General features: G+C 36.9%; 2 protein-coding genes across 2 annotated transcripts; one reads left to right on the forward strand and one right to left on the reverse strand.

Annotated features, from left to right (window-relative positions):
* Positions 1–14,767: 14,767 nt before the first annotated feature.
* LOC137838728 (putative pectate lyase 16) lies at positions 14,768–16,212 on the reverse strand. Its single transcript, XM_068647956.1, has 4 exons — positions 15,808–16,212; positions 15,333–15,688; positions 15,107–15,242; positions 14,768–14,992 (listed from the first exon to the last, which is right to left on the reverse strand). Exons 1-4 carry the CDS (start codon positions 16,210–16,212, stop codon positions 14,768–14,770), a joined length of 1,122 nt encoding a protein of 373 aa, XP_068504057.1.
* Positions 16,213–32,444: 16,232 nt separating this feature from the next.
* LOC137837560 (plastidial pyruvate kinase 2) lies at positions 32,445–38,821 on the forward strand. Its single transcript, XM_068646584.2, has 12 exons — positions 32,445–33,096; positions 33,172–33,459; positions 34,671–34,836; positions 35,586–35,720; positions 35,868–35,978; positions 36,079–36,167; positions 36,294–36,356; positions 36,463–36,638; positions 37,055–37,157; positions 37,266–37,414; positions 37,824–37,932; positions 38,366–38,821. The coding sequence occupies exons 1-12, from the start codon at positions 32,860–32,862 to the stop codon at positions 38,471–38,473; spliced, it is 1,734 nt and encodes a 577-aa protein (XP_068502685.1). The 5' UTR covers positions 32,445–32,859; the 3' UTR covers positions 38,474–38,821.
* The last annotated feature ends 33,268 nt before the right edge of the window (positions 38,822–72,089 follow it).

Raw genomic sequence — 72,089 nt, forward strand, 5'->3', positions numbered from 1 at the left:
ACTGGAATCATTGCATCACACTCGTAGACCAAGCTGAACGGGGTCTCGTGGGTTCCTGACTGTTCGGTGGTGTGGTACGCCCAGACTATACGGGGTACCTCCTCAGCCCAGCTTCCCTTGGCTTTCTCGAGCCTCCTCTTCAATCCTCTCAGCAACACCCGATTGGCTGACTCCACCTGGCCATTCGTCTGAGGGTGCTCGACGGATGCAAACACTTGTTGAATTCCCACCCCTTCGCAAAGCTTCTTCAACAGGTGACTTGCAAACTGAGTCCCATTGTCCGACACCAAGCGCTTAGGCACTCCAAACCGGCACACGATGTTCTTCCACACGAAACCTTCGATCTTGTGTGCGGTGATCTGGGCCACTGGTTCTGCTTCGATCCACTTGGTGAAATATTCAATCGCCACCACCAAGTACTTCATCTGCCTGATCGCCAGCGGAAAAGGTCCCAAGATGTCGATTCCCCAGGTATGAAACGGCCAAGGGCTGTAGATCGACTTCAACTCCTCAGGAGGCGCCTTGTGCCAATCGGCGTGCTGTTGGCATTGCTTGCAACATTGGGCATACTTCTTGCAGTCTTCTCTCATCGATGGCCAGTAGTAACCTGCACGGAGAGTCCTCGCAGCCAGAGCTCGACCCCCGACGTGGCTTCCGCATATACCTTCGTGGAGCTCCGCCATGATTCTCGTGCACTTCTCGCCATGTATACATTCCAGGAGCGGGTGAGTGAACCCAAACCTATACAGATCGCCATCAATCAGGGTGTACTTGCTAGAATTCTTCTTTACCTTCCTAGCCTCAGTCGGATCCAGTGGGAGAAGGCCATCTGCCAGGCACCGCTTGTACTGTGTTATCCAAGTGTCTGGCTCATGGGTAGCGCAGACCTGCATCACGTTCACCTTCCCTCCCCGACATGCTCTAATTCTCGGCGATCTCAGAGTTTCTTGCGTCAGGGACTTATGGCTTCTCGCTGCTTTCTCCGTCGACTTGCTTATCTGAAAGACCAGGTGATCTGCCACAAATGCTCTCGGCGTCTTCAAAGTTTCTTGAATCACCGTCCTCTGCCTACCCCCCTTGCCTGAACTGGCGAGCTTAGCTAGCAAGTCAGCTCGGGCATTCTGCTCTCTGGGCACATGCACTACTTCAAAGGAGGCAAAGGAACTCTTCAACTCCTGCACATATTCCAGATAGGCCGCCATTTGTGGATCCTTAGCCTGGAACTCGCCTCTTACTTCCCCTGTGACTAGCAGCGAGTCACTCTTAGCCATCAGCACCCTAGCTCCCATCTCCTTGGCCAGCAAAATTCCGACGATCAGCGCCTCATACTCTGCTTGATTGTTACTGGCTTTGAAGGAAAATCTCAAAGATTGCTCGATCAGCACGCCATTGGGCCCTTCTAAAATGACTCCAGCACCGCTACCCTGCTGGTTCGACGATCCATCCACCGAGAGTACCCAACGGAAGTCGTCCCCTTCAACTCGCGTCGCCTCAGATGAGAGCTCAACTACGAAATCTGCAAAGATTTGCCCCTTGATCGGGCCTCGAGGCTCATATTTAATATCGAACTCTGACAGCTCCACTGCCCATTTCACCATCCTTCCCGCAACGTCGGGCTTCTTCAAAACTTTCTGGATGGGCAGGTCAGTCATCACCAGTATGGTGAAGCTATGGAAATAGTGGCGTAACCTCCTCGCCGAAAACACCACAGCCAGCGCAGCCTTCTCCAGGGCCTGATATCTCGTTTCGGGGCCCTGCAACACCTTACTAACAAAATAAATAGGCTTCTGTGTCTGATCTTGGTCTTGGGCGAGCACCGCACTCACCGCCCTCTCAGTTACAGCAAAATACAACCTGAGAGGGATCCCCACCAGCGGCTTGCACAAAACCGGCGGGCTCGCCAGATACTCCTTCAGCTTGACGAAGGCTTCCTCGCACTCCTTCGTCCAGGCAAACTTGTTATTGCGCCTCAAGCACTGAAAATAGGGATGTCCCTTCTCTCCACTAGCTGACACGAAGCGAGACAGGGCTGCCATCCGACCTGTTAGCTGTTGAACCTCCTTCACTGTAGTTGGGCTCCTCATCGCCAAGATGGCGGCACACTTATCGGGGTTTGCCTCTATGCCTCTTTCAGTCAAGAGGAAACCCAAAAACTTCCCAGCTTCCACGCCGAAAATGCATTTCTCTGGATTCAGCTTCAATCTGAACTTGGCGATCGTTGTGAACAATTCCTCCAAGTCGGCAACGTGCTTGCTCTTTTCTGGCGAGGTCACGACCATGTCATCGACGTATGCTTGCACGTTCCTTCCCAGCATCGGTGCAAGTACTCGATCCATCAGCCTCTGGTACGTGGCCCCCGCGTTCTTCAGCCCAAACGGCATCACCTTATAGCAATAACACGACCTCTCCGTCATGAAGGCTGTCTTCTCTTCATCCATGGGATGCATCTTAATCTGATTGTACCCCGAGAAGGCATCCAGGAAGCTCAGCAACTTACACCCTGCAGCACTATCTACCAGGGCGTCTATGCTTGGTAAAGGATATGAATCCTTCGGGCAAGCTTTGTTCAAGTCGGTGAAATTGACGCACATGCGCCATTTCCCGTTACTTTTCTTCACCAGCATGACATTTGCCAACCATTCAGGATACTGAACTTCCCTGATGTGGCCTGCAGCGAGGAGTTTCTGTGTTTCGTCCCTGATCGCCTGCCTCCTCTCTTCGTTGAACTTTCTTCTTCTTTGCCGTACTGGTCTTACCAAGCTGTCCATTGCCAGATGATGGCACAGGAAGTCGGGATCGATCCCGGGCATGTCCGAAGCGGACCATGCAAATGCGTCCAGATGCCGCTCAATCACCTTGGCGATCTGGTCCTGGAGCTCAACCTCCAGGGATCTTCCTAGCTTGAAGATCTTTCCCCCGATCTCTCTCTCGAGCCACTGCTCGACAGGTTTTGGCCTGGATTCTCTGGCGATCACCGCCCTGGCGATTTCCTGCTCTCTCGCTTCCTCAGGGCGATTCCGCACCTCTTCCTTCTCCAGACCAGCGTTCCCCTCCCCCAGCTCAGCGTCCACCATCTCCACGTCCCTTCCGGCGGTCTCTTCTGTTACCGTCGATCTGGGCTTCACACCGGGAGGTGGGGTGGTTGTTACATAACTCACTGATCTCTTGTTTTTCAGGCTATTCTCATAGCACTTTTTTGCTTCTTTCTGATCAGACTTGATCGTGATCACCACCCCCTCCATAGACGGCAACTTCACCTTCATGTGCCGAGTCGACGGTATAGCGCCTATCCTGTTAAGCGTGGGCCTTCCCAACAGGATGTTGTATGCTGAAGGAGCGTTTACAATGAGGTACTTGATTTTCTCCGTCCTCGAACCAGCCTCATCTGCAAACGTGGTTCTCAACACAATGTACCCCCTGACCTCCACCTGGTCACCAGCGAACCCATACAGGCACCCTCCATAGGGCCTTAGCTGGTCAAGGGGCAACTCCAGCTGCGTGAAAGTCGGCCAGAACATCACGTCTGCCGAGCTTCCCTGGTCCACCAGAACTCTGTGGACCTTCCTTCCCGCCGTAATCAACGAAATGACTATGGGATCGTTGTCATGGGGCACAACGTCCCGAAGATCCTGCTTGGTGAACGTAATGTCCACCTCCGGCGAGTGATCTTCAAACATATCCACTGTCATCACCGACCGCGCGTACTTCTTCCTCTGCGATGCGGTGCATCCACCACCTGAGAAGCCTCCTGCAATGGTGTGGATTTCCCCGTGGATAGGCATCTCGTGTTGCTGGGCTTCTCCACCCGCTGGCTGGGAACTCGACGCTCCCCCCGTCCTCCTGTCCAGCAGATAGTCATTTAGGAACCCGCTCTTAACCAGATCATCGAGCTGATACCCTAAGGACAAACACGAGTCCAAAGTGTGGCCAAAGCCCTGGTGAAACTCACACCAGGCGTCTGGCTTTGGTCCCAGCACCTTGTCGCCCACCTTCTCAGGCGCTTTCAACCTAGCAGATATATTGGGAATGGCGATCAGGTCCGCCAATCCCATAACAAACTTGTGCTTAGGCAAGCGATTGTATTCCCGGCGTGCTGGTTGCTGGCGTCCCTGGCCCCTCCCTTTGTTCCTCCTATCATAAGGATGGCGAGTCCTCTGGTCCTTTCTGGCCGCCGCCGCTGTCTCCAGCACCCTTTGCGGCTGGATCCTGGTCTGGGCGCGTGGCCTAGCGGGAGCCACGCTCCCTCTCTTCTCGGCGACCTCACTCTCGTCGGCGATGTGAGCCACCGCAAGTCGCCTGACCTCAGTAAACGTTGCAGGGTGAGCCCTGATCAAGGCCTCGCAGAATGGTCCTGGCAGCACGCCCTTCTTGAATGCATAGACCAGCATTTCTTCATCTTTAGCCGGCGATCTGACCATCTGCGCTCCAAAGCGATTCAGGTAGTCTCTGAGGGACTCTCCCTGGTACTGCCTTATATCAAACAAATCATAAGACACCCTGGGCGGTGCCTTGTTCACGATGTATTGCTCGACGAAAACCTTCGAGAACTGCTGAAAATTGGTTATGTGACCGTTAGGTAGGCTCACAAACCACTCCAACGCCGTTCCCTGGAGCGTGCTCACGAACATCTTGCAATACACGGCGTCTGACCCTCCCGACAGCATCATCTGTGTATGGAACGTGGTTAGATGAGCCTCTAGATCCTCCACGCCGGTAAAGACAGCCTTGACAGGGACCACGCTCGTAGGAATAGGCGTGTCAGTAATCGCCTGAGCGAAAGGCATAGGAAAAACACGAGGTGGCGACGACGGCGCGACCTCTTCAGCAATAGGACGCCCCTGCTGCTCCTGAAGAGCTTGACGCAGCTCCTCAGTCACCTTGGTAAGCTCATCATTCCTGGCCCGAGAGGCGGCCAGGTCCTCATGCATTCGCGCCTGCTCTATGCGCGAGGCTTCCACAGTCGCCTACAACGAGCGCATAATATCTACCATCTGCGCCATGGTCATGGCGGCGTCACCTTCAGCAGCGACAGGCGCCACGGGGCTTGAACGATTGCTTCTCATTTTTCTCATGAACTTAGCGAATCACAAAATGCAGCGAACGACACTTACTTCAGCTACGATCGATTCAGCGATCAATCGGAAGAAACTGTGCGAAACTCCGCAAGAAAACTCAAGAACACCGCAAACCTTCAAAGAAACTTGCAACTCCACCAGAAACCACTGCTCTTCCCACGGACAACCAAACGAGCGAAAGAACTCAACTCCACCGAACAAATTACGCGTAAACAGCAGGAAAACCTCACTTCACCGATCGAAAACCCAAACGAACGGTATAAAACGCGAATTCACCGAACAAATTTCAAGCCAACAGCGAACGATGGTTGCACCAGCACACAACCACGCAGAAACTTCGAAAACCTTCAAGAACTCACGCTGTGGATGGGAGCAAGTTTTACACGGCCCCACGATGGGCGCCTGATGATCCTGCCTGTTGACCGGAACGCTGGAAACTGCCTCGTCAAAGGATCGACGTGCGCGCCGCTTCAAACCTCCGTTCTTCTTCGAGATCCACCTCAAGAACCTGCAAAGGAACAGAGCGGCGCCGCTGCGGCCGATCGCACTCCAACGCCCAAGTCAGTGACCGAATCACCAAATACTAAGAGAACAGGAACCGTGCAAATTCTCTCTCACAGTGTGCTCTAGAACTCGCAAGCGTAAAGAGTATAATCTGAACGTGCGTACCTCAGAAAGTTCGTTGAGAACTCTTATATACCTGGTCACTTTCTCTCTCCTGGCAGTTACAGATTTAGGCACGTGGCTCGCATCCAACTGTACACGTGCCGTCATCTGGAGCCTCCTTGACTTGGGCGCTGCTTCTACTCTCATTTTGCTAAGTTACTTATGCATGGTACTGCCCAGTGCATAGCTAACTTGGGAGCGCGATCTCTACTGGAATTGGCGAGTTAGGGTGCCTTCGTACACCTTCCCTGTGGTCTCGCCGGCCACCTTCATAATCTGCACCACCTTCATCTCTGGCGATGTGCTTGCTCTGGCGATCTCCAATCACTAGGTCGCCTGAGTTTACATCTGGCGACTTCATCTTTAACCCGGTGATCGCCGATTCTGGTATGCTGGAGATCGGAACGCGCCAACTTAATAACTGGCGACTTCACGAGCCCCCCGACTTCCTTCCCTTCTGCCAACCTGGCGCCTTGTCAACACGCCTATACTGTAGCTGGATGCCACGTCATCACTTCCGACTACCAGGGCGGTACAGATTTGAAGACAAGTAATAAAAGTTAAAAGAAAGAAAGCTAAACCAAATTAGAATTTAGAGAATGACAAAACTTTTAACAATACAAACAAGAAAAGCACTTATGTAGACTCGAAGAAACTTACTTAAATTTTTAACTATGAAGTTTTGATTTTCTTAGAAATTATAAAAGCAAGGATAAAATTCCACAGATATGAAAACAATTTGCCACATAAAAAGAATCCTCTTAATATTTTAATCTTGAAATGTGAATTGCATTCAAATTGTTTGTGTATTCTTTTTATGAATTTAAAATGTCCACATTCTTGACATGAATATTTTTTACTTCACTTTCAAATTTTCACAAAGAGAAAGGGATTCAATTCATATGATCATTTGAATTCTTTGTTTGGAACTAAATCAACTACCACTAAAACAATTTCTAGTTTCTTTTACTTCTTCACAATTAAAATTAAAATAAGAAGAAAGGAATTCAAAACTCCTAAAACACAGAGAACATAAGACTCAAGCAAAATAAGTAAGGGGAAAAAAATTACACAAAATAATTCAAAAGCATAATTTAAATTGCTTCATGAATAAAAATGAGGAATTGGAAATGACAAGAATTTAAAGGAGGAATTGAAATTGCTTGAAGATAAAAGCAATGATTGAAATGTGTTGAAAATTAAAGGCAGAAATCGACTAAAAAAATTAAGCACAATTTAACCATGCTCTGAATACCACATGATGTGAGTTGATTTTAAGATTGCACATTTTATGGGTTGCACTTTGTTTATGAGTTTTTGTTTTAAGTAGAATATGATGAGAAACCCAAAGAAGATTCCCATTGGACACAAACTTAACCAAGTGGTTAAGTAAGTGTGAAGGTTCACTTCTAGAGGGCAAAGAGACAACACAATTATATGGTGTTGATGATGAATATGTGCGGAATTAAAGAGCATATAAGGGAAAGAAAGAAGATGGAAACAGAATAAATAAAAGATGAACATAACAACATAAAGGAATGGAAAAGTAAAATGATGAAAGGAAAAATAAGCTTAGGATGATGAAGGTGTGGTCACGCCATTTGGAGGGGGAGGAGACTCCAAGATGAATGGTGAAGAGCCGCCACTTGAGGTGTACTACACTCAAGATAAAACCCAAGAATTTTAGGAGTATTAAAGTAAAAGAAAGAGTAGGGTAAATCCCTTGTGTGTATTGAACACATAGGGTTATGTTTGTATAGGAAAAGAAACATATGGGCTAAGCCCATTACGTAAATATGAAATATGTAACAATATCTATAATATCTAATAATATCTAATAATATCTAACACTCCCTCTCAAGCTGGTGCACATAAATCTATGTACCCAGCTTGCTACAAATATAATCAATCCTAGGCTCTCGTAAAGGTTTAGTAAAAATATCTGCTAATTGATTATTTGAATTAACAAACACGGTCTTGATATCTCGCAATATAATCTTTTCTCAAATGAAATCACAATCAATCTCAATATGTTTGGTCCTTTCATGAAAAAATGGATTTGAGTTAATATAAAGAGCAACCTGATTATCACATATAAGTGTCATTTGAGTTACCTCTCCAAATTGCAATTCTTTATGTAACTGTTTAAGCCAAATAAGCTCATAGTAGCTGAGGCCATAACTCTATATTCTGCTTTTGCAGTCGATCTTGCCACAACACTTTCTTTCTTGCTCTTCCAAGAGATCAAGTTATCACCAATGGAGACACAATAACTGGAAGTTGATCTTCTATTAGATGGAGATCCTGCCCAATCAGCATATGAATAACAAACGACTTTAGTATGGTTATTATGACCATATAACAAACCTTTTCTAGGAGATCCTTTAATTTACTTCACTATACGAATGACTGCATTCCAATGAACTTCACATGGAGAATTAAGAAATTGACTTACCACATTACCACACTAACTGCTAAGGAAATATCAGGACGAGTAATAGTGAGATAGTTCAATTTTCCAACTAATCTCTTGTACTTCTCAGGATCTGAAAGAGGCTCCCCCTGATTGGGTAAAAGCTTGACACTGGGATCCATGGAAGTATCAACAGATTTCGAATTCATCAACCCAATTTCCTCCAAAATATCCAATGCATATTTTCTTTGAGAGATAACAATACCAGTACTGGATTGTGCTACCTCAATCCCCAAGAAATATCTGAGTTTGCCAAGATCTTTGGTCTGAAAGTATTGAAAAATGTGTTGTTTTACTTGTGAGATGTCATGGTGATCACTGCCTGTAAGAACAATGTCATCAACATATACTGCAAGATAGATACACCCAACACTCGAGTGACGATAAAAAACTAAATGATTTGTTTCACTACGAGTCATACCAATCTGTTGAACAACAATGCTAAATTTTCCAAACCAAGCCCTAGAAGACTTCTTTAGGTCATATAAAGATTTTTGAATACGACTTACCAATCCAGAAGACTCCCCTTGAGCAACAAAACCGGGAGGTTGCTCCATGTAAATTTCTTCCTGCAAATCCCCATTAAGAAAAGCATTTATGACATCCAGTTGATAAAGAGGCCATTGTTGAAGAGTAGCCATAGCTATGAATAAGCGAACATAAGCCATCTTTGCCACTGGAGAAAAAGTTTCACCATAGTCTAAACCAAAAACTTGGGTATAACCCTTAACCACAAGACGAGTTTTGAGACGATTAATAGTACCATCAGGACCAACTTTGATAACAAAAATCCACCTGCAACCATCAACAAATTTCCTATATGGTAAAGGAACAACTTCCCAAGTTTCATTATTTTGAAACGCATTCATTTCATCAAGCATGGCCTGACGCCAACCAGGATTAGCTAAGGCATCACCTATAGATTTTGGAATAGATACAAAAGAAATAGACGAAAGGCAAGTATGAAAGGGTTGAGATAGTCTATGGTAACTCGAAGCAGTATAATGTGGAGAGGGATTACGGGTAGAATGTATACCTTTACGAATAGCAATAGGAAGATCAGGTTCAATTGTCGGAGGTTCAACTGTCAGAGCCGGAGGGGGATGAGGTTGGCACCAGAATAGAGTCAGCTGATGGACGATGAGACGTTTGACAACGACTATACACTTGAAGAATTGGTGGCAGTGGCGAATCGTTAGGTGCACTAGGCACAACAAGAGGAATATTAACTTGATTAGATGAAGACATAGAAGGAGAAGGACAAGACTTAAAGTAAAGGGAATATTCACTGAAGACCTAAACGTCTTCGCCAGATTCCTGATCAAGGAATCACTGAACGAGCTGGCTGTCATCCCTTGTACAAAGGCGGTGACTACCATGTCCTCATCCTGAGTTTGTAGTCTTACTAAGACTGCACAGGATCTACTCAAATATTCTTTAAGCGACTCTTTTTCCCTTTGTTTGACATTGAAAAGGTCATACAATCTTGGGGGGTTGACCTTACTAGTCGAGAACTGTTCCTTGAACATTCTAGAGAACTGAGTGAAAGAAGTGATGTGTCTGTCCGAGATTCCGCTAAACCATTGCATAGCTTTTCCTGTGAATGTGCCCATGAGCATTTTAGATCAGATTGCATATAACCCTCCAGAGATGATCATTTGAGCCCGGAACGCCTTTAAATGATTTTTAGGATCCTCCACCTAGAGAAAAGCTTGGGTGTGATATAGTGAGGCGACACGGGCTCTTCCATAATTTCCTGAGGGAATGGCTTGGGGTCATCCCTTGAAGAAAAACCTGCTCAGCCTTAGCTTCTCCCCGGATTCGCTCTTGCTCGCGTCATTATTCTTTGTTTACCTCCTGGAGAACCCTCATGGCTTCCATAATTTTTTGCAAGGCAGGGGCCTCGCTTCCTTCAGATCCCAGCGGTTCTTGTGGTCCTTGCCTTGTGTTTATGATCATGTTAGAAGGCTTAGTTGCAAATGTGGGTGGGATCAGGTTTTATCAAGCCCCATGGTGGGCGCCAAATGTTCTCGTCGGCTCACTTCGGTCAGTCTCTAAGGTGAGCTCCGCTTTGACTTATCTCCACGGGATGTTCCAAGATGTTGTTGCTAGATGACAAAAGGGGGCTCTACCTGTTGAGCACACTCTGATGATCAAGTTAGTGAGAATATTCAAACTATAAAATCTTTTTCAGCTTAAAGTATTCAAAAAAGCGTACCTTTACTAAGGGTCTTAAACCCTTTTTATAGACATTCCTTCAATAATTTTCATCAATGCGAATATAATCTTAACAACCAGAATATAATTTCAAGGAAAGGAATATAATCCCAACAACAAGAATGTGTACCTTTGTTTTCGGGTACCATGCAATATATTCTTAATAACTTTATTTACATCAAAATATATAATTAACAATTTCGGTTAATCACCACGTGGGTTGGTTTTTAATTATTTATTTAATAAGAACCATTGACCATCTGGGCCTATCTCATGGCATGTTATTGGGCCCATACTTGACCTAGGTCGAGCTGGGTATAAATTATCTACCGAGCTTACTACATTTAAGTGCTTGGGCCGAGGATCCGAGCACGTCTGGTCAGTACAAAAAATTTCCAATTATCTCCATTCCCTATGTGTTAAAGGGACATGATGTGATAATGGAATAAAGCTCTTCATGCAGTATTAAATGAATCGGTCCGAAATTTCGACATTCTTGACATTTTTGGATGAAGATTTTGACGTCTTTTTTCATTGTTGGCCAATAGTAATCAAATCGTAATGCTCTGGCAGTCATGCAATGAGCTTCTGAGTGTAACCCACATATTTCGTGGTGTAGTTTAATCATTAAATATTCTGCTTGCTTCTTATCTAAACATTTTAGTAAGGGCGAGGGGAACCCTCGTCTAAAGAGCTCGTTGTATAACATGGTGTAGTATGTGGCCTATCAACGTATCTTTTTTGCTTCACTAAGGCTACTAGGTAGCTCATTTTTAGTGAGATAGGTAATGATCGGGGTCATCCAATTTGAAACTCCCAGATTCACCTGTAACACGTCCATATGGTCTTAGCTTGACATATTCAATGTTTGTTGAATTAGTGTGCGATGTTGTCTTACGTTTTTGGTACTAGCAAGTTTTGACAACAAATCAGCTCGATCATTGGCCGTTGGAGGTACATGTATTATTTGAAATTGTTCAAAGCGTCGTTCAGGGCGATGTAGTACTTTTGAAGCATAAGTTCTTTAGCTTTATATTCTACCTTTATTTGACTTGTGACTAGTTGGGAATCACTATACCATTTGACCTTCTTCACTCCCATTTCATGGGCTAACTTCATTCCAGCGACCAAGACCTCATATTTAACTTGGTTGTTGGACGTTGTGAAGTTAAATTGTTGTAAAGTTAAATTGTATTGCTTATTCCAATGTGATTTGATCAGGTCCTTCAAGTATGACCTCAGTTCCACTACCTTTTTTAATTGGTGAAACATCAACATATGCAAAGTCCATCACTTATGTTCTTCTCCAATCTGGGGAAGCTCTATAATAAAGTCAGCCAAGAATTGGGTTTTCATCGGTCCCCGACCTTCAAAGTGGAGTCCAAACTCTGATAATCGCCTATGTTATCATTCTGCTGGCTAAATCGAGCTTATGAAGGACATGTTTGATAGGATAATCATTTCGGACTATAATGTCAAAACTTCAGAAATAATGTTTGAGTCTTCCTGAGAACACCAATGCCTATACCAATTTTTGAATAATTTGGTATCTTTCTTCAGTTGGTTATAATGTTCAACTAGTGAAATACATGGGTTGTTTCCTTTTTTCCTTTTCATAGACTAGAACTAAGCATACCACCAAGAAGGAAATACCAAGGTAAAGAATCAAAGAGGAGTGTTGGCTGGACTTACCAGTGTTGATAAAGAGGCAATACCGCCTTTCAACCTAGTGAACATATCTTCACACTGTTGATTCCACTCAATTCTTTTTTCACCTTTCAATGATCGAAAAGGGATTTTCCTTCTCCGCTAGTTTTGGAATGAATCAGTATAGTGAAGCGAGTTTCCCATTTAACCATTGAAGATCCTTAAGGGTGGTCGGACTTCCCGAATTTGTGGTTGCTTCACATTTTTCCGGGTTCACTTCTATTCCTTTTGTTGGTGATCATGAAGCCTTAAAACATTCCTCCTCCTACTCCAAAAAAGCATTTATCTAGATTGAGACGCACGTCATGCGCTCAGATTTGAATGAAAACTTTCTCCAAATCAACTAGATGGTCTTTGGCCGTCGAGGTCTTTACCACCATGTCATCTACATATACTTCCATTCATTTTTCTATTAGATTAGAAAAGACCTTGTCCATTAAGCGTTGATATGTAACTCACGCATTCTAAACACCAAACGACATAACCTGGTAGCAAAAGTTGGTCCCATTAGTCATGAACATTATTACTATGGATGACAAAGTGGGCGGGCCAAACGGGTTGGCCCGCGACATGCTGAGAAAATGTGGGGTGAACTGCCTATTTCAAGCCGCTGGCTTGCTAAGCCTGTCCCACATAACTTGTAGCCCGCACGGGCCAAGTGCAAGGTGGGCTTACCCAAATATTCCTCATATTTTAAAAATTTAAAAATTTCTTTCTGTACCCCTATCATTTTTTCTTGTAGCCTCAAAAAGTCTAAAATTATCTATTCCATATTCTATAATCCAAACACAAATTTGTATTATAGATTGAACAATCTGAAATATTGTACAATCCAAAACACAAATTTTAACTTCCAGATTCTATAACCTGAGAAGTCTTTGAATTTCACATTTTGGAACTAAAGAAAAACTATCCAACAAAAAATGTCAAATGTTAATTTGAATATTTTTTTATGTAAGGGGTGCTAGAAGAAAGGGATGAAGGTGGAGGAATAAACTACCCTCGATCCCTAATTCATAACATCTTCATGAAATTCGATAATAGTTTTTTAATATTTAATAATGTTTGTTTTTTCTTTCTAAAATGCATAGATTATTTAGGTTTCAATACTCATCAAGTACTAAATGCACTAATTAGAACTTAGGCCTTTTTATAATAAAATTTAAATATAATATTATTATATATTATTTTATATTATTTTTTAAATTAGAATAGGCATATGAGTCTACATGTATTGTCTTAAAAAAATGTATATATGTAATGAAATATTTTATTATTCAATTTATTAGTACGATTGAAATTCAAATTTCATTAAAAATCAAAATATTATTATAAGTTTTTTATGCATATCTTATTACGCATGTATCATGATAATAATATAATAATAATAATAATAATAATATAAAATCATTTACCTAATTCATCTAAATAAGAAAATAAAAACTTAATAAACAAAACATAAATTTATTCAAAATTTATATTTAATTTTTTATTAATTAAAAAAATATTTATTATAGGGGCTGGATATTTTATGCAGGTTGGACCAATCTTACCCACATTTTATAGATCAAATTTAAAATGAACCTACGCGAGGTGGATTCACACTCATTGCCATCCCTAACTATTACCATAGTTGTAGAATTATAAAATTCGGCAATGCATATCATCGTCATGGTTTATCGTCTCATCTTCATTATTTGAATTAGAAACAATTATGAAATCAAAGAAAGAATTCATTTAATATGACTCAATTATTTTTTAATGTTGCTTATCCAATAGAGTTGTGCGTGCCTTGATTTTTTCAATTTCCTTTGCTTACTTATATATTTTTTAAAAGACTAACATGCATTATATTACTAAATAAATTTAACATGCCATTAAAGTTGACGGTTTAAATTTCAATTATTATTTATAACATATGATAAATATAATAAAAACATATAAAAGAACATGAAGTGTCTAAACCAATACTGAAGTCGAAATAAATATACAACTACAAGGAGGTAGAACTTACAAGTAAATGTAAGCTCATCAAATTTACCATTCAACCATAAAGGACCTAGTAAGAATTAAGATAAATTAAACATTTATTCAATAATCAATTATTATAGGAAATTTTATATATATATATATATATATATATATATTTCAAACATGTTAAAATAAAACATTAAAAGTTTTCTCAAAGTAAGGAAATTGTAATTCCACATTGCAAGATCACGTTGTCAACGGTCCTGAACGTATATTAAATGGAAACATTTTGGTAAGTATTGTAAATGTATAGTATTTTTTCTCCATGCTATCAAAAGAAAAATAAAATAATTCAAAAGAATTTATCCTAACATGACAAAAACAACTTTGATAAAATTGGAAACAACATTATTATTACGTTGAAGAATACAATTTGGATAACCTTAAGAAATCTTTAAGATTGGAGCATTTATCAACATTTTTTTTTATCAATATATATATTACTTACATGGCAAATTTAGAAGGTTTAGAATTTAGATTAAAAATATAATTCAATTTTATTACATATGGAGAAAAATTATGTCCTAATCTTTTATATAGTGTAAATAATAGGAATGTTAAATAATTGAAAACATTATCTCTTTATTATGTTGATTAATCAATTCACAAAATTTCTATTGTATCGTAACACTCCTGATGAACGTGTCAACGATCTTACAAATTTGGCATTAACAACTTTAAATTTTTGTTCTTTGCTATAATTTGGTTTTTGCATATCTCTTCCTTTTGTTACGGCGAAGGAAGCTCCATTTTCAAAATTGTCCCCTATCGAATGAAAATTCCATCTATCTCCATTTTTATTGCTGCTCTTTCTCCATGTCACCTACACATAATAAATAATTAGCATAACACTACTAAAATGTTTATATATAATACCTAAATGATTGGTATATGTTGGATACGAAATAGTTGGAATGAAAATTCTAATATTTATTACCTCTTTGTTTCCTATTGTTGGTGCTATGAAGAGATTGGCTTCGCTTTTGAGACTAGGTTCCATGCTTCCACCAATAGCATATTGAAGCCATCCTTGATAAAGATTATTTGCAACATGTGCATATCCATGACGAATCCTAGAAAGTTAATTTGTTTGTCAATAAGAGCAAGTAATATTGCTTACTATTACTTTGTATTTTAAACTACTTAGTCTACCAATTATTTACCTTGGCATACGTTGATTGCAATTAGGTCCAAAATGATTGTATACTACAGTAACCTTCATGTTTTGGTCTCTCACATATCCATCATCATGTCCGAGAAGCATAACCTTATCTTGGTTTTTGAACCAATTATTGGAGATAGTCACATTAGTTGACCCTCGTGTTACATCAAGCAAACCATCTTGACAATTGTAAAATGTATTATGGTCAATCCAAATCTTTGAAGCGGTAACCAATCTTATTGCATCTCCATCTACATGACCTAAAGGAATCACCTTTCCTTCAGGCCCCATTACAATCCCAGGGGCTTGAGGCTTGCAATGATGAACTCGAATGCCATGAATGATTATATTGGTGGCCTATTTAATCAAATAAGCAAGGTTTCTTATAAATTGGTAACACATGAAAATATTTTTTAATGTTTTTTAATGTTTATTCATTATGTACACAAGTTTAATTAGTAACAAATAGTGATTACCTTAAAGATCATTAAACATGCATTATTAGCAATTTGAACGTTAACACCTCGACCATCGATCGTGGTAAAACTACTAATGAGAAGAGGTTTCTCTAATGTAATGAGCATGTCTTTTTGGAATGTGATCCACACCTTACCTTGAATAATAGAAGTTCCATACCTCAAAGTGTTGGGTTTGGGGTTTATAGGATCATCACTAGAGTCCGTAACTTTATAATGAATAATGTCCTTACCAATGTTGTTTACCATCTTACCAGCATAACCCACAGAGCATGTGGCTAATTGAGATTGGTGTCTCCTCCATTCAGAATTTAGTCTCCAACATCGATCAATAACATTCATTTTCCAACCATTTATCTTTGATTGCTTCGCAAAACTAATGCTTGAAATGAAAAATAAAATCATAAGAGTGAAAAACAACGATTGAGGGTTTTGAAATGTCATAACAAAGAATAATTGTTCTTAATGAATAGAAATTGAAGAGAAGGTAGAAGGATAAAAAAAGAACGGTGACTTTCTAGTATTTTTAATATTGAGTCGTAGTATAAGGGAATAATTATATATATAGACAAGAGTGTTATTAGAGTTAGTTTAAGTTGTTTTCTTAAGTTATGGAAAATGGAATGTTCCTTGCAAGAGAATAGCTATGAATAGAAATAAGTAAGTAGGGATGTTTAAGTTGTTTTAAATCTTAGCCTTTCACCTAAATTTCTGCATTAACTTCAAAAGCATAATTAGAAATTTTAAGATACTTTAACAATATAAATTTCAACGGCTGAAAATTAATTTAAATTTATTAAATAGTAAAAATTAAATTTAATCTAATGTGGCATGAGTTTGTAATTCAATAACTTTCAGTGGAAGGATCATTTCTTTTTATCATGATATGACCTTTCTCTTTTAACCTTGAGACCTCCTTCCAATCCTTTTTGTCTTATTGTATAGGAATGCGCTCCACTTTATCTTTTTTTGATATGCTCCTGCCTCTAGCAAGTTGCCACCTTCCTCTAGATCAATTCTCTATTATCCAAAGTACTTTTTTATTAAGAAGTGAGTTTAAGCTTAACTCGACCTCACAAACTGATTTGTAAGTTGAAGATTATCCTCACTTTTGTATTTTAAATTGGTTTTATCTCTAGTCGACGAGGGATCTCCAACACACGCCCTCACGTCGAGGCATAGACTTCTCATACATAGAACTAGATATTTTTGGTGGTCTGATAGTAGCCCGATAGCGAGTGACATAATAGGTCCAACAAACCTCACTAGGATAGGCTCTAATACCATACTAAGAAGTGATTTTAAGCCTAACTCATCCTCACAAAAATAGTTTCTAAGGTGAGGATTATATCAAGAAAGAAAGAAATAAAATAATTCATCGAATTAAGGTGTATCATTTAAAAAAAAAGTGATAATTATATATAATGCAAAATACATTATCAAGCTTAATAAAAAAATAAACAAATGAAATGAAATATCTATAATATTTGGAGTATCTAGAAAATAAATAACTAATTATATGTAATATCTATAATATCTAATTATATTTTATTCTAATATCCCCCTCAAGTTGGAGAATAAATGTTGATGATTCCGAACTTTCTAATGGAACGATTGAAGGTGGTGGTAAGATGGGCCTTTGTGATACAACTCAAATAGCCAAGAAGATGAGTAAGAACACAATAGACACTTCACACTTTGATAAGTCATCTCAGCATCCAAGACAAGGCCCCACCAAATGTCGGAAGGACCTCAGCAGAAGAAGAACTGGGCATAAACCAGAGCATCATATGTTCTTTCTTCTGGTCTTCTTACAAGACAAAATGTTTGTAAATAAATTGGGTTCACTTTGGGGGTCCAAATAGAAGAATAAGCTAAAGTAGGTTTACATAGCATAAATAAGAGTGTACTTAGCAATTGGGTTTGTACCAAGCCCACTTTTCATAACACATGCACCTAGAATTATGGTTTTTAACCTAACTTCTTGAAGTTATGCCTAAGGTGCGGTTTTGACCATGGTCAACAACCCTAGGCAACCCCTCTCCCCTCTCCATTTTACCCTTCACTCATCTTGCCCTCCAAGTCACTCCTTCCTATATAAAAGGTGTCTTGGCTCATGTATTTACTCATTGAATTTGATACAGTAAAGAAACTCTGCAGGAGTGATTTTGTGAGTCTTGAGTACTCATTATTTAAGGTTTTATCTTTAGTATGTGAGCATTTCAAGTGGCAGCTCTTCCTTGTTGGGTTTAATAGTGCCAAAGTTCAAGAGGGGAGGTGAATTGACCTTTTAAAACTTTCTCGCAGAAACAGTGTTTAACACAGTTTTACAGAAAATAAATCGATTTATGTGAAAATGAACAGATTTATTTCAGCACTGTTTTTGTTTGAACAGCTTTTAATTCAGCAAGGTTAATCACAAGATTATGCAGATAGAATTTCCAGATGCACACACACAGATATCAGATTGAAAAACAGTGTAACACAAAAACCAGCAAACCTTAATTCCAATTCGTGTGTTTTAGGTTCAGTTAAGGGCTTGACAATTAGCGAGACAATTTATCACACACAACCTGTTTGATTAGCCTTTAACAGATTGTCAGTGTTCTTATTGAAATCAGACAGTTTACCAAGAATTAAGAACAATGAATCACAGAACAGCAAGCTTCAACTTTAAGCAATTGTTTAAGGTTCAATTAATAGCTTTGACAATTTCTTGAGCAACCTATACCAGTCAATCTGTTCCAGTGGCTTTTAGCAGATTTTATATGTTCTTATCAGATTCAAACAACTTTTTCATAAATTAAGAACAGTATGCACAGTGCCCAGAAAGAACAGATTTATTTTCAATTGAACAGATTTATTTCTTTGCTGTTTTATCAATTATGCAGAAACGAAATTGCAGAGAGTGAGAGAGAATGAACACAAGCAGTTATACTGGTTCACTCAACTGAGCTACATCCAGTCTTCACCAAAACCAGGTGGAAATCACTAAAACACAGTACCACCAAGTACAATTCCCACTGTTCGTGAAACCTACAAGAACTTAGGTACTCTTGCTGAAAAAACCTATTTCAGCTCACACACACACACACTCCAAGAAAACCTATCAAGAAGAGTGTTCAACCAAACTATTACAAGAAATGAGAAGTGAAACGACTACACCTGATTGAGGATACAAAGATCTGCCTTAAACCAGTAGGCAAGATTGCTAGAACAGTAGCTGCACCTCACACCAAGCTTTTGGAACCAAACCAAGAACAAGCACTTTGTGATTTTTGAAATCTTTGAAGAACAAATGTTAATCCTTTGTAAACACTTAATTCTCTGCTGTCAAAACTTGTTTTTACAAATGTATGAATTCATGTTAAAACTCAGAAACAAGTTTTCATTTTATAGAAAACCAACTTATAACAGATTTTTGAAAAACAGTTAAAGCTGTTATAAAATGAACAGATTGAAAATAAAATGAACAGATTTATTTTCAAAAGCAGTTAGAGAATTTGTTAAGTGAGGAGACTTAGTCAACTATTCTGGTGTTGAGATAAAACTGAAAAACGTTTAAGCTTGACATGGCACCAGAGACAAAAAGAATCTATTCATTTACAGATGAACAAATTTATTTTTCAAAACGAAAACAGAGAAAGTTTAACTATTTAAAACTCAATCGTTTTGAAAAGAAGAAGACTTAGTCAAAATACCTGATGCACAAAATCTAATTTTTACAAGACTTAGCCAAGGCATCAATGTAAAAATGAATCTGTTTATTTAGAAAAGAACAGATTTATTTTTATGCAGTAAACGTGTTTTTTGTAAAACATGTGAAAAACAGTTTAAGAAAACTTATGCTTGTTCTTATCACATGGCCAGTGGTTATGAGGTGAGATACTCAGCAAAAAGCCCACTCTTAGACAACCTCTTGGTTCGAGTCTTTCGCCACAAAGTTCTGAAATCTCGGCGAGCTTTCCTGGATTTCGACTGGAATCATCGCATCACATCCATAAACCAAACTAAACGGGGTCTTGTGGGTTCCTGACTGCTCAGTGGTATGGTACGCTCAAACTATGCGGGGTACCTCTTCAGCCCACGATCCCTTAGCTTTCTCTAGTCTTCTCTTTAAACCTCTCAGCAACACCCGATTGGCGGACTCCACTTGGCCATTCGTCTGTGGGTGCTCGACGGATGCGAACACCTGTTGTATTCTCACCTCTTCGCACAGCTTTTTCAACAGGTGACTCGCAAACTGAGTCCCATTGTCTGACACCAGGCGTTTAGGCACACCAAACCGGCACACTATGTTCTTCCATACAAAGATCTCAACCTTGTGTGCGGTGATTTGGGCCACTGGCTCCGCTTCGATCCACTTGATGAAGTATTCAATCGCCACTACCAAGTACTTCATCTGCCTGACCGCCAATGGGAAGGGTCCCAGAATGTCAATTCCCCAAGTATGAAACGGCCATGGGCTGTAAATTGACTTCAGTTCTTCTGGGGGTGCCTTGTGCCAATCGGCGTGCTGCTGGCATTGCTTGCAACGCTAGGCGTACCTCTTGCAATCTTCTCTCATCGTGGGCCAGTAATAGCCTGCACGGATAGTCCTTGTCGCCAGCGATTGACCTCCAATGTGGCTCCCGCAAATTCCCTCATGGAGCTAAGCCATAATCCTCGTGCACTTCTCTCCGTGTATACATACAAGAAGAGGGTGTGTAAATCCAAACCTGTACAGCTCGCCGTCAATAAGGGTAAACTTGCTAGAGCTCTTCTTTATTTTTCTGGCCTCAGTTGAGTCAACTGGAAGCACACCATCCGCTAAATAACGTTGGTAGGGCGTTATCCACGTGTCCGGTTCGTGGACAGTGCAGACCTGCATCGATTTGCCCCTTCCGCTGGGCGCGCTCTGACCCTCGGAACCCTCAGAGTTTCCTGCGTTAGGGATCTATGACCTCTCGCCGGTCTTCCTATTGATCTACAAACATGGAGAACTTGGTGGTCTGCCACGAATGCTCGAGGCGCTTTCAAAGTTTCTTGAATGACAGTCCTCTGCCTGCCCCCCTTGCTCGAACTGGCGAGCTTGGCTAGCAAGTAAGCTCGGGCATTCTATTCTCTTGGCACATGCACCACTTCAAATGAAGTGAAAAATCTTCTTAGCTCTTGCACGTACTCCAAGTAGGCTGCCATTTGTGGGTCCTTGGCTTGGAACTCGCCAGTTACTTGTCCGGTGACCAACAGCGAATCGCTCTTGGCCATCAGCACTCTCGCCCCCATTTCCTTAACCAGCAGGATTCCGGCGATCAAAGCCTCATACTCTGCTTGGTTGTTGCTTGCTTTGAAAGCAAACCTCAATGATTGCTCTATCAACACTCCGTTGGGCACTTCCAAAATGACCCCAGCCCCGCTGCCCAGCTGGTTAGATGACCCATCAACTGAGAGTACCCAGCGAAAATCACCCTCGGCGTTCTGTGCCAACTCAGAGGACAACTCGACCACGAAATCGGCGAAAACTTGCCCCTTGATCGATCCTCGGGGTTCATATTTCATGTCGAACTCCGAAAGCTCGACTGCCCACTTCACCATCCTTCCGGCCACATCGGGCTTCTTCAAAACCTTCTGGATTGGCAGATCAGTCATCACCAGTACCGTGAAGCTCTGGAAGTAGTGGCGCAATCTCCTCGCCGAGAATACGACCGCCAATGCCGCATTTTCTAAGGCCTGGTACCTTACCTCTGGGCCTTGCAGCACCTTGCTAACGAAATATATAGGCCTTTGGGTCTGATCCTGATCCTGCACTAGCACTGCGCTGATTGCCCTCTCAGTTATGGCAAAGTACAGCCTGAACGGTGTTATGTCTTGGGGCTTGCACAGAACTGGAGGGCTCGCCAAATATTCCTTGAGCTTTACGAAGGCCTCCTCACACTCCTTCGTCCAAACAAACCTGTTGTTCCTTTTCAAACACTGGAAGTATGGGTGGCCCTTCTCTCCGCTCGCCGATACGAATCGGGACAAGGCGGCCATCCGCCCCATGAGTTGCTGCACCTCCTTCACATTGGCGGGGCTCCTCATTGCCAATATGGCGGCGCACTTCTCGGGGTTAGCCTCAATTCCCCTCTCTGACAGGAGAAACCCCAGAAATTTCCCTGCTTCTACACCAAAAACGCACTTTTCAGGATTCAGTTTTAGCTTGTACCTGGATATCGTGATGAACAACTCTTCCAAGTCGGCGATGTGCTTGTCTTTCTCCAGGGACATCACGACCATGTCGTCGACGTATGCTTGTACATTCCTTCCGAGCATGGGTGCAAGCACCTTGTCCATCAGCCTTTGGTATGTGGCCCCTGCATTCTTCAACCCGAAAGGCATTACCCTGTAGCAATAACACGACCTTTCCGTCATGAAGGCGGTCTTCTCTTCATCCATGGGGTGCATTTTGATTTGGTTGTACCCCGAGAAGGCTTCCAGAAAACTGAGCAGCTTGCATCCTGATGCACTGTTTACCAGGGCGTCTATGCTTGGCAAAGGGTAAGAGTCCTTCGGGCAGGCCTTGTTCAGGTCTATAAAGTCAACGCACATCCGCCATTTTCCGCTGCTCTTCTTGACTAGGACAACATTAGCGAGCCATTCTGGATATTGGATTTCCCTGATGTGGCCTGCTGCAAGGAGTTTCAGTGTCTCTTCTTTGATCACCTGTCTTTTCTCCTCATTGAACTTTCTTCTTCTTTGGCGGATGGGCCTGACTTGGTGGTCCATTGCCAAATGATGGCACAAGAAATCGGGGTCGATTCCCGGCATATCTGAAGCAGCCCACGCAAACGCATCCAAGTGTTTACTTATTACCTCGGCGATTTGGTCTTGCGTCTTGCTATCCAGGGTCCTTCCCAACTTAAACACCTTGCCGCTGATCTCCTTCTCGAGCCATTCCTCTGCTGGCTGAGGTTTCCTTTCGCTGGCGATCAGCGCTCTTGCGATACCGGTTTCTCTGGCGGTCTCCGAGCAGTTTCTTTCTCCCTTCCCGCTCTCTGGCCTCGCCTCTACACTCCCCATCGGCACATCGCCCTCGGCGAACGCCGAATCCGAAACTCGCCGGGATTCGCGCTCCGTCTCCACGCCAGGGGGAGGCGTTGTGGTTACGTGGCACACAGACCTCTTGTTCTTGAGGCTGTTTTCGTAACACTTCTTCGCCTCCTTCTGGTCGGAGCAAATAGTGATGATCATGCCCTCCATGGACGGCAGCTTGACCTTCATGTACCTTGTCGAAGGCACAACTCCTGTTCTGTTGAGCGTTGGCCTTCCCAACAGTATGTTGTATGCTGACGGGGCGTTTACAACAAGATACCTGATCTTCTCCGTTCGTGAGGCCAAGCCGTCGGTGAAGGTCGTCCTCAGCTCGATATACCCCCTCACCTCCACTTGGTCACCGGCAAAACCGTACAAGCAGCCCCCATATGGTCTCAGTTGATCGGGGGACAATTGTAACTTCTCAAAAGTTGGCCAAAACATCACATCTGCTGAACTTCCTTGGTCGACCAGCACCCGGTGGACAGTCCTTCCCGCCGTGACAAGCGAGATCACAATATGGTCGTTGTCATCAGGCACCACGTCCCTGAGGTCCCCCTTGGTGAACGTGATGTCCACGTCGGGCGAGTGATCCTAAAAAATTTCCACTGACATTACCGACCTCGCGTACCTCTTACGTTGCGACGCAATGCACCCCCCGCTGGAGAATCCGCCAGCTATGGTGTGGATCTCGTCGTGAACGGGCACCTCGTGCTGTTGCCCTCCGCTGCTCGCCGGTTGAGACCCTGACGCTTGGTCCGCTTGCTTCTCTAGCAAGTAATCCTTCAGGAAACCACATTTGACCAGCTCGGCGAGCTGCTGTCCCAGAGCCAAACACGAGTTGATAGAGTGGCCAAAACTCTTGTGGAACTCGCACCATGCGTCTGGCTTTGGCCCCAAAACCTTCTCCGTCGTCTTCTCGGGCACTTTGAGCCTGGCAGCTATGTTTGGGATGGCGATCAAATCAGCCAAACCCATCACAAACTCATACCTTGGGGGGCGATTACTCTCCCTGGGGCGCCCTGGTCCCTAGCTCTTATTTTTCTTAGGGTCGTAAGGATGGTGCGTCCTTTGATCCCTCTTTCCCGCCGCCGCCTCCATTACCCTTCGCGGTTGTACCCTTGCTTGGGTGCGCGGCTTAGTTGGGGCCACGTTTCCCCTCTTCTCGGTGACCTCGCTCTCGGCGGCAATGTGAGCCACAACGTGTCGCCGGATTTCGGCAAACGTGGCGGGGTGGCTCCTGATGAGCGACTCACTAAAAGGCCCGGGTAAGACGCCCTTTTTGAAGGCATGCACGAACATCTCTTCGTCCTTTCCTGGAAAACAGACTATCCGAGCTCCGAATCTGTTCAGGAAATCCTTCAGGGACTCCCTTTGGTACTGCCTTATATCAAACAAGTCGTAAGACACCAAAGGTGGCGCCTTGTTCACTATGTACTGCTCAACAAACATCTTGGAAAACTGTTGGAACGTGGTAATGTGGCCAGTGGGTATACTGACGAACCAGTCCAACGCCGTTCCGCCCAAAGTGCTCATGAACACCTTACAATACATCGTGTCTGAACCCCCTGAGAGCATCATCTGAGTATGAAACGTCGTGAGATGGGCTTCAGGGTCCTCCACCCCGGTGAAAGACGCTTTCACTGCCACAGTGTTAGCCGGGACCACCGAGTCCATGATCTCTTGGGAAAATGGCATAGGAAAGCTGCGTGGTGGGGATGGGGGTGCAGATCTGTCCCCAGCCTCACGCTCCTCCCGCTCCTTAAGGGCTTTGCGCAGCTCTTCGTTGATCCTGTTGAGCTCTTCGTTTCTTGCCTGCGAGGCCACCAGCGCCTCGTGCATCCTTTCCTGTTCAGAACGCGATGCAGCCATGTTCTCCTGCAGCGTCCTCATCATGTCCATCACTTGTGTCATGGACACAACATCTTCGTCTGTTGATGGCGCGACTGAGCTGGAGCGCGTTGTCCTCATCCTTCCTCAGCAAGCTCAACAACTCAAAAGACTCCAAACAAATGGTGAAAACTCCAAGAACCGATTGCGATAGCGAGCAGTCGAACAGAAAACACCAAAAACACCACAAACACGAACTATGGTTGGGAATCACCTTTTACACGGCCCCACGGTGGGCGCCAAATGATCCTGCCAGTTGACTTAGCGCAAGAGCGTTGCCTCGTCACAACCTTCCTCACCAGCTTGTCACCACGTGCCCTCCAAGTCCACACAGCAGATAGCCTCTCTGAGAACCTAAAAAACACACAGTGGCGCCTCTGCGACCGGTGGCGCTCCGACGCTCAAGTCAGTCACAAGAACACCCAAAAAACTAAGAGAAAATATGCTCTGTAGGACCGTACTAAAGGCACACAACCCTAGCAGAATCAGCCGTAATGAAAAACGTACCTCTGCGAATTCGGTTAAGGTTACCTTTATAGCTAGGTTTCTTCTCTCTCCAGGTCGTTATGCTTTTGGACGCGTGGCTCGCATCCAGCCCTGCACGTGTCGCCATCTAGGCTGGGATAGCAGGTAGCGCCCAGCCCTACACGTGTCGTCATCTGAGCTAAGGCAACTTGAGCGTCATTTCTCCATCGCTCCCAACTCTACACGTGTCATCATCTAGGTTGGAGTAACTGGTGACATCCAACCCTACACGTGTCATCGTCTGGATTGGGGCAACTTGAACGTCATTCTTGTGTAGTAACCAGTCGCACAGCTAAGTCCTCAACTCAAGGAGCAACCTAGCACATAATGCGCTGTGAAACATCACCCGACAAGGCGAGTATCGGATGCAACAAAGTGCATCATCTCTATGATATCGCTCGTCGCGAATGGCACCCTCCTTACTGCTACGCCATGCATGTTCTAGCTGGGGAAACCTTACCACCAACGAATGTCCACTCTGGGAATCCTGTCGCTGATGTGCAAGGTGTTCCCCCCAACCCACTCGACCTTCATGCCCCATGCTGGTGCCAGAATCGTCTTACTGAACTTACACGCTTGGAATTACCCTTCTGAGCCTTCAACAGCCTTAACTAAGTTTGCTGGGAGACCCGGCGATGTGCTCCTTGTGGCGGCGTGTAAACCACCCGATCTCCTAGCATTCCCCGGCAACCTCTGATCATCCGTTCTCCTAGCACTCTCATATGGCGACTGCGACGTAACTCTGGTGACCGCCGGTTACGCACACTAGAGACCGGAGAACGCCAATTCAGCGATCAGCGACTATGCCCACTTCCGAGCCATTCATCTTTTCTAGCCTACGCGTTCCATTGATCACGCCCCACTCGAACACGTGAAAGACACGTCATCACGCCTGATGACCTGGTCGGTACAGACGGTAATGAGTTAAAGATGAACTGCACAAGAAAATTCTCATCCACTTTCATTCCAAGTGACTTAAGTCTTGTTGCAATATTTGTCATTTCAGTGACATGTTCATGCATAGTACAAGAACCATCAAATTTCATGGTGGTTAAGGTACTCATTAATGTCCCAGCAAGACTTATCAGCAGTTTGGGAGCGCTCTTCCACAAATCTCATAAATTCTTTTGCACTTTTAGTTTTGGGAAGAACAAACTTAATAAAACTTGCTATGCTCATTATCATAAACATCACACTAAGTTTGATTGTTCTTTTCCAAACCCTATAATGAGCTTTCTCTTCAATGTTGTTAATATCAATAATAGCAACATGTTTCCAATCAGGAAAATTTAATTCATTAAAGACTCGAACAAACTTAGCATACGAATGTAAAGACATGGGAAAAAATACATCAATTAACACATGTTTAACATTAATACTGAGTCATAAACTAAACACACAATACAGATTCAGATAACAAACAAACATTCTATGCATACTAATTCTCCTTTGGTGATACATTAATACACAAAATATAATGATGCTAATAATATTAACATTATTCGTCAAGACATATGCATTAACTAGAAATACTTGTTATCTTTGGATATACAAATAAAAATAATAACATATACTCGCTACCAACAATCATATCCATTAATTATAAGGACAACTAATCAACCTTTGGGTGATCCACAAATTCCTTATAATAATGAATTTCAGTTAACCCATGAATAAATAATTTAGCATCCATTCTATAGGTAATTGAAATAAAATTCATCATTAATTCATAATTAAATAAAACATAAAGATTTGATCACTTTTGTGATTACAAATCTATCATACAAATAATTTCATAAATAAATATTAATTGAAATAAAATTCATCAATAATTTGGAATTAAATAAAACATAAAGATTTGATCACTTTGACGATTACAAATCTATCATACAAATAATTCCAAAAATAATATGTTAATTGAAATAAAATTCATCAATAATTTGGAATTAAAATAAAACATAAAGATTTGATCAATTTGGCGATTATAGATCTATCATACAATTAATTTATTCTTGATGGTCAATTCGTAGACAACCTCATTTGTAGAGACAAAACCCATTTCTATTCTTTTCCTAATCTGTGTGTGTGTGTGTTCTTGATGGTCAATCCGTAGACAACCTCATTTGTAGAGACAAAACCCGTTTCTATTCTTTTCCTAATCTTCATTAGTGTGTGTGTGTGTGTGTGTGTGTGTGTGTATGTGTGTGTGTGTGAGTGTGTGTGTGTGTGTGTGAGTGAGTGTGTGAGTACTTAATTTACATAATTTTCTAACATTCTCCCACTTGACTCATATGAGATATAATACTTTCATGATTTATGATGTAGCGAAAAACTTGAAATTTCATTATTTTATTTGAAATCAATTCATAATACAACAGTAGAAATAAAGGAATAGATTAAACCATTAAAATTATCCTCAAATGATATTATTTTCTTTACAATATTCATAATTTTAAAAGTAGGGTTCATAAAATTGGAAAAACATCATTCATGGAGAATCATAAATTTGAGCAACCATGCTCTGATACCACATGTAAAATCAATGCGTATAGTAATGAAAAATAATGCACATTATCATCATAAGGATCTTAAAAACTATGATTCTCACATTCAGTACATCGATTATAATAGAGATAGACACTTACCTTGATCCATGAGAGTTCTATGTGAGGAGTTTCTTTAATCTCATTTTCTCAATCTATCTCTTGCAATTCCTGTTCTTGTCACATCTTTCTTGATGGCCAACTAATGAGACAACCTCATTTGCAGAGACGTAACTCATTTCTATTCTTTTCCTAATTTCCATCATATTAGGTTTTCATTAGTTATCATAAGATATATATATATATATATGTGTGTATATATAACTTCTCACATTAATCAATAGGCCTTTTATTTTATTATATCATATTCAGGCCTAAAGCCCAAAATCTATTTCATATGAGTCACATTATAAACTTAATATACATAACTTTCTAACAATTTATTCTTTATACTGCTAGTGAATTCTTGTTGTTCTTCTTCTTCTTGGAACTCTCTAGAAAAGTCATGATTTCTTGATAGCCTGACCATGCTACAAGCTATGAAAAATCCTTAGAGATCCTCACACACATATGTTGTTATATAATTGTCTAAGATGATTAACAAAATTGAATTAAATGTGTGAAGGCATGATATTGAGAGAAAATAGAAACCAAACCAAAGTACACAAGAAATGCAATTGGTTAAATGAGAGTAATTGTTACTAGAGACGACATAATCTATAAAAATTCATTGAATAAAAGGCTATTTTCACACAATGAAGATTTTACAAATGAATGTCATTCTATCTAAGTCGTTTAGTAGATCTAAATGTTGAATGATCTAGCATGTATAAGCTTTACATAAAATGTTGAATGAGAACAATAAATTCACGTAGGAAGACTTATAATCTTTTAGAGAGCTTATTTTTTGTTTGGGATGCTTTTTATATATAGTCATCTTGAATACATCTATTGAAGTTTGTGTGCTTATTTATGTCCTTACCTTTGTGTTTTATCAAATTTTGATCACCTTTCGGTTGACACTGTCATCTATAGCAGTCAAAGTGTTATGTGTAGGAAAACTTTATATCTGTCAATCTCTTTATAGTAAAAATATTGCCTAAGTGAGCATACAAACTTAGAAAGTTGGTCCTTTGTGTCAAAATCATCTCGGGAATGCATGGGTCAATGTTTTCATCAAATTAAGTAGTTTTGATTAGATAAATAAAACTTATTATTATTTGTTTCTATCAAAATCATGGATCATCTTAAACAAGGTAGTATTGATTAATAAAAGTTTAGATTATACACAATAAGTTATTGATAAATGCCATAATTCAATAATATTTCATACAAAAAGATAGACACTTATGGACTTTCATTGATAACAGTTATAATTCAACCTCTAATTTAGGAATTTGAACATTTTTACAGATTTTTGGATTATAAGATGAATATTAACGAGTTATACCCAAATTTGTGTTAATTTCAAGAATTTAAGGGAAAATGGAGATAAAAGTGCTAAAGGAGAATGAACAAGTTAAAGACAAGTTGAAAAGACAAAGTTGAAACATTGAAAACTCGTCCAAACTCGCTCAAACTTGCCCAAGCAATATCACTCTAGAGGAACTCACACAAGGCTCGCTTAAGCGAGTTCACTCTAGTGAAATTGGGCTTTTTCTCGTACAACTCACTTAAGCAAGATGTCACTTACCCTAAGCCCAATTAGGTTAAATAGAAGGCGTGAGGCATAAATAGAAGCCTAATTTTGTTCCTAATGATAAGGAGTTTTTATAAATATGCAAGGAATCGATATTTAGGAGACTCTCTTAATAATTTTCTATGCGAGGAATCAATATGAATGCTTTTTATATGTGCATCAATGTCAATCAAGATGAAATGTTATATGTTTAAAACTACAAACGAGTGAGAAGGATTAACCCTATTCCCAATTTTCTTAATTGAAATCTTTTACTCATTTACTTTGCTTTTATTTAATTTTCGTGCAAACTATTGTCAATATCAATTCAAATCAAATTATTGTACATGTTTTTATACTTATTGAATACTACTATTAGGATTTTAAATAATTATTCATTGTGGGTTCGATATTCGTCCTTAAAGATAAATTATTACTTTTGACTTGTTACACTTGTCGTAAAAGAGTCATCTATGCCTTAGCAATATTAGTTACCTACAATACATTCGCGTTGGAGCATTGTTTCTTGTATACAAATTCCTTTCATACGAGAAACATTCAACAATTTCATTGTTCTTGTACATATTATCTCATTTATCATAGTAGTAGTTTTTGTACCTATTGCATTAGATGACCTCAGCAATAATATATTGCTATATAACATCCTCACAATATTAGTATGTACTATTTGGTGGGTGATTGTTGAAGAAGTTTTTGATACCAAGTCATGTTTGTCGAAGTCTTTAACATTAACATTGACCTAATTCAATAATATTAAATTGAATGAGGTTTTATTGTTTCTTTCCTAACATAAAATTGTTGACAATTCTTGTAGAAAATGTAGATTCATAGAAAGTTTATAGAGGAGGATTCAGGGAATGCAAGAAGACGCTATAGTTTCTTTAGAGTTTAGAAAGTGTAGCCTTTATAAGATGGGGGCATTACATGCTTTGAAAGATGGATGGAAAATCATTATTGGACTCTGTTTGAAAATTGGGTTTCTAACCCACTTAAGATGGTCAACTTAATGTTCTTAAATGATTTGTTTTTTCTTACTCATATAAATTATGAGTCTATTAAAACTTAATATTATTTATTTTAAAATATTGGAGGTGTCTTAACCTTTATCAATAATTGAATTAAACTATGAGATTGGATTGTTGAAAGTAAACTACAACACTAGAACATCCAAATCTAACAACCATCACACCACCACGTATAATGACATACAATTTTTTTTATAAGGATAATGATACTTTGATACCAATTTGTTTTCTCTCTTTCATTTGATAATTAAATATATTATTCTTTTATTTTAAAATTTTGTTTATATTTACTTTTATTAGTTAATCATAGTATTTTATTATTAAATGAAGTTGTAAATTGGAAGTGAAAGAAGAATGAGAATGTCTCTTCTTACACACAAAAACTCGACATGTAAAAATATTTGCAAATCTTACTTATTACCCAAGAACAATTACAACATAAGTGTAAAAACATAAATGTGGGCATAAAAAAAGTTAGAAATTTATTTAACAATAATTAAATTAAATATTAACTGCATATTTAGCCATATTTTTAATCAAAGTTGTTGATAATGATCAAGGCTTAATAAAATTTGTTAGTAACATACATTATTAGGACTACCAGAAACAGAAACACTTTTACGGATGTGTATCCGCACTTTTTACTTTTGTTATTTTTATTATATGTGTAGTCGTATCTTTTAAATATCAAATATCACTAAAAAAAAATAAGATAAAAATATTTTCTCTCATCAATTATGAGTTTCAACATACAATTTTAATAATTAATTTACAATATAAAATATATTAAACAAAATCAAATTTATAACACAATGAACATAATTATATTAAAATAATTACGTCATCCGTTTCATTCTCAAGACTTATAAATCAAATTTTGATTTGTTACTAATATAAAACTAAAAAAGAGAAATATAATAATGAAAAGAAAAGGAAAAAGAATAAGATGAGAAACTTCAGTAACAAACCTTAAGAAAATATCTATTTTCTAATCCCTTTCATCTTCTTCGCAATAATGTCGTAGTCGGAATGCATCCATCCTCCCTGTCAACGCTCACATCAACAATGCATCAAGATAACTTTGTACCTGTACAAAAATCTGAATGTTCTGTATTCAAGTAACAATTTGGAATATTTTGCTTCGTTATCTTCTTCCTCTTCTTCCTCCACTTGCTGTGCGAAAATGAAAAACAAAGTGAAGAAAATAAAAATAAAAAGCATTAACAACTAAACAATTAGAATTTATACAACCTATATTGATTGATCAAAACAAAATAAATGATAATGACATTGATTCTATAAGAAATACCTTTAGATTTGATAATGAAAAAAAAAACTAAAATTTTGTAGTTTACATTCATTTTTTATGTTTCTTTTTCTTTTTGTTCTTTTTTCCGTTTGAGTCTCTTTTTCTCACACTTCTCTCAAAATTTTCTTTTGTATTGTGCCTTTTTATCCATTTGAGGGAGTTAAAGTAACTATCCATCAAACCACGTCTCATTCTTTTCAAATAAATGTACTCATTCTTTTCAAATAAATGTAATGCATGTTTCTCAAATAGTTTCTTCCAAATCTAATATTAACTCTTTATTTTAGTTTTAAATTTAAGTAATTATAAAATAACGAAATAATCAAAATAAAATAATAAAATGAAATATTAATATAAGGATAAAATATGAATAAATTTGTGTAAAAATTAAAATTTAATGGAAAATCCCTTTTTATATATATATATTAGATATAGATTATGACAACCTAATTAAATAACCAATTAAAATTAAAAATTGTTGTAATGTGTGTACAAAGGATTTGTATTATTGTATGAATTTATTGAGAAAAAAAAAAGACTTTTTGCTTTAACATACTTGACCATTATTTTCTAGATAAGTGGACAAATTCAGACTCAAGTAGGTTTGATCCTAAAATCCCTCTTCCAAGAATACTCTGTCACTGGTTGAATTTGTTCAAAGTCGTTCAGTTTTACTTCTTAATTAATACAAACTATTTACTATTTTACAAATTGAAATAAATTTAGCAAAAAAGTGTGTGAGAAAGTAGGTTAGCGGCATGTATAAAGAAACACAAACCATTTACATTTAAAATTAAATTCCCACATAAAACACGTTGAACGAGGTTCAAACACAGCACAGTGTTCATTGTGTTTCGATACAAACTAGGCCTCCTTAACAAGTTGCCCCTTCTCAGAATCTCCGTCAAACATAGAGGCGATTTTTCCAACTTCCATTTTCCCTTCACCTTCTTCTTATACGCCTACTATTCTCTCTTTTCTCTCCCAAACCATTTTTCTCTCTTTCTAACTATGGCTCAGGTCGCCGTCTCACGATCCATTCAAAGCACTCTTTTGTGCCCCTCTTCTGGATCTGCACGTGACAGGGCCCAAAACCTGTTAAAGCCTCCATCTTTTTCTTCCACGGTGTTACCTTCCAAAGGGAACAATAACAAACGCTCCCAACATGGCCTCAGAAGCTTTCAGATCAGTGCAAGGAAATCTGCCCCTTCTGAAGTCATCCCCGTGTCACCTGAAGATGATCCAAAGGTTCGTGTTTTTTTTGCATTGGATTGGTTTTTTTGGGGGTAGTTGTTGTGACCCGTTTTGTGTTTTGGTGATTAGATTGAGCAGCATTTGCAACATTTACGTGGAGTGCAGCCATTTGGGGAGAGTTCGGTTGGGATGTGGTCGAAGCCCACGTTTAGGCGCAAGACAAAGATCGTGTGTACCATTGGACCTTCTACCCATACGAAGGAAATGATTTGGAAGCTGGCTGAGGCTGGGATGAACGTTGCTCGGTTGAATATGTCTCATGGAGACCATGCTTCTCATCAGAAAGTCATTGACTTGGTTAAGGAATATAATGTTCAAAACGAGGACAATGTGATTGCAATCATGCTTGACACAAAGGTTGGTTAGTTCTTCTCTCGAACATCTTGTTTTCGTTTCTGTTTTTTTGGACAGGGCTTTGTTCTTGTATATTTGCTTTGCGGCGATTTTGTATTGTACATAGTAATCAGAAGGCGTACCTGCTAAATTAAAAGTTTACTTTTTTCTACTTTGATTCAAGGTTTTATATTGTGGTTGCGGTTGCTATTTGATATGATCCTTGATATTGTCGGAAAGTTTCCACAAATGCTATCACGAACTTTTTTTAATAAACATGCTTTGGTCAATAACTTTGGGATTGGTATACTACAAGCAAGATGACGCAGATCTTGGAGGGTGCTGCAATGATTTTGGCATTTTCTTGTGACACTTTCCATTATGATGATGAGTGCTGATAATCATTTTACTTTAGTTTCTGTTCTGGGAATCATAATTAAAAGACCAAGAGATAGTGGTTTGACTCATTATGCTACACATTGCTATAGTTTAATATGGAAGCATGTGCTATTTGTCTCTGTCGTGTAAATCTTATTTAACGGTGTTATAGAGCCAGTTATTCATATTTTGGTGGGTGATAAGATACTTTCAAAATATACTCTTTGTTTAACCATTGAGAATGTGATGTATTTGTAATTACGTCTTATGGCATAGGTATGAATCCTGGATAGTGGTGTGCATAGTAAACCTCGGATAAAACATTAACTGTTTAAAATATTGATAAAAGTATGAGCGATATACTGTTATTCTTCGATTTAACCTCTTTACCTATACCATAGCCCCTAAAGCTAATAAGCAGAAAGTATTATACTGTTGAAGGATCCCCTAAAGCTAATAAGCAGAAAGTATTATACTGTTGAAGGATCAAGAGCAGTCCTTAGCTCGTGTTTAGAAGTTTAACAGTTGGCAGTGCAATTAAATATGCTGGCTAGCGATTAGGCTATGTAAGTTGACTACTGATTATTAGACTGTCAGCTTTCTCTCTCGATTGATTTATTTATTCAATCTATAAATAAGAGTGCATGCCTGATTTCATTAAATTTGAGAGTAGTTGATTTTCCCTTTTAAAACCCCACCAAGCTTTTGATATAAGCTGTTTCACAAAAGTAAGCTAGTACGAACATACACAGGATCAATATGCATCATATGCGCACAATTCCTCCCAAACATTCTACTTTTCAAATCAAGAGCATTTGATTCTGTGTTATCTAATATTTATCTTTCTTGATTCTCAGGGTCCTGAAGTTAGAAGTGGGGATTTGCCACAACCTATTATATTAATGCCTGGGCAGGAATTCACTTTTACTATTCAGAGAGGTGTTGGAACTGCAGATTGTGTTAGTGTGAACTACGATGATTTTGTCAATGATGTGGAAATGGGGGATATGCTTCTTGTTGATGGTATGATGGTTATCTAATGTTCAATTAAACGGTCCAAATTGCTTAAACATTTTGTTATGCTCATGGATTGATAAATTGGCACTCCAACATTATGGTCATTTATGCATATATATATATATATATTCCATTGAAAAAATTTCCCTGCAATAGGGGACTAATCTAAGTTGTTACAGAGTTAATTCCTTCTTAGAGATTTTCCACTGGAGACCACCTTCTGGTGAAATTATGCTATAACTTGTTTTTGAGATACATCAATAATCTTTTTTTATCCAAGAAACATGTTCTGGTTAAGGCCTTCATCTCGAAAGCATTTGCTTGTACCTAAGTATTGTAATCTATTGCATACTGTCATTAAGTTTGCAAACAATCATGTGATAAGACTGTTTATTCTGCTTTCCATCTTTCTTGATGGTTTGTGCAGGATAATGGGATGCTGTTTAGATATGTTACATAAATTTCAATTGACTTATTAAATGAACTAAATTGTTGAAAGATGTAAGGCTGATGTTATTCCAAAGAAGAATATGATAGGCTAGGTTAGATAGAATGTAGAACATATCAGCAACTTACCTGACACTCACAAGGGAAACCTAGTGCTGAAAAATTCCTGCTATTTGGATGTTCCAGAAAAGGGTTGGACCCATTATTTAGCACTCTTATAGTTGTATCCACTTGTCCTTTGTACTTTAAACTGTGGAACTTTTGGTTTAAAAAAGGTAATCATTCTTACTTTTTAATGCGTTTTGTAGGTGGTATGATGTCTATGGTGGTTAAGTCTAAGACAGAGGATTCTGTGAAATGTGAAGTTATTGATGGAGGAGAGCTCAAGTCTAGGCGACATTTGAATGTTAGAGGAAAAAGTGCTACACTGCCTTCAATCACCGGTCAGAATTCAGATTATTAATCCCAATGTTGACAATGTTCTAGTGTCTGTCTCGTTCTGTGCCTCAGTTGTGTGGGAGGGGTAGTTACTGGGGATTGATGTTATGGTGGTTTCCTATGGACTTAATATTCACATTGATTTGTTTCAGAGAAGGATTGGGATGATATCAAGTTTGGAGTTGATAACAAAGTTGACTTCTATGCCGTTTCCTTTGTTAAGGATGCTGAAGTTGTTCATGAACTGAAGAATTATTTGAAGAGTATATATCTAAAAGAATTTAAAATACTTTTCAAAATATATCTGATTAGTTTGCTGCATATTTAGAATATATATGATGAATTTCTCATTCAATGCTGCAGGCAGTGGTGTTGATATACATGTCATTGTAAAAATTGAAAGTGCAGACTCTATACCAAATTTGCACTCAATTATCACTGCATCTGATGGGGTGCTAATCTAATCCTGGCATTATTTCTTTACGCTTGCTTTTTTGTTATTTCATTTATTTTGCTTAGTGGTTCTTCTAACTAATAGAATTTCTGTATTGATTGTTGATGCTGTCCTTCTTGTTTAGGCCATGGTTGCCAGAGGAGATCTTGGTGCTGAGCTCCCTATTGAAGAGGTTCCACTTTTGCAGGTAAACTCCTTTTAGCTAACCACCGAGGGTCTATAGTAATGCTAATTCATGACAAATGTCAACTGAGTTGACCTCATCTTAAAGTTTGTAATGCCTGTTAATGTAGGAAGAGATAATCAACTTGTGTCGCAGCATGGGAAAGGCTGTTATTGTGGCAACAAATATGCTAGAAAGCATGATTGTTCACCCAACTCCAACCAGAGCAGAGGTGTCAGATATAGCAATTGCTGTTCGAGAAGGTTCGGATGGAATAATGTTGTCTGGAGAAACAGCTCATGGAAAGTAAGTAAATAGTTTTCCTGCCTCCCCAAGCGTGTAATTACTTTGATAGGCTGGTCTAGGATGTTAGGGATCGGTAACATGTGGGACCATTTTTCCTCCCAGTTCAAACCACTTTTTTTTTTCTTATATCGCCTCTCTTGTTCCCCCAAAGGCAACTAAATACAAGTATTTTGCATACACACATGCTCTCACTAGATACTAGAAGTATTAAAAGAAAGCATGTTTGATCGTAAATGAATAAAATGCTGTGCTTGGTTTGTAGTAGCATGTATCTGACTCTGTGATAAATCTGGGCTTAGTGGTAATGTTTCTAAGGTTTATAAGAAGCAGGGGTATGGTTGATACCGTGCAAATTATGCAATTATTTTGATTTTATTATTGAGCCAAAAAGAATGATTCAATTTATGATACTGCAGGTTCCCACTAAAAGCTGTGAAAGTAATGCATACAGTAGCATTGCGGACAGAAGCCACAATACCGGGTGGTCTAATGGAACCAAACATTGGTCCAGTGTTCAAGGTTTAAGTCAATCTATGTTGTTGCCGTGTTGACTTTCTGTTTAATCCATTGTACTTCATTTGATTGTCAGATCTGAAATTTGTATCTTCTAATTTTGGTTCAATGTAGAACCACATGAGTGAGATGTTTGCCTACCATGCAACAATGATGTCTAACACCCTTGGAACCTCAACTGTTGTCTTCACTAGAACGGGTTTCATGGCTATCTTATTGAGCCACTATCGTCCTTCTGGCACCATATTTGCTTTTACTGATGAGTGAGTGCTTTTTCTCCCCTTTCTCTTATTGATGAGAAGACCTTTTTTAAAAAAAGAAGAAGTTAAACTTACTTGAAAGTTTTGATTATTTTACCTTATTTGACATTTGTTCAAAAATTAACTAGATTTTTCAATTTCTTGGTTGAATGTCTGCAACATACAGAATTTCTTCATTGGTCGCCTCATGAAATTTTCTGGTTTTCAGAGTCCTCTACGATTTGCAGAAAATAAATTTGATTAATCACTACTATTCCACTTTTTGAGAAGCTAGTAAAAGTAACAGTTACACATGAGTTGATTTCTTTCGTTTCACTGGCGTACTTGTCTCAAAAAACGAGAATAACTTTGTTTTTCATGTCTTTGTTTGCTATGACTGATTATTATCGACCTAATTTTGCTGTTCATGCAGGAAGAGGGTGCAGCAGAGGCTTGCTTTGTATCAAGGAGTCTGTCCCATATACATGGAATTCTGTGACGATTCTGAAGCAACCTTCAGAAGAGCCTTGGACCTTCTGCAGGTAATATTTGGAGGACGTGCACAATAATTTAGTTCTTTTGGATTCAAATTACTTGTACAAAGTAACATGGTTAATGTTTGCTTGAACTGATTTGAAAATCCCCACATGGTTAATGAGTGGGACTAGGGACAACTGGCTTTGCAATTCCTATGAATTTTCCTATCAAAGTAAAAATGACTCTTATAAATGGTTTGTCTAACTTTATTGAATTTAATTTTGATATATGATTCAGTTGTTTACAAGTGGCTATAATATGCAATTCATTAACTTATGGAACATACTTTGGAGGTGATTACTGAATCTTTTTTAGGAGATGCTATTTACTGAAGAGATTCTTCTGCCTCCAAAATACTACTCTCACTTGATTATGTCACGTGATCTTTTGTGATTTTGTTTTTCTTAATGATCACATTTGCATGGTTTCCATGTGCAGAACCAAGGAATGGTGAAGGAAGGAGAAGAAGTAGCACTTGTACAAAGTGGTAGGCAACCCATATGGAGGTTCCAATCCACGCACAATATCCAGGTTAGGAAAGTGTAAACCAAAGGAATGGAGATTGGCAACAAATAATGTTTCAAGACACGGCAAAGTTTAGCATCATTAGAGCATCATTAGAGCGTCATAGTTTGCCTTGTTTAGGTTTCATATTCTCTTTAAAATATTATTGGTATTATTTTTTTCCCCTGTAATTGTGTTGTGTCTAAATTTTATTGAAATTTTGGTTAAGAAATTGAAATCAGAAACATGCTTTCAGCATCAAGAACTGACTTATTTGTCACGCCATGTTTGGATGAATGACGCAGTGATTTCAGAAATTAAATTCTGGATCAGTGTAACATTTGAATGTTTAAATTTGAAAATTATGAAAATTAATTAATTTTCGCAGGAGTTTTGCCTTGGTGATTTTTTTACGACATAGTTTCACCTTCTTTTCCTTGTGCTAATCAACAACTGAACTTTTTAGGAGTATTACAAAATATGATTTGGTTTAGTTTTTTTGAAGAACGTGAGTTAAGAGATGATGAGTTCATTATTTTTCTTTTTTTTTTTGAATCATCTCCTCTCCCTCATCTTCTCCAAATCGCTTTCAAAAATCGCATTTTTCGTCTGTCAATTCATACTCACAGGTCTTGGTTTCAAATTTAGTGCCTCTCATCCAAATGAGTTTTACAGCAGCAAAAAGTGATACTTCTTTATTCATTTTGAATTACTTCAACATCCACACTTTTAATTCTGGTTTATGTTGATAATATAATTGTCATTGACAAATTTGAATATAAGATAGTGTCTCTGGTTCCTAAACTAAATTTTATGCTCAAGCTTAAAGATCTTGGATGTTTACACTATTTTCCGGAAATTGAAGTCATTCACACCATTGGAGGAGACTTATTTCTTTGACAAACAAGGAGTGGCTTAAACCACTATCAGCACCAATGGTTTTTGGTCTTAAACGCCAAGCAAATTGAAGCGAAGTATCATGATGCAGCTGTTATTGTGGAACTAGTTTAGTTAAAAACTGTTTCTTCCTGCACCTTCATATCTTCTGTCACCTCCATACAATGTGAAAAATATCTTTTTAACTTTCTTGTGCTACCTCCATAGGATTATGTAATCTGGAAATGCATTTGAAAAAAGATTTTCAGATTATGTAATCCGGAAGCTAAAAAAAACTTCTGGATTACATAATTTGAAAATTAATCATGCATATGAAAAAAGGTTTCTGGATTATGTAATCCGGAAGCTAATTACGAATTTGAAAAAAGACTTCCGAATTATGTAATCCAGAATATTATATGGAGGTCCAGGAAGAAAAAGCCTTAGCCTTACTTAAAGAGTGGTACTTTTATACTCAAAATAAAATATCTATTATACAACTCAAAATATTAATATTTTATTTAAATTTGTTAATCTTTTTAATTTAAAATACCAATATATTTTATTATATTATTAAAGTAGTTGTCAAAGAATGTAATTTTTTTGGATAAATGTGAAAGTATAGTTAAGATCTCTTCTTAGTGAACTTCAAAATGCTGCCCTTAGTTAATAATCCTATTACGCACTCAGCTACTAAACATTTGAAACTTAGATCCATATTATGTTGAAGAAAAAATTATGAAAAATTAAAATTCAAGTCATTCATCTTCCAACTCAGTCATACCACTAAGAAAGTTCTCTAAGAGGTAGTTTGCAAGTTCTCCGGCCAGTATTAATTAAAAATATAATACCAAATAACTAGTGCATGTAATAATATTATTAAGTTTGATTTTTATATTAGAAATGACTCGTTAGTTAAGTAAGTCTAATCATATGTTTTAATTGGAAAAGTTAAGTTCTTGAGAAAAACAATTTCACAATCACTATTATTGTCTCATAAAAACAAATCTTACTAGGACTAGAAGGTAGGACTTGGTAGTAATATAACCACATCCAGTTCATTATTCAACCATAAAAGACTTAGATAAATTAAATGATTATTTTATGAAATGTTATTTATATTTGAAACTTGTTAAAATAAAACTTTTAAGAGTTTTCTCAAGGAAACTAAATTATAATTTGCAACATTTATCAACAATCTTGAATGTAAATTATACTTATGTAAGTATTGATATTTTTTCGTCTTAAATGGATAGTGTTTTCTTTCCCTAAAATATTATCAGAAGTAAAATAAAATAGTTGAAAAAATTTATCCTAAGATCACAAACAACTTTAATAAACTTTGGAAACAAGATTATCACATTGAAGAAATCAAATTTGAATAAGCTTTGAAAAAAAAAAGGTAAGATCAGAGCATCTATCAAGATTTTTATCATATAGTTAAATTACATTAACATAGTAAATTGCAAGGTTTAGAATTTAGAATAAAAATACAATTTGATTTTGATACAATTGGAGAAAAATTAACTTCTCCTCATTTTAAATCTTAGTTAATAAATATACAAAATTTTATTCTATCGTAACACGCCTGATGAACGTGTCACTGATTTTACAAATTTGGCATCAACAACTTCAAAACTTTGTTCCTTATTATAATTCGGCTTTGGCACATCTCCTCCTTTCGTTACCATGAATGAAGCTCCATTTTCAAAATTGCCTCTTACAGAATAAAAGTCCCATCTATCTTCATTTTTATCACTATTCTTTCTCCATATTACCTACACATAATAAATAATTAGCACAACCTAATAAAATCTTTATATATATATATATATATATATATATAATATACACAAATACTTAAATGATTGGTCAACACAAATGGATAAAAAAATGAAAATGAAAATTCTAAAATTTATTACCTCTTTATTCCCTGTTGTTGGTGCTACGAAGATGTTAGCTTCACTTTTGAGACTAAGTCCCATGCTTATCTCTCACATATCCATCATCATGTCCAAGAAGCATAACCTTATCTTGATTTTTGAACCAGTTATTGGAGATAGTCACATTAGTAGAACCTCGAGTTACATCAAGCAAACCATCTTGACATTCATAAAGTGTATTATGGTCAATCCAAATTATTACGAAGTGGACTTTAAGCCTAACTCAACCCCATAAAACCGGCTCATAGGGTTGAGGTTTGCACCCACTTATATACAATGAAAGGCTCTAATCTCTAGTCGATGTGGGATCTCCAACACACCCCTCTCATGCCGAGACTGCCAACTCGTGCGTGGGACTATATATTATGGGTGGTCCGATAGCGGCCCGATAGCGGGTGGCACGATAGGCCCAACACAAATACTCGCTAGGATAGGCTCGAAAATGGCTCTGATACCATATTACGAAGTGAACTTTAAGCCTAACTCAACCCCATAAAACCGGCTCATATGGTTGAGGTTTGCACCCACTTATATACAATGAAAGGCTCTAATCTCTAGTCGATGTGGGATCTCCAACACAAATCTTTGAAGCAACAACCAATCTAATTGCATCTCCATCTAAATGACCTAAAGGAATCACCTTTCCTTCAGGCCCCATTACAATCCCAGGGGCTTGAGGTTTGCAGTGGTGAACTCGAATGCCATGGATGATTATGTTGGTGGCCTGTAATTAAATAAGCAAAGTTGCATACAGATTGGTAGATCATGAAAATAAATTTCTTAATGTTTATTATCCACACAAGTTTAATTAATAAAAAGTGTTAATTACCTTAAAGATCATTAAACATGCATTATTAGCAAACTCACTGCTGAGTAAATCATGTGTTGAAATTTTTGAAAGTCATGATAATGTTATCCTTCCACACCTTTATATATGAATTCTATATGTAAGGATATTTGGTTAATTTTAACAAAACAATTTGTCAAATACGTAGTGGCCATTGAAAGTTTAGAGCGGGAATATCCAATTTCTCATTTTCGGTTGCATTTTGACTTTCTACAGTTTTGGTTATTCCAATTGTGTGTAGAATACTACCTTTATTTTAATGTAAGTTTGTTAGGATATCTATACTAGATGATATGCTTATTCTTGTCAAGTAAAAACAAATTATGCTAGACAACAAAGTTTCACACAATACAATACCATTTTATTAATAAAGTACAAACTAAAGGTGTCAGCACATTCCAAAATTGGATGTCATACTTACAAATATTACTGACAAAGATTTAAAAAACATATTTTATGAAAAGTTAAAAAACATTTTCTATTGATATTGGTAGGTTCCCAAGGTAGATATTGAATGTGCCATGTTGTGTATTAGATTGAATATTGTGCTTGAACTTCTATTTTATTTATCATTAAATTTTATATGTAGTGATATAATGCAGTACGATTCTAATCTTTCTGAGCTGTCCTCAGTCTCAATGTTACTATAACTACTGCTTTTGTGTAGGATGTGATTTCCAATTTGGTTACTAATCAAGAAAATCGTATGCTCATTCTCATTCCCTTTGTGGATGTTTATTTTTTTGTAATGTAGAATTTAAGTTTATCATTAATGGTTGCATTTCATCAGGCAGTTCATATAAATTTTACAGAGAAGAAAGTCCTCAGACGAGAACAATTTTATTTGGAGAAGTAAATTTTGTTTTAACAACAGGTATATGAGGTTCTGATTCTTGGTTATTATTCACTGCAAATGTATTAAAATGAGAACTGCACTGCAGATGTCCATGACAATACCACAATCCAACAAAGAAAATTAACATGATTGTTAACCAAGAATCCACAAGCCAAAGGAATAAGTTAATAACTACTTCATATGGATTAAACTACACACACAATGCAGTATCTGACATAGACAGTATGGAAGAGTTATGTTTGTCAAGTAATTCTAAGTCTACAAGAAACTGAAGGAGAATTATAATGTAGAATTAGTTATAGAGAAAAGCTATGGATATTTCAGGTTCGACCTTATATACAAGTAATTATTTAGAGTGTAGATTCTAAGTTTATTATTCATTACCGTATTTGTTCACCCAATTTAGATAAAATTACATATAACAATATCATCAAAGAAGAAGAAATTATTTTGGAGAAACAATATTTCTTTCAACAACAGGTATAAATATATACCCATGCATTTTTTGAATTATTTACTGCTAATGTATTGAATAGAAAAATTTCATGCAGATGTACATGACAGTTCATTCAAAAATGCAATAGAGAGACATGTCATGGTTGTTACCTGATGTGAGTTGATTTTAGATTGATTCATTTAGGTGACACTTTAGATATAAGATTGAGACTGTTAAGTAATTAAAAGTGAAAAGCCTAAGGAAAATTCTCACTGGACATTAATTTAACAAGTGTTAAATAGATGTGAAGGTTCATTTCCATAAGGCAAAAAGAAAAAACACAAATAAAGGTGAAGACGAATGCCAAAATAGGTGCGAAATTAAACCAAGGAAAGCTAAGCAAACATAAATGGCCGAATTGAATTCAAGGAGCAAAAACAAGAACAAGACATATTTTGGAATTGAAATTGGAATGGAAATGGAATGGAAAAAGACGAGTGAAAGGAAACTTAGGAGATGAAATTGAGAAGGAGAAACACGCCACTTGGATTGGTGATTTGCTCCAAGATAAGTGTGAATGCCGCCACTTGAGAGCTCTCAATTTCTCACAAGATAAGACATAGGTTTAGGGAGACAATGCTCACACACTCTAACATAATTTGTGTATAGTAACTTTACTCTTTATTCAACTTGTGAATACATGAGGTAGGCCTCCTTATTTATAGATTTAGGAGCCTTGGAAAAGAAGAAAATAGGGTAGAATGGGAAAGGAAGAAGTGGTGCGGTTTTAGGTCTTGACTTTGGTCAAAACCGCACCATCCCACACATTCTAGAAACTATGGTTTCCTTTCTACCCTAATGGGCTTCTTATGGGCCCATTCTTATGTCTTGACCTCCTAATTATGCTATTTAAACCTACTCTATGGAAATTACAAATAGAGAGACCAATTGATGCTCAACTCCCATATTCTGTGCTCTGTTCCTTGTAATCCTCTGAGGTATGGGTGTTGAGGTCATGGTTTGGACTTGGTCTTCATCATGGGTAGGCGCCCTCACTCCTTGGGTCTCATCATGCTCCCCGGGTGGGAAGGAATTCGTCCACAAATTTGGAAGACCTGCAGAGAAGGGAGTTAGATCACTGATATTAAAAGAATGACTACCTAAATATGTATCAGGCAGATCCAACTCATAGGTATTTTCATTAATCCTCTTGATGACCTGAAAAGGACCATCACCGCGTGGCATAAGTTTGGACTTCCTATGAGTAGGGAATCTATCCTTCCTCAAGTGCAGCCAAACCCAATCCCCAGGTTCAAAGATCAATGCCTTGCGCCCTTTGTTGGCATGCTCAACATACTCACCTACCTTCCTTTCAATTTGCTGCTTGATGTGGTGGTGCAAGTCTTTAACAAAAGAAGCTTTCTCAAAATCATCTTTGCACAACACCTCATCAAGTACAGGAATAGGAAGAAGGTCAAGAGGTGTGAGGGGATTGAACCCATAAACAACCTCAAAAGGGGTGTGGACAGTAGTAGAATTTACTAATCTATTATAAGCAAACTCAATATGAGGTAGTAAACTCTCCCACACCCTTGGGTTCCCAGAAATAAGGCACTTTAACATTTGACCCAAAGTTCTATTAACCACTTCTTTTTGACCATCAGTTTGGGGATGGCAAGTAGTAGAAAACAAGAGTTTAGTTCCAAGTTTTCCCCACAAAGTCCTCCAAAAGTGACTTAAGAACTTTGAATCTCTGCCGGATACAATACTTTTAGAAAGCCCATGTAAAGTAACTACTTCCTTAAAGAAGAGATTTTCAACAAAACAAGCATCATCTACTTTGTGGCATGGAATAAAGTGAACCATATTAGAAAAGCGGTTCACTACCACAAAGATAGAATCCATACCCTTGGATGTCTTGGGAAGACCTAAGATGAAATCCATGGAAATGTCTACCTAAGGCATAGCAGGGATGGGAAGAGGGGTATATAAACCATGGGGTTGCACTTTAGATTTAGCCTTCCTACATGTTATGCATTTGTCACAGAAGCTATGTACGGATTTGCGCATGTGTGGCCAAAATAAATGTTCATGTAATGTATCTAAAGTTTTAGCTACCCCAAAGTGTCCCATAAGATCTCCCTCATGTGCCTCTCTAACAAGAGATTTTCGTAAAGACCCTTGGGGAACACCAAGTCTTTTTCCTTTAAAAAGAAAACCATCTTGGATGAAAAAGTCTTTGTGTCCTCTTTTTTAGCACTCTTGATAGATGAGAGAGAAATCAAGGTCATCTTTATAGATTTCCTTTATGTGATCAAATCTTAAGAATTGAACATCCAAAACATTTAGCAAGGTACCCGCAACCACATTTATTTTACCTTGCTTATGTTTGATCACATAAGGAAATTGCTCAAGGAACTCCACCCACTTAGCATGTCTCTTGTTAAGCTTGCTTTGGCCTTTCAAATATTTAAGGGATTCATAATCACTATGTATCACAAACTCCTTTGGAAAAAGGTAGTGTTGCCAATTTTGCAAGGCTCTAACAAGAGCATAAAGTTCCTTATAATAGGTGGAGTAGTTGAGATGACTCACCTTAAGTTTCTCACTAAAATAAGGTATGGGGTGGCCCTCTTGAAGGAGGACAACCCCAATGCCTATGTTAGAGGCATCACATTCTATTTCAAATATCTTAGTAAAGTTAGGAAGGGCTAAAATGGGGGCCTTAGTCAATTTTTCTTTCAAACTTTCAAAAGCTTCAATTTGGTCTTGTCCCCATTTAAAAACCACATCCTTCTTTACTATGGCATTTATAGGTGTGGCAATGATATTAAAGTTTTGCACAAACCGCCAATAAAAACTAGCAAGTCCATGAAAACTTCGTACCTCACTAACATTGGTGGGTGTTGGGCAATGTTGAATTGCTGCAACTTTTTCTTTATCTACATGCACCCCTTTGGAACTCACAACAAACACTAGGAAGTCTATATGATCTAGTGCAAACATACACTTAGCATGATTAGAATACAAACTCTCCTTCCTAAGGGTTTCCAACACTTGCCGCACAGATCCTCTAAAGACAAGCTATAGATAAAAATGTTATCAAAATAAACCACTACAAACTTGCCAATGAAAGGCCTTAGAACATGGTGCATGAGTCGCGTGAAGGTACTAGGAGCATTAGTCAAGCCAAAAGGCATGACTAAGCACTCATATAAACCAAATTTGGTCTTAAAGGCGGTTTTCCATTCATCCCCCGGTTTAATCCAGATTTGGTTATAACCACTCTTAAGATTAATTTTGGTAAATATTTTAGACCCATGTAATTCATCCAACAAGTCATCTAACCTAGGAATGGGATGCTTATATTTGATTGTTATGTTGTTTATTGCGCGACAAATGGGATGCCTATATTTGATTGTTATGTTGTTTATTGCGCGACAATCCGTACACATCCTCCAACTCCCATCATTTTTAGGGACAAGAATTACAGGCATAACACATGGACTCATGCTATCTTGCACCCACCCCTTAGCTATTAAGCCCTCTACTTGTTGTTGAATTTCCTTGGCCTCGGTTGGATTGGTCCTATATGTTAGAATATATGGCCTTTAAATAAGAGGGGGGTGAATTGTTTAAAAGAGGTTTTTGAAAACTTTTTCAGGTTTAATGAAATTCTGTGTATAAATCCAGAACAGAAATCAAGTTTAGCCAAGAACTCAAACAATTATACAGTAACACACAGAAAAACAATCGGTTGTTTCTTCGAAACAATCGGTTGTTTATACCAGTTGAACTTAAAACATAATTTAAAGGAGTTCATGGTAAGAGAGAATCACACAAACAGCTTATACTGGTTCACTCTTAAGCCAAGAGCTATATCCAGTCCCCAGAAACCATTAGGTAAACCACTAAGCAATCAAACCAGATTACAAAACACAATCCACCAAAGTAGTGACCTTAAACCCTTCAAGAAACACACTACCTTTGACAAAGCACACTAAGAGTATTGATCTTGAACACCTCAAGAACACACAATACTCCTTGGCAACACAACAATAGAAATACAATAGGTTTAGAAAGGATTACACCTGATCACAGTACAATCTGAATTGAATACAATTGCAATCCTATTCCACTCTCACTTGAAAATCCAAAGCTCGATGTGAATCTTGAAAACTTGAGATAAAAAATGTCAAACTGAATTTCTCAAAGTTGTTTCTTACATGTTTGAAAACATAAACAAACCATTTATATTTTCCAAAGATTAGTCAAAGCATTTAATGAAGGAGCGTATTCAGTTAGAATTCATTTAAAACAGATCCACCAAACAAAACTGAATTCTGTTAGGATTTTCAAGAAACAATCGGTGAAATCACGAAACAACCGATTGTTTTGGTTTGACAGTTAAGTCAACCAAACCAAAACAACTTTCAACCTTTTTCAAAACTCCTAAGAGTAAAACAACCGGTTGATTTGACAAAACAACAGGTTGTTTTTCACTTAATTGAAAAAACACTTAATTTCAAAAAGGTTTTAATTCACATTAGTTTTAGATTCAACAAAGGAGTGGATCACACTTTAATCTACCCAGATCCCACCCAAACACATCAACAACACCAGCCTTTCATCAAATACCTTGGATTTGGATTCTTCAAAGCTCTTGATCACTCTTGATCAACAATCTCCCCCTATTTGATGAAGACAAATCCTTGGTTGCTTGTGTTGGACTTATTTGAATCTGAAAAAGCACCTGTAAAACAGAAACTATGCAATCCAAAACATTTCTAATAACAGGTTATGATGGCACATAAACTAGTTTTCTACATTACCATAAGAGTAGAAAAACCAGCCACAAACTATGACAAAAATCTCAAAACTGCAGTACCAAATCAGCCATCATATGCAGCAGAAAATTAAAGCATACTTAAATAAGAGTAATAGCAGTTTTAAGACAACACATAAACCATATTATCCTCCTATTTGTCTTCACAAATAGAATTAGGAAGAGATAAAAACAGAATAGTCCAAAATAAAGCAATGCAAGCATAGAAAAAAATTACAAATCTTGACTTCAATCATCTTTCCCATACTGCAGCTCAAACAATTGATTTTGAATAGCTTCAATCTATTCATCAAGGTTCTGAAAACGTGCATCCATGTTTTGAAATCTGTTGTCAAAGTTCTGAAAGTTTGTAGCACAAAAGTCATGAAGGTTCCTTTGATTTTCAGCAAAGTTGTCCAACCTATTGACCATGAATTTCTCAAAAGGAGACATTGAGAGAATCCTATTTCCTTGATTTCCAGCACTTGTTCCAGCACCTTCAGCAGTAGGTTTATCTTCTTGAACATCAACATCAACACCTTCAGCAACTTCTTGATCTTCTTCATCATGTTCAGCATGTGCACCACTTGAGGAACCACCATGTTCACCATCCTTGCTTTCCCATCTTCCACCAATCTTGGTAAAACCCATCTTACTTAGTGAACCATTGTTCACTTCATGTGTTGACTTCACCAATTCAGATGTTTCTCCCTCAAGATCTACTTAAAAAAAGTTTAAGAATTTAGAGATTAAGATGGCATAAGGATAATGATAGTCATTTAACCTCATAGATTTTTGTACTTGTTCCTTTATGATATGGATCCAATTGATCTTGACTTTGCTCATGATGCAGTATATGTAGACAAGATCTTCCTCAGTAAGAAAAGAATGATTGCTCCCCCTTGGTGATAGAATCCAAGTTACAATGAGAGTGAACAACCTTTCATTTAACTTTAAACCTCCAACAGAACAAGTTCTGACTTGTGCTTGAGGATTCTTCAAACAACTTCCATAATACTGAATCTTGTTTAAATCTTCCACCACACAATATTCCCTTTGTTGATTCTCAGCCCAACATACTTCAAACCAGTTACAGCAACCCATACCTCATGAGTAATCTCCATATCCACACCTTTGACATGAGAAACAAGGTTGTTATCAACAAACTTCAAGTTAGTGTAGAAAACCCGAATGAGATTAGAATAAATGTTTTCATCTCCAAAAACCTCTTTAGCATTTGTTCTTTGAGAAGATTTCTCACATCATCCAACTTTTGACTTTTCAACCAGCTGAAAGGGACAACTTTTGAGTTGTTTATCACTTTTCTAATTGTTTCAAAGCGATATTTCTCAATCAACTCATTGTCTCCTGAAAACCAGCCTTCAAGACGCCCTCCTGATCTCATAGCTCTGGTTTTAATCCTTTTTTATGATGGAGGAGTGGAATCCATGAAACCAGAATGAGAGAAAACAAAAACAGAGGAAAATATGAGGTGCAGCAAGAAATGTGCCAATGGGTTGTTTTTGTGAAGAAAAACAGCTGCAGAGGGTTTTATAGCAAAACATAATCCTTCTTTGATCCTTTGGATGCAGTGGGTTTCAGTCTTCAAGATAGGAATCTGGTCCAAGCTTGCACAGTAAACACGTCAGCCCTCACCAGAAAAACACATGGTCAGCACATGTGGATTTGACTAGTCAAAAAGGCACTTGAATTTCCAAGATATGGAATATATTCCTTTTATGACAAGAAGTAACCTCCTCCTGAACCAAATCAGACTCAAATGACTGCTTTATTGATTCATCATCCCTTTAAGATAGAAATCTGTAAAGGATAGAATGCATAAAGAAATTAAATCAATTCTATGCAGTGCTGTCAGAGAAGAAACAATCGTGTTTCGAGAAAACAATCGGTTGTTTTTCTGATACAACAACTAATTAGAATTTTTAATCGCAGAGAAGAATTAAAATGTAATTGTACACACAGATCACAAATAGATGAAGATTTTAGCAGGAATTAATAAAAGAAAAAACAGAAACAAAGAAGGTCTTATCCTTTTGTCATGAAGTCCCTTCAATGAGTCATTATTCATGATCAAGAAAACTTCTTTTGGCTATCAAGAAGACTTAGGCTGGTACAGAACCTTAATTCAATTCCAGACAGAATCCTTTCCTTCCAAAAGCTTGATCTGATGACTCAAGAGTCCATGCTTCTCTTAGTATCCCTGCAACACAACAAATTCAAGCAACAAGATTTGGTCTCCTTACAAATGTGAGTCCTTTTGATTTACATTTATCATTGGTAACTTCAGAATCTTTGGGAATCCATCTCATAATACCTTTAGGAACAAAATATTTCCTAATTTTACAGAATCTTACAGAGTGGCCTCTCTTCATGCAGTAAAAACATGTAACAACCGGTTGTTTCGATTTTTCAATCGGTTGTTTTTCTGGCACTTTTGAAAAAGGCTTTGAAATCCCACTTTCCTTGCTTTGTGGATTAAATCCCAAACCAGATTTTCCAAAAACACATTTTTGGGATGCCAAGAAAGTTTCAAAGTTGGATTTACCCTTTGAAAGCTTATCCACAGTTTTCACAAGATAGTGAACCTTCTTTTCAAGAGATTCACAATTTTCACAAACAATAGAGTCACACTTGCAAGAAGAGTTTTTATAAAGCATTTCAAGTTTTTCAAAATCAGTTTTTGAAATCTCCAACTCTTCTTCTAGTGTCTTGACTTTGTTTTCAAGCCAGCTATTCATTTCTTTCAACCGGTTGTTCAATACAGCCAATCAGTTAGCTTCCTCATGAGTTTCTTTGAAAGCTTGAAGCAATTGACTATAGTTTTCAGCATTTAAAGTGGCACAAGAACTTACACTCCTTGAACTGTTTGAATCATCATCTCCTTCAGCCATCAAACACAAATTGGCTTTTTCATCTTCACTTGATGAGGAGACTTCATTTTCCTTATTGCTTGACTTCTTTTCCTTGCCTTCTTTATTTGGGCAATCAACTTTTATATGCCCCTGTTCTCCACAACCAAAGCAAGTGTAAAGTTAGAATGGATGGCTTTAAACTAGAGGGGGGGGGGGGTGAATTGTTTAAAGAGAGTTTTCGCAAACTTTTAAGTCAAGAATGAAATTCCTTTGAGAAACAATTGATAAGGAAATCAGTTTGCCAAAAACACAAAGCAAAAACAACAGCACCAGAAAAACAATCTGTTGTTTCGCAGAAACAATCGGTTGTTTATACCAGTTTACAAATATCAAAATTGAATTTAAAGAGATTAAGGATAGAGAGAATGCACACATATGTTTATACTTGTTCACTCTAAACCCAGAGCTACATCCAGTCTTCTCAGAAACCACTGAGGAAATCCACTAAGCAATCAAACCTAGATTACTTACAACACAACCAAGAAAGTGACCTTGAACCCTTCAAGAAACACACTTCTCTTGGTCAACACACCAACACTAAGAATGTTGATCTTGATCCCCTCAAGAACACACAACACTTCTCAGCAACACACAGATAATTCTTTTCACAGTTCCAAAGGATTACACTTGTTACAAAAGCAAGTCTGAAATCAATACAAGAGAAAGTCCTATCTCACACTCTTTGATCAAACTCAATCTCTAAGCAATCTCAAATCTGTTTTTCTGTATTCAAATAAAAAACTTTTTCTTGTTTGTAATACAAGCTATATATATTGCTTTCAAAGATTGGTCAAAGCATTAAAAACTGGAGCGTAAACAGTTAGAAAATCATTTAATGCTCAGTTAAAGCACAAAACAGATTTCTGTTATGGTCCCAAAGCAAACAATCGGTTGTTTCCATGAATCAATCGGTTGTTTTGGTTTTGACAGCTAGTCAACCATGAAAACAGTTTTCAACCTTTTCTAAAAACACCTAAGTATAAACAATTGGTTGTTTCGACAAAACAACAGGTTGTTTTTCACTTAGATTGAAAAACACTTTACTTTTAAAAGATTGAGAGTGCTTATACTTTGGATTCAATCAAGAGTGGATTACATATTCAATCTATCCCAGATCCTATCTAAGACAACTCAGCAACTGCAAGCACAGCCAAGCCTTCAAGATCCTTCAAAGGGGTTTGGATTCTTCAAAGCTTGAACACCACTTGGTTCAACAATCTCCCCCTATTTGATGAAGACAAATCCCTGATGGTTGTGTTATATCTGATTGAATCTGAAGCAGTTCCTGCAATACACAGTTTAAACAAAGCATAGAACTTCTGATATATGGTTAGCATAGAAACAGAAGCATAGTATCAGAGCAGAAAAAAAAACTTAAAAAAAACTTATAAGGTTCTTTCCATACAACTGTTTTGCAGAAATTAATAACGAAAACCAAACACAGCATAAATCTCCCCGTATTTGTCTTCACAAATAGACAAAAAGAAGAGATGTAACATATAATTGTTCTTAATACATAAGAATTAAAAAGCAAAAGCAGAAAGCATAGAGACTGATGCAAACACCAAAAACAATCGGTTGTTTCGAGATATCAACCGGTTGTTTTTCCTCTTCATTCATCATCAGCATATTGAAGATCAAAAATCTGGTTCTGGATTACCTCAATCTATTCATCTAAAGTCATGAAGCGTGCATCCATGCTGTTAAACCTGTTATCAATGCTCTGGAAGTTGCTTATGCACAACTCATGGAGATTCCTTTGATTCTCCACAAAGCTATCAAGTTTATTGACCATGAATCTCTCAAAAGGAGACATGGTTTGCATTCTTTCTTCTTGATTTCCAGCACCAACACTAGGTCCAGCATCTTGATGTGCTTCAGATAGATCTTCATGTTGAAAATCCATATCTGCAGCAATTTCATCTTGTTCATGTTCAGCAGCAACACTAGATGAGGCTCCAAAGTCACCATCTTTGCTAATCCATTTGCCACCTACTTTGATGAAACCCATTTTGCTAAGAGATCCATTGTTCAACTCTTGAGTTGACTTGACCAGCTCAGACGTTTCATCTTCTAGGTTCACTTCAAAATAAAGTAGAAATTTAGAAATCAAAACAACATATGGATAGTGATAGTCACTTAACCTCATTGCCTTTTGCATGTGCTCTTTGATGATGTGTATCCAATTAATTTTGATCTTCTTCATAATGTAGAAGATGTACACCAGATCCTCCTCAGTAAGCACTGAATGATTTCTCCCCCTTGGAGTTAGAATCCAAGTCACAATGAGGGCTAGCAACCTTTCATCAAGCCTTAAGCCACCAACCGAACAAGTCCTAACTTGTGCATTTTGGTTCTTCAAACAACTCTTGTAGTATTGAACTTTGTTGAAGTCCTCCACTATTCCAAGGTTCCCCTTGTTAATTATGAGGCCTGAGTACTTTAGACCAGCTACAGCAGTCCACACATCATGTGTAATCTCCATATCAACTCCCTTCACATGAGAGACAAGGTTGTTCCCTTCAAATTTGAGATTGGTGTAGAACATCCTTATCAAATCTGGATAGATGTTTCCTTTTATCTCCAATAACTTTCTGAGAGATTGATCTTTAAGCAGCCTTCTTACATTATCTAGCTTTTGGCTTTTCAGCCAATCAAAGCAAACAACTTTAGGTTTGTTTATCACTTTGGTGCTAGTCTCAAACCTATACCTTTCAATGAGATCATTGTCTCCAGAAAACCAGCCTTCTAATCTTCCTCCAGACCTTACAGCTCTGGTTTTAATTCTCTTTGAAGTGGGAGGAGTTGATTCCATGATGGCAGAAAAGAAGCAGAAACAAGCTCACACAAGAATTGCAAGAGATGTTGCAAGAGATATCTCAATTGGTTGTTCTTGTGAGAGAGAACAACTGCAACAAATTTTATAGCAAAAACACAATCATAAAGCATTCAATAGCATGAGTGGGTACCAAATTTTCAGAGAGAAAAGACTTGACCAAGCCCTGCACAGAAAACGTCAGAAACAGCAGAAAATCACATGGTCATCACATGTGATCTTTGACTAGTCATAAAAGCTCTTAAAGTTTTAAGATTTTGGAATATATTCCTTTATGACTATTGTAACTTCTTTCTGAGCGTGATCAACTTTCAACACAGGTTCATTGACCAAGATTTCTTTCATAAATGTGATCTGCAGCAGATAAAAATTCAAAAAAGAATTAAATCCATTCTTTTCACAGTGCTGTCAGACACAAAACAATCGGTTGTTTCGAGGAAACAATCGGTTGTTTTTCTGCAGCAGTAAAACTGATTTTGAATTTTTAAACAAGAGCAGAAAGAATTCAAAGCAAATGAAATTAAACATTTTAAAGAGGTTATACAAACATGAAAATGAACTTAAAACAGAACTTAAGAACAAAGATAAGGAAGGTCTTATCCTTTATGTTGTTCTATCAATGAGCCATGTGCTTTGAGATCAAAAAGTCTTATTTAACTGTTGAGGGCTTTAGAACATTGATTCAGCTTCAATGTTGGCCTTTTTCTTCCAAGAACTTGATCAGATGACTCAGTCCTTCACACTTCTTTAGATTTCCTGCATAAGCATGAGTTCAAGCAACAAGATTTGGTCCTTTCACAAATGTGGGTCCAATTGGTTTCTTTTTCTCATTTGGAACCTCACATCCTTTAGGAATCCATTTCATGTAGCCTCTAGGAACAGAAAACTTTCTTATTTTGCAGAATCTAACCAAATGGCCCTTTTTCATGCAGTAAAAGCATGTAACAACCGGTTGTTTCGACTTAACAATCGGTTGTTTTACTGGCTTTCTTGAAAAACTTTTTGAAAACTTATCTTGTTTGTTTTGTGGATTAAAACCTAAACCAACCCTTCCAAAAACACAGTTTTGAGATGCCAAGACATTCTCAAAGTTGGATTTTCCTTTAGAAAGCTTATCCACAGTACTTACAAGATGATGCACTTTCTTTTCAAGGTTTTCACAATTTTCACAGATGAGAGTGTCACACTTGCAAGAAGAATTTTTGAAATGTGTTTCCAGATTTTTGAAATCCCTTTTTGATTTTTCAATCTTATCTTCAAGTGCTTTTACTCTCTTTTCCAGCCAGTTGTTAAGTTCTTTCAATCGGTTGTTTGAAAGCACTAATCGATTAGCTTCATCGTGAGTTTCTTGAAAAGCTTCAAGCAATTCACTATAATTTTGTTCATTTAAAGAAGCACATGAACTTACCTCACTTGAGCTGCTTGATTCATCATCATCTTCAACAATCAAACATATGTTTGCTTTCTCATCTTCACTTGATGAAGAGCTTGATGATGATACCTCATTTTCATCCCAAGCTATGTAGGCTCTCTTTGTCTTGCCCTTCTTTTCCTTGTAGCTAGGCTTTTTCTCCTTGCTTTTGTTTGGGCAATCTGCCTTTATGTGACCTTGCTCACCACAACCAAAACAAGTATAGTTATTGGAATTAAAATCATTGGATTTCTTATTTCCATACCTATCTTTGTTGTTGTCCTTGTTGCGGTTCCTCTTCAAGAATTTGCTAAACTTTATTGATAGATAGCTAAGGTTTTCATCATCACTATCATCGCTGGATTCTTGTTTGCCTTTGTGCTTGGAAGCTTTTAAGGCTATACTCCTTACGTGCTTGTCTTCGCTTTCTTGAACATTGAGTCGATTCATCTCTAACTCATGTTCCCTAAGCTTTCCAAACAAAGAAGCCATACTCAAGGATGTTAGATCTTTAGATTCGGATATAGCAGTTACCTTAGCAGAGGTTATTATGTTTTTGGCAATGCAATCGAATTTGGCCTTCTTGCTTTCAGAATCAGTCCATTGAGACCAAGGCCTTTCAATGGAGGATCCATCCTTTTCAAACTTTGGGACAAAAGGACCATTTTCAATTGCATCCCAAATACCTTTGCAAGTGATTCCACAAAGACTTTCATTCTCACTTTCCAAAATTGGTAGTTCAAACCACAAAACAGAGGTGGTCTGTTGATTGAAGCACCTTCCCCAAAAGGTAGTCTATCAGCCATTAAAAACAGTTTTAGGATCAAGTTGAATAACTTTCAAGAACCAAGCTCTTGATGCCAGCTTTACATTAGAGGGGGAGGGGGGGGGGGGGTTGGATTGTTTAAAGAGAGTTTTCGCAAACTTTTAAGTCAAAAATGAAATTCCTTTGAGAAACAATTTATAAGGAAATCAGTTTTCCAAAAATACAAAGCAAAAACAATAGCACCAGAAAAACAATTGGTTGTTTCGCAGAAATAATCGGTTTTTTATACCAGTTTACAAATATCAAAACTGAATTTAAAGAGATTAAGGATAGAGAGAATGCACACAAATGTTTATACTGGTTCACTCTAAACCTAGAGCTACATCCAGTCTTCTCAGAAACCACTGAGGAAATCCACTAAGCAATTAAACCTAGATTACTTACAACACAACCAAGAAAGTGACCTTGAACCCTTCAAGAAACACACTTCTCTTGGCCAACACACCAACACTAAGAATGCTGATCTTGATCCCCTCAAGAACACACAACACTTCTCAGCAACACACAAATAATTCTTTTCACAGTTCCAAAGGATTACACTTGTTACAGAAGCAAATCTGAAATCAATACAAGAGAAAGTCCTATCTCACACTATTTGATCAAACTCAATCTCTAAGCAATCTCAAATCTGTTTTTCTGTATTCAAATCAAAAACTTTTTCTTGTTTGTAATACAAGCTATATATATTGCTTTCAAAGATTGGTCAAAGCATTAAAAACTGGAGCGTAAACAGTTAGAAAATCATTTAATGCTCAGTCAAAGCACAAAACAGATTTTTGTTATGGTCCCAAAACAAACAATCGGTTGTTTCCACGAATCAATCGGTTGTTTTGGTTTTGACAGCTAGTCAACCATAAAAACAGTTTTCAACCTGATCCTGCCTGTTGACCGGGACGCAAGAACCTTGCCTCGTCAAACCTGGATCGACTTCTGTGCCGTGTTAGCCTCCGTCCTTCACCGTGATTCACCTCAAGAACCTGCAAAAGACAGAACGGTGCCGCTGCGGCCGATCACGCTCCGACGCCCAAGTCAGCGACTAAACCACCAAATACTAAGAGAAAACTCAAGAACTCTAAAGAACCGTGCTAAATTCTCTCTCAGCGTACTCAAGACTCGCAAGCGTAAAGAAGTAATCTAAACGTGCGTACCTCAGAAGTTCGTTAGAATCTCTTATATACCTGCGCACTTTCTCTCTCCAGACAGTTACACATCTGGACACGTGGCTCGCATCCAGCTGTACACATGTCACCATCTGGAGCATCCTTGACTTGGGGGCCACTTCTTACTCTTCAGGCTTTTTGGCTAAGTTACTTACGCAAGGAACAACTTAGCGTATAACTGCCTTGGAGCGTGATCTCTTCTGCGTGGCGAGTACGGGTGCCTTCATACACACCTTCCCTGTGGTCTCGCCGGCCGCCTTCATGATCTACTTTACTTGCTTCACCGTGTATGTTTAGGTAAGCTATCTCCCGATCTCATCCTTTGGCTAGCTTAGGAAATGACTATCTGACTTCATCTTTGGCGATGTCCCTGTTTCGGCGATCTCTAACCACTAGGTCGTCGAGGGTTCGCATCTGGCGACTTCATCTCAAACTCGGTGACCGCCGATTTAGGTATGCTAGAGACCGGGGCACGCCAACTTAATAACTGGCGACCACACGAGCCCCCCGACTTCCTTCCCTTCTGCCAGCCATGGGCCCTGCTCAACACGCCTACATAATAGCTCGCTGCCACGTCATCACTTCCGACTACCAGGACGGTACACAACCTTTTCTAAAAACACCTAAGTATAAACAATTGGTTGTTTCGACAAAACAACAGGTTGTTTTTCACTTAGATTGAAAAACAATTTTCTTTTAAAAGATTGAGAGTGCTTATGCTTTGGATTCAATCAAGAGTGGATTACATATTCAATCTACCCCAGATCCTATCTAAGACAGCTCAGCAACAGCAAGCACAACCAAGCCTTCAACATCCTTCAAAGGGGTTTGGAGTCTTCAAAGCTTGAACACCACTTGGTTCAACAAATGTTAGAATTAAAATCACTAGTTTTCTTGTTTCCATACCTTTCTTTATTGGATTCCTTGTTGCGGTTTCTCTTCAAGAATTTGCTGAACTTTTTTGGATAACAAACTAAGAGTTTCTTCCTTACTTTCATCACTTGAGTCTTGCTTATTCTTGTGCTTGGCAGCTTTCAAGGCAATGTTCCTTACATGCTTGTCTTCACTTTCTTGAACATTGAGTCTATTCATCTCCAACTCATGTTCTCTGAGCTTTCCAAACAAGGAGGTTGTGGTTAAGGATGTCAAATCCTTAGACTCAGAGATGGCAGTAACTTTTGGTTGCCAAGATCTATTAAGACACTTGAGAATCTTGATGTTCAACTCCTTTTTGTCAAAGACTTTTCCAAGACTCATTTGACGATTGAAAATGTGAGTGAATCTCTTTTGTACTTCAACAATAGATTCTCCTTTGAGCATTCTGAACATCTCATACTCTTGTATTAGAGTATGTTTCCTTGCTCTCTTCACATCATTTGTCCCTTCATGGGTGACCTCTAGAGTATCCCACATTTCCTTAGCAGATGCACATTGTGAGATCTTGAGAAATTCATCAGAGTTCAAGGCAGAGGTTATGATATTCTTGGCAATGCAATCAAACTTGGCCTTTTTATTTTCAGCATCAGTCCATTGGGACCAAGGTTTTTCAATAGAAGCACCATCCTTTTCAAATTTAGGAATAAAAGGGCCATTTTCAATTGCATCCCAAATTCCTTTATCAAGAGATTCAACAAAGATTTTGATTCTAACCTTCCAAAACTGATAGTTCAAACCACAAAACAAAGGTGGCCTGTTAATTGAGGCACCCTCCCTAAAAGGTAGTTTTTCAGCCATAGAAAAAAGATTTTTAGGATCAAACTTGAGTATTTTTCAAGTACCAAGCTTTTGATGCCAATTGTTAGAATATATGGCCTATAAACAAGAGGGGGGTGAATTGTTTAAAAGAGGTTTCTGAAAACTTTTTTAGGTTTAATGAAATTTTGTGTCTAAATCCAGAACAGGAATCAAGTTTAGCCAAGAACACAAACAATTATACAGCAACACAGAAAAACAATCAGTTGTTTCTTCGAAACAATCAGTTGTTTATATCAGTTGAACTTAAAACAAAATTTAAAGGAGTTCAGGGTAAGAGAGAATCACACAAACAACTTATACTGGTTCACTCTTAAGCCAAGAGCTACATCCAGTCACCAGAAACCACTGGGTAAACCACTAAGTAATCAAACCAGATTACAAAACACAATCCACCAAAGTAGTGACCTTAAACCCTTCAAGAAACACACTACCTTTGGCAAACTACACCAAGAGTATTGATCTTGAACACCTCAAGAACACACAATACTCCTTGGCAACACAACAACAAAAATACAGTAGGTTTAGAAAGGATTACACCTGATCACAGTACAATCTGAATTGAATACAATTGCAATCCTATTCCACTCTCACTTGAAAACTTGAGATAAAAAATGTCAAAATGAATTTCTCAAAGTTGTTTCTTACATGTTTGAAAACATAAAGAAACCATTTATATTTTCCAAAGATTAGTCAAAGCATTTAATGAAGGAGCGTATTCAGTTAGAATTCATTTAAAACAAATCCACCAAATAAAACTGAATTCTGTTAGGATTTTCAAGAAACAATCCGTGAAATCACGAAACAACCGATTGTTTTGGTTTGACAGTTAAGTCAACCAAACCAAAACAACTTTCAACCTTTTCCAAAACTCCTAAGAGTAAAACAACCGATTGATTCGACAAAACAACAGGTTTTTTTTTTTCACTTAGTTGGAAAAACACTTAATTTAAAAAAGGTTTTAATTCACATTAGTTTTAGATTCAACAAAGGAGTGGATCACACTTTAATCTACCTAGATCACACTTTAATTTATCCAGATCCCACCCAAACACATCAGCAACACCAGCCTTTCATCAAACACCTTGGATTTGGATTCTTCAAAGCACTTGATCACTCTTGATCAACACTATATGCAGGCCTATTTGGTAAAGAAGCACTGGGTACAAAATCTATTTGGTGCTCAATGCCCCTTAGAGGAGGTAATCCTTTTGGGGGGTCCTGAAAAACATCTTCAAATTCCTTTACCAAATTTGCCAAACAATGAGGACTATCTAGCGCCATCTCACTCTTAAGCGCCCTAGGGAAAGCTATGAAAATGTTCTTTTGTGAAAAGATTACATTTTTGACCTCTTGGTGGGAAATGAAAAGGCTTCTCTTGGAATTATTTTTTTCTTTTTCTTGCTCTCTCTTTTCTTTCATTTTAAGTTGGTCCTCATGGACTTCCTTTGGTGAGAGATATTTTAGTGTGACCTTATGCCCATGGAAGTTAAAATAAATTTTGTTGGTAAGGCCATCATGAAGAGTTTTTCTATCATATTGCCATGGCCTACCTAAAAGGATATGAGTATCTTCCATAGGTACAACATCACAGAAGACCTGATGTGAATGCATCAACAAGAATACATGATTCTTTGACATTCTTAGGAGCAACTTGAGTTGGTCATAAATGGCACCTTACTTAGAATTGGATCAATGTTCTAACTCAAGAACTCACCAAGACTTAGCACCAACCAAAACTCATATGGAAGTCCATATATTTTCAAATGGAATCAAACAACCAAGATTGAGAACAAAATTGAAATATACCGCTACTGTACCGAACAGAACAAAGGAAACAAAGCTGGAAACACAATTTTAATCAGTGCAAATGAAAGGAAACACTAAGCAAAGCTAAACTACCGAATGGAAATTGAAGGAATGAAAGAAGAACACTTATAGAAAGGAGCTTGCTGGATTTTGAGACTTGGAGAAGCCATTCACGCCACTTGGAGCCTTGTTCCAAGATAAGTGATGGAGTGCCGCCACTTGAAGCTCACCATTGCTCACAAGATAAGGCAAAGGAAGAAGAAGACTCAAGACTCACAATTTCTCTCTAAATTTGAGTATAGTCTCTCTACTATAAAATTCCAATCTGAATTGTGAATGACCTAAGCCCTCCTTTTATAGGAACAAGGGTTGGTCATGAAGCTTACAACATAAGCTAACCAAAAGACTCTTCATATGCTACTTACTAATAGTGCCTAAATGAAGCATGAAGAGTACTCTTCTAGAAAATTCTAAACTAATGCCTAAAGATGCTTTTACTAAAGAGGTATCTAAGGTTTCCCTCTAAGCACCTTTCCTAAAAACTATGTATTTAAACATTCTATATTATTTACAAATTTATAAAAGAAACTATAAAGAGAGATATTTAAATGAAGCCTATTCTTGAAAACTTGTAGACTTCTTTGGCTTTAGGCTTGATCCTCTCTTTATTTTATGTCTTCTTTTAATTTTGAAAAGACTAGAAGGAAGAACTTCAAATGTGTAGGTGAATGACCTCTCCCTTCATTAATAAAAGCCTCCTTTATTTGATTCTCATCATACTCCTCGAGTTGGAGAGAATTCGTCCACGAATTCTGAATCCCTGCATATAACAAAGTCAGTTTAGTTTTACAATTAAAAGTGGAAGAAAAATGTAAACATGACTTATCATTTGTAAACAATGGGATTTCAGAAAAGGAGGTTCTATAAATCAACCAAGTTGGAAAAATTTGTTTGGGAATGATGATATCTTTTGGAAAAAGGCCTCTTAAATGGTGAAAACCATTAGGAGGTATGAAATCATCCCTAACACTTTTTAACCAAGATGGTGTTGAAATAGAAACCTTGGGTAATGAAAAAGATAAGGAAGGAAAACACCTTGGAGGTGAAAGGATAAGACTCATGTCAACTTGGCTTTCTTTGTCTTTTTCATTTTTACGTGAGGGAGGTGGGTGAGGTAGGTCTTGTTTTACCTTGTTTGTCATTAAGGTTTTTTGTGGACAATGAAGAGCTATGTGCCCAAAACCTAAACATTTAAAACATTTTATATTGGAAGTTTTGGTAGGTGACTTAGGAGTAGAAGAATTTGTAGTAGAAACTTGTTTTGTAGACGTGGTTTTCAAAAGATATAATTCCATCTTGATGGCTATGCGAAGCACTTGCTTCAAAGAAGAGTACTCATTTAATTCTATAAATTCTCTAATATCTCTTCTTAAACCACGGACAAACCATTTTATCTTTGACTTTTCATTAGCATGCATATTCATTTTAGTCAAAGTGGTTTCAAAATCTTTAAAGTATTCATCTACCATCCTATGTCCTTGAGGAAGCCTTTGGAACTTCAACAAGTGTTCCTTTCTAGAATGAGGAACAAACCTCGCACGCATATACTCTTTCAAAGTATTCCAAGAAACCACGGGAGGTTTCTTGCGATACATAATGTCCATTACAATTGTACGCCACCATTCTTTGGCATAATCACTAAATTCTAAGGTGGCTAGCTTATATTTGTGCTCATCAAGGATCTTATGGGTCTCAAATATTTGTTCACACTTAGCCTCCCAATCTAAATATACATTAGGATCACTAGAGCCATTGAAACAAGGAAGCTGGACCGAAGGTAGCCTAGCCTTTGCATTTCGGTAGTAGCCATCTTCATGAGCATGAGATGGTCTAAATCCATGAAAGTTGGGTTGAGGTCTCCTTCTTCTATGATCTTCTTCACGTCCATGATCATTGGAAGAGCCTCTTGATGAAGGTCTATGATGATGATGCTCTCCATGAATAGAATGAGAGGACCTAGCTTGCTTCATTTCAAGTCTTTGTAATCTTTCCTCCAACTTTCTTATAGCTTCATCATTGAGATTAATGGTTCGTTTTGCCTTTTTTAATTCATCAAGAGCAGCAGCTTTGCTAGAAGAATGCTGTTTGGAAGAACCACTGCTGTAATATGAAGCCATGTATAAAGGAAAACAACAAACAACAAAACAACAAACAAAGTTAAGAAAACAAAGTTAGCAAAAAGTAATTTGGTAGCAAACTGCCGAAGTGAATTTGGCTTGACAAGAAGTCACTCTCAAAGAAATAATGTCCCTGCACCAATCTGATCTTGAGGTCTTGGAATCCTCAAATGAAAGATGTCAAAGCAAGGCATACCAATCTCAAAGCCAACCACAACAAAACCAATGAAGCAATAAAGACAAACAAGAAAAGGTATAAGCAATGAAAGGCTATAACAAAAGGAAAACTAGATGTATGACAAACTCAAAGATTAATGAATAAAAGACAAGCAAGAAAATAAGGAACTCAATGAAAAAGTAGGCACACAAAAGAATACCTAAAGAAAAGCACTAGAGTAGATGAAGAAAACAAAAACAAGCTACTGGAAAATATTTTTTATGCAAACTGTGCTTGATGTTCACTGATTTAACTGGAATGATATAGAGCGAACTGGATTATGAAAATTTAACCACAGAAACTTCAAGATCTTATCTAAAAAATGGCACTGGAATTACTCAAAAACAGTAAGCCAATTAATTGAGATAAAGTTTTCAAAATCTCTGCTAGATTACCGTATTTTTTTTGGCAGAATTGTACACTTTTCGTATTTTATTCATCATTTTTTGTGTACTTTGAATTTTTGAGTACTTCTTTTTTCTATGCTTTTATAACACTTTGAAGAACACAAATCCAGAATTTCAGAATTTTCCAGTGAGTAAATCAATTGCAATAAGGAAAAACAGCAAGCACGTTTTCAGAAAACAGAGGAATCCTAACAGGAATGAAAAACAGAATTAAGAACTAGGAAAGTCATAATGGAAAATGATGTATAGGAACTTGTATAGGTCTAAAATACAAGTATGAACTCAATTCTAAAACAGAAAATGCACAAAGGATCAAGATACAAATGCAGAAAACTGTATTACACCAAAGCAAGAAACAAAAAATGCAATAAATGTACTACAAGAACTGATGACATTCTTGGAAAAACATGACTATGACAAAACTTGTATGGATTCAAAAAGGAAAAAACACAAACACTTGGTAGGCACAATTAAGAAAACAGCAAGAATACTCAATTATAATCCTAAAAACAGAAAAGAAACAACAAGAAGATAGAGCTCTTGAATTAAAAGTGCAACACAACTCAAAATTAAACAAGAACAAACCTAAGACTCATGATACCACATGATGTGATTCCACTAGCACACTTTGAATGATTCTTGACATTCTTAGGAATCATCTTGAGTTGGTTAAGAGATAGGCACTTTATCATAGAATTGGATCAAGGTTCTATAATCAAGAACTCACCAAAACTAGCACCAAACCCCAAACTCACATAGAAGTTCCATGTATTGTCAAATTGAACCGATTAAAATGGAACAAAAGGCAAGAATATCGAATAGAATTGCTGGAAACTGAAATTAAACCAAACAAACAGCAAGAAAAAGAAGAAGACACAACTATGAACAGCCAAGGCAAGGATGCACCGAAGCAAATTCAGAAACAAGATAGAAATACCGAACCAAAAAGAAGCTAAACATGTATTAGGAATTTCATTGAATATGGAGATGAAAGAAAGAAGAACTTATGGAGATGGATGCTTTGGTTTGATGATCACACCACTTAGAGGATGGTGACTCCAAGATGAGTGTGCAAGCCGCCACTTGAGGTAACCATAGAACTCTCAAGATAAGACTAATGAGGAAGGCACAAAGCTCTTCAATTCTCTCTCAATTTGAGTAGATTTTTCTTACTTCAATTTCCAAATCTGAATTGTGAATGACCTAAGCCCTCCTTTTATAGGAGTAAGGGCTGGTCATGAAGCTTACAACATAAGCTAACCAAAAGACTCTTCATATGCTACTTACTAATAGCGCCTAAATGAAGCATGAAGAGTACTCTTCTAGAAAATTCTAAACTAATGCCTAAAGATGCTTTTACAAAAGAGGTATCTAAGGTTTCCCTCTAAGCACCTTTCCTGAAAACTATGTATTTAAACATTCTATATTATTTACAAATTTATAAAAGAAACTATAAAGAGAGATATTTAAATGAAGCCTATTCTTGAAAACTTGTAGACTTCTTTGGCTTTAGGCTTGATCCTCTCTTTATTTTATGTCTTCTTTTAATTTTGAAAAGACTAGAAGGAAGAACTTCAAATGTGTAGGTGAACGACCTCTCCCTTCATTAATAAAAGCCTCCTTTATTTGATTCTCATCAAGACCTCATCCTTGTATTTGCCAATAGAAAAGGCTATGAGGACTTGCTTATTAACTATTATCTCCCCTTCTTCACTTAGCCATTGAAGTTTATAGGGTTTGGCATGAGAGATAGTAGACAAGCCAAGTTTATCTACTACTCTTGTGCTAGCCACAATCGCACAACTCCCCCCATCCACTATTAAAGAACACAACTTATCATTGATGAGACATCTAGTATGGAAAATATGTTCTTTTTGACTTTCATCAAAGGGTTTCAAAACTTGGCCTAACTTTCGTCTCACCACTAATAAGTCACCTTCACAAGGACTCTCACTCTCTTCTTCATTTGAGGATCTAGAGGGATTGGGAGACCTAGATCTTTGTGAACTATGGTCACTTAAAACTACCCCTTCATGCACCATCATGTTACGTTTGGAGGGACAATTGGAAGCAATATGACCAAAACCTAAGCATTTAAAGCATTTTCTACTTAAGGTTTTAGTTGGGGATTTAGGAGTGGAAGGTGAGGGTCTAAATTCTCTAAGTTTGTAAGTGAACTCTTTAAAATTTGAGGAAAAAGTTGAAGAAGTTTTGTTTTTGTTTATCCAAGAAGAGTGGTAAAAGCCATCATTATGAGATTTTTGAAAAAAAGTTTTCTTTGAAAATTGTGATTCTACCTTATGACAAGGTGAATATTTCTAGAAATTTTATTTGATGTATTGGATATCCAACTGATAACTAATAACTTAAGTATTTGTTTATATATATATATATTATAAAGATATTATTAACTATTATGCTAATGATTTATTATGTGTAGGTGACGTGGAAAAAGGGTAATGATAGAAATTAAGATAAATGGAATTTTCATTCGATAAGGGATGTTTTTGAAAATGGAGCTTTTTAAATGTAACAAAAGGAGGAGATGTACAAAAATCAAATTATAGCAAAGAATTTTTTTTTAAAGTGGTCGATGCCAAATTCGTGAGATTTTTGACTCGTCCATCTAGTATGTTGCGATACAATAAAAATTCTATATATTAATTAATTACAAAGAGGGACTATATATTGATTAAATACAAAGAGGGACTAGGTCCTGAATTATTTAACACTTTTATTATTTTGACAATGTAAATTAGGAGAATTTAATTTTCTTCGAATATATTAAAATTGAATTGTTTTTTTAATTAAAATTCTAAACCTTGTAAGTATACTATATTAGTATAGCTAACATATTGGACTATATGATAAAAATCTTGATTCATGCTCGAAACTTAAATTTTTATCAAATTTCTTAACTGGTTTAGGATAATTTTTTATTTTTTATTTTTATAGTATTGTAGAGAGAGAAAATATCCATTTAAGATAAGAAAATGTCAATACTTACAAATATTTTCATAACATATACATTCAAGATAGTTTATAACTACACCTTGCAATGTGCAATATGTGAGATTATAATGCACCATCACTATAATGAGTTGTCACACACATATAGTTCACATTTTGAATTATGTATCACTATAAGAAAAAATGGTTTTAACGGAATTTATTTTTACATTATCCAGGGTTAAAATTTTTATTAAGTCATTTATTCAGGGTTGCAGTTTCCCCCGCTAAACCATTCTCGGAGAACGTGTTTTCCGCGGTTTTTTTAAACCTCAAGGAAAACCTTCCAAAACCCCTGTTAAATACCATGGGTTTAAGACCGTCCGTAAAATACCATGGGTTTTAAAACCTCTGTTAAATACATGGGTTTAAAAACCTCAGTAAAATACCATGAGTTTCAAAATTTCCATAAAATGACTTGTCGTTCGAAATAACTTTGAACCCCATTTTCCACCATCTCTACGATCCTCCTGCTTCTCTCTTTGACCGTAGACACACTGCTCTCCGGCACAAGCTCAATGGCCGTTGACGGCAGTCTTAGCTATGACTTATGTCTATTATATCTAAGGAGAAGAAACACTAAATAAGGCATTATCTTCTTCTTACTTCAATATTGCTTCTTCCATCACCTTACGACCCCAACTTGGGCACAAGCCACTGTTACCCAGCTCGACAACAACTAGTTTTTATCATTGCTTTATATATCCTAAATAATTGCATCATCTATCAGATATGGGCTTCAAAACCATGTTTGTTCTTGGCTTAGATTGCAAGAACATATTGCAAGGAGAAATTAACTTTATCATTTCTCACTTTAATAGTGAATTAATTTTTAGATGCATTTTAAAATAAAGTCTTTAATTTAAAATATTTCAAAATTATAAGAATTAAATATTAATAATTATAACTAAAACTAAAATTGCACATAAAACATACGTACATCAAAAGTTAAAACAAAATAAGTTAGGTTTAGGGTTTAGGGTTTAGGGTTTTTGAAGTATGAGCTCGTAACAAAAAAAAATTAGGAATTATATAAACCAACTAACATCAATCATAAAAAATATGCAAATATGGTTGAAATACTTATTATCCAAGATTAATTTTGAAATACTTATTATCCAAGGTTATTTTGTTGAGTTTTTAAAATAAATTTTTGAAACTTTAGAAAATTATTTGTAATATAAAGTTACACTTTCAAAATTTTAGAGAATTTAGTTATAAAATATATTAAAACTATGTAGTTTTTAATTATTTATTTATAAATAGATTTAATTATATCTATATATTGAAGTTTGAAAAATCTGGAGTGTTTTATTTAGGTTCTACAATAAATCTTTGGAATTTAACGAAGGTTGAGAAAACTCCGTTATTTTGATAAGGTTTTAGAAACAACCTTTGAAATTTAACGAAGATTAAAAAAACCTCCATTATTTTGATGAGGTTTTATAATAAACCTTTGAAATTTAACGAAGGTTAAAAATACCTCCATTATTTTGATGAGGTTTTATAATAAACCTTTGAAATTTAACGAAGGTTAAAAATACCTCCATTTTTTATGAGGTTTTACAATAAACCTTTGGAATTTAACGAAGGTTAAAAGATCTCCGTTATTTTGTTGAGGTTTTAAATGAAACCTTTGAAATTGAACCAAGGTTTAAAAAACTCTATTATTTTGATGAGGTTTTTGAATAATCTTTGAAACTTAATGAATGTTAAAAAAAAGCTCCATTAATTAAATCAATTCCTAGGATTATATCAACCTTCGCTAAATAACCTCCTTTAAAATCATTTTTTTAGTTATAACTCAAACCATATATTTATTTACATATAACACAAATTTTAACTTCATCTTTTTTTTCATCATTAAATACAAGCATGTAATCTGTAGCAATGGTCACACAAGAGAGAATTTTAAAATAGGATTGAGCTTATTGTATAAGTTTCCTAAATCCTTTATTTTAAATAAATATAAAAGAAATTTCATCAATTATTATCATCCTAGCAAATGCAAGTACTTTTTTTTTTAATTGAATTCAACAAGTATCAAATTCAAGAGCTTAAAGTTACATTTTTTTTAATACATAATGTCTTTTGTTTGTTATTGTTGAATGGTAAACTTCATAAGCTCTATTACTAATAAATCTTGGCTCGTAGGTTTTCTTTTTAGGAATATATTTGTATTAAGGAGGTTACCAGAATATAAGTTTATATAATTTGTTTTTTATATGAGTTTCGATCTGGTCATTTCATACCCTTTTATCTTTTATGTTTTTTCCTTTTTTTTTATTATATCTTCCCATGCTGTTGAAATTTGAAATGTCAAAGTGAATGAAAAATTTCCATAATAATACAACGCATGCTAACCTTTATAAAAAAATAGTTATTAACTAAATAAATGAAATTTAAGTATATTTCAAAACATCTCAAAACACAAAAATTAATTCCGATGAAGAAATAATATTTAAATATTATCTTAGTGGAAAAATACTTATAGTATATACTAAAAAAATAATGGAGTCATAGTAAAGGGCTTTTCGTTACACTTGAGAAAATTTTCCTAATTCAAACAAAATAATAATAGAGACAATAAAAGAAATTAACTAAAACAACAAAAATAGTAACGAGGACTCTAGGATGAAGAAATGTACAAAATATCTCATAAAAGAACTCCACACCATGGAATAACAACTAGAGCTTTGGTTAGAAGATTACAAGAAGACTAGATTTCAACTGACTTCAGCAGGGACACATTATCACCATTTTCTTGGGCCATACTTTAATTTCAATAATTGTATATAGTAGATTATGATATCATGGGTCATGAATTAGGTCAGGTAGCATAGAATAATTGGGTCATGTCTTTGGGTTTAATGTAGACTAAGGTTAGAATTAGGGTTTTTAAACTATCAGGGATTTCCATTGAACTTCTAAAGCTCCAAGAGAAACCCTAGGCCAGTCATCGATGATGAGGAATGTGCCTTAGGGTTTCTTTCATGCCTTGAACACATGGAATTTCCCTCACTTCTTAGCTTCATGGCTATAAATATGTGTACTACCTCTTTGTATTTTTCAACTTGGAATTAGTAATAAGATGATGCCCAATTTTTAGCATTCTACTTTTTCCTAAGTTATCCCAAGGTTAGCCTATACTATTGCCTAGTGAGTTGGCTTCACTTCACACTCTCATAAAATTTCCTATTCCTTTTCAATCACCAAATGTTCTCTTAGAATTCTCAAATGCTTTCGCAAACCATGTTTCATCCACTCTCCATTCAACGAAGAAATCATAAAGAAGACTAGAATAAGAGGAGTTTATCAATAAGTTCCTATTTACTCTAAAGATTTTTTATTCTCTCCTTTTCCTTATGAATTTGTCATCATTTTGGTTGAGTTAGTTGAGAAAAGTGATCCTCTCAACTCGGTTAAGCTCATACTAATTTATGATATGTTTGAATACTTTGCTCTGAATCCCTAAATCTTGAATAATTTTATTGCTTGGATTTGCAAGTTGCTTTGAAGAAAGGAATGTCATATAGGGGAAGATATTTATGCTTTTAATAGGACCTTAGAATTGATCATTTGGATCTGAAGATGACCTGGTTGCAAGATTTTGTTTTATATGCAAGGATGATGTTTTGTTTGAATGTTTGAAACTGTACGTTATTTGAGTTTCGATTAATAGATGATGTTTGAGCAACTTTTAGATTACATTAATCAATTTCAACGTGTTTGAGAGTTGTATTTGTTAAATTGATTTTGAATAAAACTTTGAAAATATATTTGTTTTGTCGCATGAGGTTGATTTTTTTTTATATTTTCGCTCAAGTGAAATATTTTCACCCAATTGAAAATAGAACAAAAAGTCAAACCTTGTTTTCAGCCCCATTTTCGCTAAAGAGAAAATAGCACTGCAACCTAACCCTCTTAGTCAAATTTTCGCTCAAACAAGAAAATTTTCGCTCAAGCTAAAAGAATTTAAAAAGTTCATTTTTTTTTCTTTTTTATTTAATGGATTGTATGTGAATTTTTATTATAAATGTAAAATTAATATTAATTTTTATTTTGAATTGATTGTGATTTTGTTTAAATGTTATGAAAATGGCTATTGAGAGTGATGAGAATTATATGAATCTAGGGTCACAAATTTAGGATGATATGTGAACCATTATTTTGTGTGTGTATTAAATATTTAAATCTTTCTTGTAATAAAGATCTTCTTGCTTCACTGATGGTCTAAGTCACATAAAATAAGATATCAAGTGGTGAGAAACTGAGGGAATTTTTACACATCGTGACATGTGTAGATGTGCGAACATGGATTGTAATGAACTTAACATGGTCGTTATTCTTATGTTCACTTGTAAATCTAAGTATTGATTTAAATTCAATGTTAGTATTTGGTGGGAGATACTTAATAGGAGTATTTCAGAATGCGTTAGTTGATACTTTGCTTGTTCACTATCTTTGATATATAGATTCATGTGTGGTCTGTATGGTTGTTTTATGTTGGTATTTGAATGAAATTAAATTGTCATGGTTTGTTAATTAAAATGTCTTCTTTTAAATATTTTTTATTGTTTTGGAAATTTATTTCAATAATTTACCTATGTGTTGTTTGTATTATAACTACAATGATGGTATTATATACAAGAACATATATATTTCTAAAAAAAAAATAGATTATTATTTTTTTACTCTATTTTTACAATATATATATATATATATATTGTGTATGTTTAAATTATATTTTTGAATTACTATAAAATTTATGTAGACCCTTTGATGGTTTTACAGTATAATGGATGCTAAATTTTAAGGGAGTTACATTAAGCATGTATTATTTATTAAATATCATTATTAAAAAGACACATATATGCATTTAATCATTAAATGATAGTATTTATTAATTTTATTAAAATTTAATATATAATTATTGTTACACAAACTTATTAATAATATTATTTGTTATATTATTGAATATGAGTTAAACGCTTAAATATGAGTTAAACGCCTGTACGTTTTTTCTTCGTAATAATATATTTTCTTGATCCTACTCATGTCCATGTGAGTGTAGATCTATATAAAGGGTAGATTGATAGAGTTTTGAATAAACCTATCTCATTTACACCAACTAAAAGAATAATAGTGTGAGTTCTCTTTGAATATTTAGAGCTTCAATAAATGGGCAACAACAACACAGGTAAAGGGGAAGACGAAGAGGAAGATATTTTTATTAGAGTAGATATTGATTCTAAATCAAATCAAAGAAGTACCAAAGGTATCTATTTTACAATTAATCACATTCATACCTTTTACTTTTTATGATAATGTCATTGTG

The sequence above is a fragment of the Phaseolus vulgaris genome, chromosome 4, assembly GCF_051622355.1.
Source record: "Phaseolus vulgaris cultivar YP4 chromosome 4, ASM5162235v1, whole genome shotgun sequence".
NCBI classification, from domain to species: domain Eukaryota; kingdom Viridiplantae; phylum Streptophyta; class Magnoliopsida; order Fabales; family Fabaceae; genus Phaseolus; species Phaseolus vulgaris.

What these genes read in the sequence shown, in the direction of transcription:
- LOC137838728 (XM_068647956.1), bottom strand. Translation starts at nt 16,212, where the DNA reads ATGATTTTATTTTTCATTTCAAGCATTAGTTTTGCGAAGCAATCAAAG. An exon ending in CATGTTTAATGATCTTTAAG is followed by an intron (nt 15,689 to 15,807) that starts GTAATCACTATT and finishes TTGATTAAATAG; the next exon opens with GCCACCAATATAATCATTCA. An exon ending in CAACAATAGGAAACAAAGAG is followed by an intron (nt 14,993 to 15,106) that starts GTAATAAATATT and finishes TATTATGTGTAG; the next exon opens with GTGACATGGAGAAAGAGCAG.
- LOC137837560 (XM_068646584.2), top strand. Translation starts at nt 32,860, where the DNA reads ATGGCTCAGGTCGCCGTCTCACGATCCATTCAAAGCACTCTTTTGTGC. An exon ending in CAATCATGCTTGACACAAAG is followed by an intron (nt 33,460 to 34,670) that starts GTTGGTTAGTTC and finishes CTTGATTCTCAG; the next exon opens with GGTCCTGAAGTTAGAAGTGG. An exon ending in ACTGAAGAATTATTTGAAGA is followed by an intron (nt 35,979 to 36,078) that starts GTATATATCTAA and finishes TCAATGCTGCAG; the next exon opens with GCAGTGGTGTTGATATACAT.